Below are 72,089 nucleotides of genomic sequence, written 5' to 3'. Positions count from 1 at the left end.
ATAACTATCAATACATGTAACTTGCCCTTTTTATTTCTGGTAAATTGGTATTAGAGATAGCCATTGAATCCAGGGGAAAATACTTCATTGTTTTCTCTTTGTGTTTTTGTTTTTTGTTGATGTCATTGCTAGTTGATAGGTAAACATACTGGATTATGTTAATTTTCTTTTGTGTTCAGATTACATTGTGTATGTTATCATAAGCATGTGTATGTATGATTTTTTTGTATTGCCACAAGTGTGTGTATAATATTCATACTCGAGTATAACTGTATTAAAGATGAAAGATGTGAAGATTAATTTTTCTATGATTGCATGAATATGAAAACAAGAAAATATTTATGCAGAGCGTTAACAATCAAAGTCGGGTGTTTCTAACAATGTGTACAACTCATTTATCAAAGTTCCTAACCATTCCATGAATTTTGGACTCGAATCATTTTTTGCTCGTGCGACTTGAAAGAAAATGAGTGTAGTCTATGGTCCCAGAAAGATTTTTATACAGTATTTATACCTGTTTATACAAGGTTGTTACATGCCACCTACACTTGTATAATATTAATGGGTTAGCGATGTGTATTGATGTAATGTAGTTTCTTGAATTTTGTATCTCGTTGGCGTCTGAGGAGTTCAAGTTGTTGAAGAGTGTGAAGCTGTTCAAACAATGTGTCATGTATCGTCTGCCTATAACATCTCTTGCACACAGTGTGCATGGTATAGGCAGTGTGTATGGAAACTGTTTGTGAGTAACAGTATACGGAAAGCATATATTCAGAAAATGTACCTTGGTGCAATTTTCATTCATACACTTTCTTATGCGGTAAAGCATTGCTTTCATTATTTTTGTTTCACCCTCTCATCTGTGCAGCGTTATTTCGCCTTGGCCTTCTTGAGGCGGTAATGACCCCGTGTAGGAAGATACGCTGCCCTCTTGATCCTGTGTAACTTTACTGTTCCAGTTTTATTTTTGGAGCGATGCTATTACCTCCTTTAAAAAAAAGAAAATGGCACAAGTGACAGCAAATTTCATGATTCTTGCATCAAGATGTTTTTATTGCAACAGCTCATCGACAAATTGCCCCTCATTAACATAGAGAAACACTTATCGCCCTTCTTGGACGTAAATAAACACCGATTATTCAGTGTCTGAGTAGTGAACATGATAAATATCATGGGCATACAGTGTACATACAAGCTACATATGTGTATACCCGGGTGGGACACGAATCTGCGACCCCCTGATTGCTGGGCAGGCATCATTTGCATTAATATGCAGTACCTGTTGCTCTGAGGGATAGGAACCATTACCTGCTATCAAGCGGTAGTCTAGTGGATATGATGCCTGTCTAGTAATCAGGTCGTTGGTTCAAGCCCAACTCGAGTAAATTATATGCCCATGATTTTTGTCATGGCTACCTCTAATACACTTGCAATAATCAGTGTTTACAGACGTGTATCTTCGTTTATGGAGGGCAATTTGTCGATCAGTTGACATTTCACCATGTTCTCAGGTTATATTGGGTTAGAAGGAGTGCCATTACAAAGATACTTCGCAAGCTGCAAGAGATATCTATCACTTGAAAAGACAAATGATAGCTATAAAGAAACCTAGATGAATTACAAGAATTATATTCGCATTTGGCGTATTACTGTATGGGGAAAACAATTTTGAATTGGAGTGGGGTTTTTTGTGTGTGTTGTATCCTTTCTCAGAAAAGAAGTTTCAGATTGGATCTCGAGAATGTGCGGATTTTGTCAGCCGTATTAAAATCTGTGCTCAAAGTTGCTAATGCTCCAGTGAAATGCAGTTGTAAGGACGTTTATCGAAATCAACAGTAATCATAGCTTGCTCTATAAGCTTTAGAAATAGTGTGCTAGTCCATAATATGGCATTTTTAAAAAATACAGACACTATATTTATGTATAAACCTTGCAAAGTTATTGCTCAGTGATGGTTTTTAGAGAATATTTTTGTGAATCTTAAAACGTGTGAATATGACCTCATTGTGAATCAGTGTGAAATGAATATTCAGCAGATGGCAAGCCAAACCGTATGTAATGAAATTATTGGTGGATGGTGGTGTGACGAATATATAGCTTGTATATTGTATGAATGTGACAAAAATTCAGGATGTGTGTGCATTACGAGCAGAGCCAAACTTTGTAATTGTATGTTGCAGATTACGAGCATGTTTACTCATTTCTGTTGGCCCTCTTTGTCATGTTGTGTTCAAGATTTGCTAGAGGCAGGTCGTGTTGTTTTCTTTTGCTGTTTCTCAGTTTAAGGACCTACTTCTGGCAGACAGTGTGGGACAAGTTTGTGTAAACTGCACCAGCAGCAGGCTTACTGTATACGCCAAATATTTTGCAAGGTTTTTATTTTCGCGAAATTTGCAAATTGGATGCTATTCGTGAAGTTTAAAGCATGTGAGAATATCAACTCTGACCTGACATGAATGTGATGTGCGTATGTACATTTCTCTGTCCCTGTCTATACTCCACATTTGAGAATTAAACCAGTCTGAAAGTGTCGGGAAGTCCCCAATTCACAAAAAAAATTAGACTCGCTAAGTATATGGCATGTACTGTATCTTGGTCACGCAACACTGTGCAACTTGAAACTTTGAGACTTCAAGATACAGTAATTCTTAACCATTATTTTAGAACACACAGCAATGTACACAGAACTATTGCAGCTGCTACTTTCAAAACAAATCGCAAATAATGTATGGCAGGGTTTTTTTCCTCAACAAGATATGTTGGTTTTTCAAGATAAAAGATATGTCGGTTTTTCAAGATGAAAGAGTAATTTCCTTCATCTTCACATCTACCCGTATCTGTCTGACTGGTGAAAGATATAATATTGCCGCAAACTGATGTCACCGTGTAACAGTGAAACCTCTCCCACTGGTATTGATATAAGGCCAGAGCTTTATTTGCTGTGCCCCCATTGCGCCATCAGTAGTAAAATCACTGGGACTTGCGTAATTTGGCAAGATTCTAACTTGTGCATGTTTGTTTGTTTGTTTGTTTTTTTAAGAAGCAGCTTCAAAGGATTAGTAGCAGCTGTATCTTTTGTTGTGAGGCAACAATACAATGTCAATTATTTACACTAGCTGGGAAAATAACATCACCTTTAATTGAAGGCAAAAGGTAGTAATGAGGAGGAAAAATTTTTCCCTCATCAAGGAACCACTGTTTTGTAAGCTTGTGATAACATCTGTGGGGAGTAAATTTGTGAAATAAAAGAAAAATGGGATTAGACTTGTCACACAGTAGTTACTGTATGGCATTCAGTGGAATCGTGATAGTTCCATTTGAAGTCTTAACAGATGAGTCTTAACCTGTCTTGGACAGATCCTGAGTATTCCCGGCCAGGGTCTGTGGGAAATGCGTGTTGTAGCAAAATCAGCCCATCCTCAGGAGTTTGAGAAATCGAGGGAATGTTTGACCACCACTTTTTATTGTCACTGATAATGTTTCTTGTATTTTTGCCCATCATTTTAAAATGGGATCTATTCAAGAACCGTTGATGTTGACAGAGGTTGTACACCAATTGATGACAATCTGTCACAGTTGCTTATTTTGACTTCCTAAACTTCACTGTTACCCTCAAACAGATTTTAAATGCTGGCATGAATGTAAATTTTGTATTAATAGATTAGGCACAGTTCACAAATGAGTTTGGATGATAATAGATTTTTTTTTTTTTTTTTTGCATCCTGACTGGGCACTTGATATATCTTTTTTGACACATTTTGTGCAGAACTTTATGTTAACTATAGGTATCTCAGAGGTGGACAAAAAAGGCACACAGTGGCCGCGGTCACACGGGCAAAAACTTCTAGAGGTTTAAATTCAAGAACACTGTTATGAAGTTTGCTTGTCCGTTCACACTACCAGCCAAACTTCTCAATAATTTCTCAAAGTTTGGGTCACTGATGAGCATGCACAACTTACAGAGAAGAAAGTGTGAACCATCCGGCAGCCAAGGATTGGTATGTACATGTAAACAATGAACACATATGTATGTCCTAGCAAGTGCGCCCTCTGGAGGCACAGGAATTGGACTGGTCATACGTGTATGGCAAACTCTGCAAAATTTCAATTGCTTGCGTTCAGACTGCATGAATGTCAAAGAGATTTGCAGGGGTTCTAGAAATATCCATTTTTACATTAAGTTGGAAGTTTTGTGAAAAGTTTGGGGAGGCATTTGCAGGAAGTGTGCCATTCAGAATGGCCAAATTATGAGAAGTTTTGCCAGTGTGAACGCAGCTATTGTGACCAACTGACCCTGTCAGCACCACCAGCCTGGAATCCTATTGACTTTGTATATAAACATTTTACCCACAGGACTTCAAGAGTTAAAGCTTGTAAGTTGCGTGTGTAGTTAATGATACTGCATCTATGATGATAGTTGATTTGTTTCCAGAGTAAAACTTTTTGCTAATGTTGTCCGAGAGTTATACTATATTTTACAAAAACCTTTAGTAATCATTATCATCACCATCATTTTTTATTAGATTTAGGTTGATCTGGTGCAAAAATATGTGAGAGCAATAATTATTAAAATATGACTTGTTATTCATCTTTCTTCATTTGACACCAGACACGTCTTTTTTAAGGAAATGTAGAACTTCTGAATATTCAGATCATAAAAATTGGTAGGAATCTCTATGATTTACATATTTATGCAAAGGTATATATCTATATATAATTTTATATGCCACCCCTTGCTTGATGAATAGAACAGACAATTGTGTAGAAACTAGAGTTTATAGATTTATTAGTTCTTGTAAGCATTGCACAAAGGATAGAATATAATTCATCTTTATATTACCAATGTTTATACGTTTCCGAGAGCCATTTTATTATAAGGAAAGGTGCATACCAGTGTAAAGTGATTTGTGGTATTAGCAGACTTTGGAAAGGATTACAAAACATATTTGTAGAGGGTTGTATCAAGAATGACATGTATTTAGTTTTATCCAGGAAAGTGTTTGCATCTGTTAAACAGAAAAGAAAATTGAATACGATTTTTCTTTTCTCTAACGCTGGTGCGAAAACTTGTATGATGTTCAATCTTCCGTAACATGATGAAATTAGTTTGCGTGATCTGTGAATTGGTTTTTGAACATGGAAGACACGCCCACTGAATGTCCAATTTGCTGATGAACAATTAATGTGTTCAAATACAACTCATTATCAGAACAGCATATTGTATTTGCGTCTCATCTGTCATCGTGTTGAATTTTCTTTGCATTGTCTTTATATCATTTTTGAAATGTAATGTCGCAAACTATAGTAGTCTTCTCATCCAGCAAAGGCTGCACCAAAACTATGAAAAATTCGTAACTCATGAACGGAACGTCAGATTCTCCTCACACTGCCACTGATGTATCCATGTGAATATTTGGGTCTCATTCTCCTCAAAGAGTAGGTCACATGACCCTTATCAAAATGAATATTCATGAGGCAGGATTCTTTTTTTTTTTTTCATGTGATTTTATTCTGATAAAATCTCCATACAAACTTTGGTGGCAAAACAGACAAAAGAAATGTCTCTGAAAATGTACAAGATGTATAGTATAAGACAGTAAGTGACATGAAAATGTGATTGAAACCCAAACATTTGATGATCACACTATGTCGATATGAGGAAAAACAATTTTTCAGTGACGTACTAGTAGTTCTCAGCCTGCAACAAGAGTTAAGTGAGCATTCTATTACTCTGAATTAGTCATGTGGGAATTGTTTCCACGATGAGAGACCTGTTCAAAAGCATTGGGGTCTCTAAAAAATGACAATAGATCATTAATCTGAACCATGAGTTCATATTCATTTAAAGACGTCAAAGTGTGAGTTTTATGATCAAGTTTGCATGTGTGCCAGGTAGAAACTAACATTGAGAAACATACACAGAAATGTGTACACAGGCAAATAAATGTACAATATTACCATGCCACAAACAGCTTTATAGAAAGGGGGGACAGATCTTTCATAGTATCCAACATTCCTGAACAATGCTAACATCAGAGCTATCAATGCAGTGCACTTTCAATACAAATGCAGACTTTTTCCTACTAGTTCCAAGGCTCTGCTGTCATGTCAACGTTTACACATTTGTGAAATTAACACCTCTTTAACTCCCCTACTCCCATGGCTATGACATATCTACATACAATATTAATGGTATTTTAGAATGAAGGTCCTGAGTGTCTTAACGGCAGAGATATGCACTTCAAATCACAACAGAGAGCTTGACAACTCGCACTGCAAGTTATTGAACACAAGTGCAGAAATCCTCACAATACGAAATAGGTAACACAAATGCAAACACTGTTTACAAGCATCTTCTCCCCCTAATTCTCAATTATACAGTATTGGCGTAGGAAACTTTAGCAATTGAGCAATTTATTTTCTGCCATCCTGGCACTATATTGCTCCTTTGGTTTGCCAAAAAGAACTTTAGATTTGGCAAGAGTGGCTTGATAACATGTACTAGAACTTTCAGCACTAGGAACGCAACCACTGACATATTGCTCACTTAAAAATGCTCCTTACCACTTCCCGTCTAAAACAGTACTAGTACTCAGTGAATATATAAACGATAGCAGGATACATCGTAGTATCACTGTGTGAGAGAAAAGACATTATTGACTGTATTTTGTTTTTAATTCAACATTTGGGTGGAGAATGGTTTACAATGAGCTTGTGATCATTATAATCAGCTCCTTACTGCCAGCATTAAGCCAAAGTGGAGTTCTTTCTTTCTTTAGAATATTTTTCTCTACCATACAACTAACAGGGGAGGGGCGCCCGAAAAGTTTTGACTGCTTAGTTTGGTACCAGAAGGTCACAAAATGTAATTGGTGATTGTGACAAGAACTACACTAATAGGGAAAGCAGTCTATCATAATATGTCTCTTGCTGACAAATCATTGTACCACCTGACATAGAGTTAACATGTGTGATGGTACTCCTGTCAATTTTCTCCTATCTCTATCTCCCTCCCTCTCTGTTGTTTGTTTCCAGAGAGAGAATCAAAACCTGCCATGAACAGGTCATATCTTGATAATCCAGCCCTCTAGAAATGCATTTTTTTCTCTCTGAAAGCACAGCTTATTGTGCTATAGCTTATAGGGGCGGGATCCTCCCTGTTTATTTACTGACAATAAGCCAGTTTGTGATGGTGCAAATAGAAAACAGTTTGACAATAAACAACATGGACATTTCCCCAAGTGTTAATTGACAGGCCGTTCTGGTCAGCTGGTCTATGCAAGTTCATTCTTTGTCTGAACATGAATTCCATAAACAGTTAATGTTGGGCAAGCGTGCGCATTATGTCGCTTTGAAAACGAGTGAAGCTGCTAGCCAACTGAAAAAAAAGATCATTTCCAAAATGAACTATCTTTACAGTACAATGTGTAGTTGTCTCCATACGGTAGTTCTATCAAATGATCACTTGCATGACGCAAACATATCGAAAACATATCCGAGTAAAATTTTCGCCATGCCTTGAGATAATTTGCTGACTCCATTTCACTAGTCAGTCACACTTTATAGCTAAGATTCCTCTCACTTCAACAAAAATAATACATACGTACCAGGTAAAATTATAAATCTAATAATGATATTATTTCAGACATAATCTATATCAAATTAAACCAGGGCAAAATATAAATACTACATCCTAATGATAAACATCAAAATTATTTCAGACATACGCTACCTCAAATTAAGCCAGGGCAAAATACAAATATTACATCCTAACATATACAAAATATTCACTCTGACCAGTTATAATGTAATCCATAAGACTCTAACAATGTTTCAGACATCCGACCGTTCAAATTTTATACAGATATCTACACATCTTGAGCAATGCCTCATTCAAAGAAGTAAAACATCTTTATATAAATCATTCTTGACTATCATGGGCAAAAATTCATATTCATAAACCGACTATTTCATTGTTCAAGCAGCTTAAATATACATAAATACCACATAAATAATCAAGGCAAATTCTTTGCTTGTACAAGACACCATTATTCTCACACCTATTCAATGTACAATGTAATACTTACTTATAAGTCTGGGTTAAAATCATCAGGTTCTGTTTATTACCAGGAATTGAAATGCACTTTTTATATTCATTAATCCATTAGCACTTAATTAAGTATTTCAATTTCTAACACATCACACAAAACAATTGAAGTCAGAAAGTAACTTAAGTATCAAATGTCTAGGATCATTTCAATACCTTGATATCCTAAGAGTTTCCTTGTCTGTACAGATTCAAAACTACTCAAGAGCCTAAAGGGATTATATAGTTTTGGTTGAGACCTAACTTCAGGTTTCTAACATTTTTTGTTCAGATAATGAGAAACCTCTTGTGAAATGTGACTGAGCAATTATAAGAGGAATTCAACATTTATTTGATGAAAATTGCTTTTTGAAATGGCTGAGATATCCAAAAAAGAGCAATCCTAATAAAAGGTGGGACCCACCATTTATTACGATCACTTTGTTTTACTTTGTTTTTGGATGTCTCAGCCATTCCAAAACTGATTTTCATCGAATAAACTTTGAATTCCTCTTATAATGGTATGCTCTGTATTATTTCATAAATGGTTTCTTGGTATTTCACAGAAAGTTAAAGGCCCAATCCTCATCTCCACCACTATAACATCCCTCTAACACTGTGATTCAGTGCTGTTCGTTTTCCACTAACACATCAGTCTCTCCTGATCGATCAGTGGGGTAAATAAAAATAGAAAAATGTAAAAGGATATTCCAATTCCATATCTTTTTTTAATCCCCATTTCTATGCACATATCTCTCTCTCTTTCCTTTGATTCTTGTAGGAAAACCAAAATTCATTTAGCTCATTCTGCTCGCATTAAAACTGAGATTTGCTGGCCCATTCCTTCAAATGATGGAATGAAAATATAGAGGAAATATTATAACTGTGACTGGCCACCCCTCCACTGCAGCTTACAGGGATGAACATGCATTCAATTCCATGGCAAAATTAAAATACCTTTAGGTACCCTGGCAAACTTCACGTGGAACTGAATGGTAGAAACGCATCTTTTTTTTTTGGTATTTTTCTTCTCCCATACTCTTCCCAGAACCCACTCTTGAATCATGGTTTATGCCATCCAAATACCTGATTTTCTGAGTTTATAGTAGTCTCACATTATCTCATGTTAGTTACCCTTGGCTAACAATCAACCACTCATTTCATATCTGGAATACAAGCTTACAAAATGTTCAAACATCCATTCAGTGATTGTCAAATAAGATGAAAAAATTAGAAGGTACATTTTGTCAAAGGCTACAGTCAAAAACTTCACAGCTGATAACTTAAACTGGTGAATACTATGACAGCGAATATAAATAGATGACAAAGATAATAATAATAATAATAATAATAATAATAATAATAATAATAATAATAATAATAATAATAATAATAATAATAATAATAACAACAACAACAACAATAAGAATAATATTGACAATAATGAGAAGTGGTTTAACACTATCATACCATAATACCATAACATCAGCAATAACAATAACAAAGGTGATTACAATAAAGGTAGTAATGACATAGTAATAAAACGCGAAATTCCTCCAGGGTTTATCTCATGTTTTCAGATTCTTATATATTACCACGACAAAGACAATATCTATGCAGCACATAAGCCATGCAGTGCAAATATTCCACTTGTTGGAGTGTACCCATCTTCTAGCTGCCTACTCTGACACTTGTATAGATATGTTTGCAGACAGCATATGTTTTTGTCCCTCCGGGTATCTATTCAAACTCCCTTGAGCAGAGCAGCAGCATGGATAAACGGTCTTGCAAAAGGACAAAGGTAACACATTTGGGTGGGGTTTTAAACCACCGACCAACTCACAAAGAGAAAGGGACCCAAACCAAGTGACCACAATATAAGTCTGCATGAATGTATGGGCAAGGACTTCACATAATAAAACTTCTAGGTAATTCTGCACACAAGCCCAGCAGTAACACATAGCAGCATGCTAGTAAACTGAAGTGATAATAATAAAAATAATACAAGGTATAACGTTGGTGTGCCTTTGGCGTGCCTTTTAAAGAATACATAAGATTGTCATGATGAACACACACTTAAGATATACATATTAAGTAGTTGTCGTGCTGTGAGCAAGTGTACGGGAATTATAAATACACTTATACGTTGTATTTTCATGTGCACTGAAGCTGTACTTGTACATGATTATAAAAGCTGGACCTGAGGGAAAAAGAATACCATGTGACAAATTTGCATAATAAGCTCTTGCATTACTCACAGGCAAAGAAAGAAATACTGTAAACATGTTTGAGGAAAGATACAGTAAAATATGCCAACAAGCCCCAAATTACATAAAGTTCTGCTAATTCTTTCTCCCTCTAAACCCTGCAATCAGAATTTGATACACCCCACTGGGAGTAGCAATAGTTTGGTGCATTTTACTCTGCTGTTACCGACAATGTGTTAATGGTGGTGAATAAAACTGAACTGAACTGAACTGAACTGAATGTGCGTGTTTGTGTCTTTGTAAAGCTCAGTGAATAAAAGCAATGTGGTGACTTTATAAGAACCTCTACTAAGTACCTACCCCCTCCATGCAATGTACATGTAAATACAATTTGTATATGTTACAAAAATGCATAGAGAGATGTTTGATGAGACAAATACAATGCTATTGCACAAAGGTATCTAATATACAGACATAACAAAAATAATAACATCTTTTACACAACACTATTCAAGCGAACACACACTAAGTAGAATAAACTATTATTCCTCATCCTCCCCCCCCCCCCATTTTTTCTTTGGTCACTGAATCAAAAGCAATAATCTTTTCAAAACTGCAAATTGAAATACAAATTTCATTCCCAAAAACTTTCAGTGTGGGAATATAGCAGCAAATTTCAGTGTTCTGACACAAAGACACTAAATCAAAAAAAGAAAGAAAGAAGCAATTATACAACTTGCAAGAGTTTTTGATACCTTCATGTGCAGTTTTACGTACTCAATACATAATGATATAACCCTCTCACCAAACTCCCTCCTTAATTTCATATCATGGTTCATTCTGAGAAATTTGAATAAGTCTTGGCTAACAATGCCAGTGCAATGTATTTGAGACTGCATAAAACTGTAAAACTTGATAAAGTGCATCGGCAAATTACATTCACTTACTTCACCCACAATCTGAACAAAATGAAGTTAAAGTCAACAGAGCAAATGTAAATAAGAAAAGAATTCAATTTTTGCAAAAGGTTTTGATTGTTCCTCAGTTTGATTGTTCTTCTGCTTTGCTCATATAAAAATTACTGTTATAACAGTATGCATCCATCTCAAGATCATGCATTATATGTATGAAAACAGCAGCATGAACTGGCTGGCAAAAGACAAAAATATTCCACAAAATGCCCATAAATCTTCATTTCATAGGATCTATTGTCTATCACCTAATGGCAAGTTCAACTTCATCCATGAAAATAAAATCTTAATGCAGCTTTAACGGGCTGTATCATATCAAGTTATGATATGGTATCAGCTACAATGTACTCCACGTTTCAACATGGAATTTCTCGAACTCATCAAAACACACACAAGAGATAAAGTACAGGATTAACAATATGCTTACACAAGAAGTGAAATTCAAAATCTATTCTTCAGCTCCTTTTAATGACAAACATACACATCCTTCAGCAAACATTCTGCTGGCGCCCTCAATGCAATGGAGATGTACAGTTGTAGTCTCACCTATGCATCTTCGTGTCTGCAGTTTACGTTTATAGAAGTGAACTGAGGCTTGCGGTAAAATAATACAATTCTGATAATTAAATCTCCTGATTGAGCAAAATCAATGGCTTTCTTCTAAGCTCTCAAAATAAGATAACAAATTCTTTGCTTCGAAAAAAAAAGGTTAAACAAACAATCGAACAAAGTATTGAACACACAAACAGGTTTACACACAAGATAATGCACAATTTGGCCTTTTAGGGGGGTTAAGTAGCTTGCATCATGAGGAGGATTTGCATATCTATGAGGTTTATTCAGTGAGGGGCAGAAGGGCATTGTTAGGTCTCCACAAAATTCAATACACATTTATATCCTTCTACTTCTAAAATGACTTAACTGCAGTGTCAAACCACAGCATCACACATTAGACGTTTTATGATCTCTAAAAGTGTAGATCCCACACACACAAGCTGCCATACACAAGTAAAAACCACTTCTGCAATCCTATCATGCATCATTCTCGTTTGCAGACAAAGAAAGTAAATTTGAGATTACTTGATTTGGCACGTTGCAGTCATCTCTTGCAGTGAGATCACTTTGGGCATTAGTATCAACAGACTAGAATGCTTGAGCACAGTAGCTTGAAAGGAATAATGTATGCTCTGGATATAGCACTATTGTGTAAATGTTTCACTGTGGTAACTGCATATCCTTTGCATAAAGATTGGCTACAATAAGTGCATGCACTCCTTTCCCTTTCTGGTTACATACAAAACAAATTTACAGCACAGACAGGACAAAATACGCACATATACTCAAGAGCAGCTCGTTGACGCATCTGTCGCACAATTCATCAGATAAACAGCCATATCTGTAGGATCCTGTATGTTCCACTAGACAAGGGAGTGCCAACTTTCATGGCAAGACACAACCATTCAGAATTTGTCTTTGATGACAAAATGCCGATATTTAGAGGAAATAATACCCATCAGTAAAGAAAGAAAAGGAGCAGTCGCGGTATCACCACACCCTTTAAAAGGCACAGAACCAAGGTTGGCACATCAGACCTGACAAACAATATATATCAAGGGGCAAATCAAGGGCCATAGCCAACAGACTACAGGAGTATTAATCCTAATGAGAAAAGAATGGACACCTTTAATAATGTTATGGTAACTGTATAAACAGTGTACCGGAAACCATGTCTCCCCCCCCCCCCCCCTTTCCTTTAATCTAGCTTTACTATCTAGAGGGGGGCACGGTTCTGGCGAGGTTCAGATGAAGGACGCCAATGTACCCGTTGGTAAAGTCTGAGTGCTTCGTATCCAGAGTTGGGCCAACTCTACAATTTGGCATGAGGGCGCAAGACATCCCGGAGTACACCTGCTGGGGGCAGTTCCACATCAACTCCTCCGTGAGAACTCACAATTTTGACATCTCAGAGCCCCCATCTGGAATTGCTTGGGCCAAACTATTTGGTACTATTAAAATGACTTTATCTTGTCGAGTTCGAGTGCGGTGCACACCATCCGCTAGTCGCGGGTGTCAGGGCGAGTCGTAGACCCAGTCGATGGGCACCCACTGTCGTTTGTGCTCGAGAGCGTCAAGGGCTTCGCAGAGCAGCAGGCACGACTCGTTCAGGTTGCTGTTGATGATGGTGAAGTCGAAGAAGTGGCTGTAGAGGCGCTCGATGCGGGCGCTCTCCTCCACCGTCTTTTGCAAGTCTGCATCCTGCCGGGGGTGACCAATCAGAAACGAAAAGGTTTGGTTGTGGCAGTGCTTCTTTTGCAAGGATCACAATAAAAAAGGGGTGGGATAAGGAAAGTTTAGAAGCAAGAATAAAATCATTCTAGGTTCAAAGATGAGAATAAGCGCTTTATTTCTACTTAAATGGTCTACAAATGATTAAAATATGGTACTCTGACAAAATCTAACAATTTGAAAGCTGGTTACAATGCAAATCTGACCTTTGAATAGTTGAATCTTATGCCCATAACCCAATTAGAGGAAAAATGCATACATCTCGAATAGTTTGCCTTCTCACAGTGCAATATGTAAACAAATTCAATCTAAAGTTTGGCATTTAGTAATCTGGTATCGTGTCCAGACAAAATCAGGCAGAAAGTAATGAAATTTCTTCCAACCAAAGGCCAGGAATGCTACATATATCACTAATGGGAGTCCACTTACTAAAACCTGCTTGTCAGACTGTGCTGCAGCCGCCTCATGGAGCAACCTCAGGGTCTCCAGGTCAGGAGACGCTACAAAGACTACGAACGGCAAGAATTCTGAATTCCTGAGCAATTTTAATGACTGCCGAGAGTGAGAAAAAGCAAGACAAAAGATACAAGAATCATGAAGGCATAAAACTTCAACATTCAAACATTCTAGAATATTGTGGTATCCAGTGCAAACAAAGGCAATTTAGCCATAATTCTCTTATAGATCACTGAAAAGCAACTTGCTCAATGGTATCGTGATTGAGATTAAAACTCCTTTCAACGATAGATCAAATCTTCATTTCAAAGAGGGGCTTGACATCTGTGCAATGAAAATCACATACAGTCAACCTCACCCATCTCGCATTCACAGTGTTATGAATTCAAAAGTTATGGTGCCATTTTCACTGCATAAGAAGACTGCTACAGTTCAGAACGTCACGTATGGACGAGACTATAAACAAAATACCAAGAAATTGCAATATATTTTCCCTTTTCTGGCACAATGAGAGAGCATTTGACTTACCTCTTTCAGAAAGCAGGAGGAATAATATTGCCCTTTACAAATACATCGCATGTAACAAGTCAATGGAGTGTGTGTACTTTTGATGAAAAATGAAATTTTGTGGAATTCTCCTAATATTTTCTTTCTATTGATGTCCATACATGACACCATAAACTGTAATAGTCTTCTTATCCAGCAATAATGACATCAAAACTTTAACCCGTTGAGGACGAGTCCCGAGTATACTCGGGCAGGTGTCTATGGGAAATACAGTTGTACGTGTTGAAGCAAAATCAGTCCGTCAACGGGTTAAAATTCATACCTTTTGAATAGATTGTCCAATTTTTCTCAATCTTCACTGATGTGTACTATCAATACTGCTGCTTTCACTCAATCAACATTTATACCTGAGTTTAGGCTTCCTTTAACTTATACTGAGTATTTATTCTGATCCCACCTACCAGAGAACCGAGAAGTTAGGAGAAACCCTCGACCCGCTCACCTGAGGATTGACGTCGAGCACACACATTTGACCTTTCCTGTTGACCTCCTGGATGGAGTCAAAGGTCGTGCCATAGAGGTTGTTGGCAAACTCCCCATACTCTAGGTACTTGTGGTTGAGGATGTCACTCTCCATCTCGCTGCGGAGGGTGAAGTTGTACGTTAGCCCATTGATCTCCCCCTCCCGTGGAAGCCGCGAGGTGCCTGCGGCAAGACAAGATGTCGAACATCAATGCCATCATTTACAGTGAATGAAAATAGCAAACATCTAGAAATAGTAGAGCTTTTCTCTGTATTATACTTTTTAAAAGGAAATATTACTTGGCAAAAATAACCATACTAAAGTATTTTCACTGAATAAGTTTCAAATCTATCACTTTCCAAACTACAAAATATCTGCTGAGTCATATGCTCAAAAGACAATTGCCAATCTATTGGAATTAACTCAGGAAATGGATATGAGGTATGTTGATACCAACATAATACTATAAGGAAAAAAATCTTTGGTTTAGATATGTCAATAGTTTAAGTTTCATGTTTAAATGTTTTTTCAAGCAGACTTTATATAAATTTGACATTAACAACACCTACTACTTTTGTCTCCATGGAGGAATATGACCATCAATTAAGTCACACATGATTTGATACTGTGCTACAACACAAGCCAGAAAGTGCAACTTTGCCTTTAATATTCTGAGATGGCACAATATTGCACCATACTACCAAATATTTTCCTGATTATTTTCTGAAATCAGTGATTTCAGCAGCTGGCAGACTGGTAGACTCACTGGCTACAGGCACTCCGAATCTTGAGGGCTCAAACTCGATGAGTCGATTTTTGAGGGTACGCCGGCCGACCCCCTGGGCCCCGAGGAGGATGATGGTCTTTCGCTGGAACGGGGGCATCTCCTGCACCTCCTCGTAGATGACGATGTCCGAGCGGTCAAACTGGTGGTTCTTCCTCGTCTCGTACTTCTGCCGCTTCTTCTTCTTGGACCGCATCAGGCCGCAGGCAACTGCATGGTCACCATGGAAACGGATGAAATCATGAATGATTATGGTCTCATATATTTACCTAGGGTAACATCTTCAGTCATGCGGTAAAACACTGTTTTATCAGAGGGCCCAGCCACTGACAGTGCTCCAGCATTACATGTACGTATTTGTCTTCTTCTTGGATCGCATCAATCCACAGGCAACTGCATGGTCACCATGGAAATGGAAGAAATCATGAGTGATTACGGCCTTACGGTATACAATACCCAAGGTAGCATCTTCAACGGTAAAGCACTGTTTTAATCAGAGGGCCCTACCACAGAAGATGCCCAAGCACTACTGGGTGTTCATCTTCTTCTTGGACCTCATCAGTCCACAGGCAACTTTGTGGACAATCACCATGGTAACAGATGAATACATGGATGACAAGGTCTTATTTACTACACGTAGCATCTTCAGTCTAAGTACTGTTTTTCCAGAGGGCCCTGCCATTGACTAAGCCCAAGTTCAATGAACTACTACACAATGTAGGTGCTCATTCATACTGGATACAAAAGTGTTGAGAAGGAAAATGTAGGTAAAACATAATGCCTGTGGATGCAGGCATCTAGTGGAAGACAGAGAATCATACTGCATGATTTAAAGAAAAAAAAATGCATCATGACAAAATAATGAAGACCTGCAAATGTATTTTGAAATGACATATTGCTTTTCCTTCATATTTTGAGTTTGAAACCTTTGACAATTCTTCACCTCGTGACTTACGATTGTAACTGCAGATTCATCTCATCTTGGCAAAATTTCTTCCATGTAATAACCTTTTCGGTTTAAAGAGTCACATCACATAAAGAACAGAAATATCAAGCCAGTGCAGTGAGGGCAAACAAACTCACACGCAGGAAACATACCCTAATTAACCCGTTCCATACTGAATCCTGAAATCCCCATAGACTTAATACACGAGCCACCAGGTTCCCATAGTGAATGGGTTAAAAAGCATGTTCTGACACACGCTGGATTAATCACCACCAATGTCCAACACTTACCCAGTTCACTTGTGTAGATATTTTCAGCAGGGACAAATGCTCTTCTCCTCTCCTCTAGTTCCTGGCTTGGGATTAGGCCAGACCTCCCTTCTCTACCAACCACGTAGGCCTGGAACCAAACAGAAAATCAAATTTGACACATACACACACAGGTAGAGTCCGGAGATTAGTATACACACATCTTGTTTGGCAATGTCTCAATACCCCTCCCCCATATATATCAAAGGATATATTAAAACATAAACACAGAAATGACAAAATACGTGGAAAAGAGAAAATCATACAGTAAATGCACATGAAAGACTTTGTGAAGACTGTCATAGCACAAATATGGACTGATTTTTAGGGCACTGTTGAGATCCAAAGATGCAATAAAGTCAATGTTGCCCCAAATAAAGACTGTCCTTGATTTGTTTTATACATCAAATAAAATTAAATCAGACTTTACACACTTAATTGCGATCACACCAACCAATTCAAACACTTTATATCATAAATAAATTGTTGCCTGCGTTGCCATCAACGTTTACATTGTGACTGCATCAGACATGTTTAGGGAAAGCTTTTATCATATCAAACTCATTACGAGCCAATCATTATCTCTTTTATCCCACATTTTTTGAGCCCCCCATGTAAATCTTTTACCAAGCTTTTCTCCTCCAACCCAATATTACCTGATACCAATCCATGTCGTCCCTCTCAACCACACAGAGGATGTCTCCCCTCTTAAAGGGGAGGCCTACTTCCTGGCATGGCAGCAAGGTGTCTTTGGAAGGGTTGTAGTCAAAGAAGGCCCGAACATAAATCTGCCATTAATAAAAAAAAGACAAAAAATAATGTTACACACACAAGAACTGATGATTCTAGATGCATCCATGAGTTGATGAGGAATAAATAACTGGTTGGTTAATTTACAGGTGCAAGATTGCACAAAAGAAGTATTTTGGCAATAAAAGCTGACAGGAATCAGGTCTGGTTGTAATATCAATCTTAAGATAAACTGCAGTGGGATTTGGGTACAAATTTGCAAAAAGTAGATACTATTTTCAGGCGATAGTGAACAATTTTTCTTTTAACTTTTTTTTTTTTTGTGATTGAAAGCCAAATAAAATAATAATAATAATAATAATAACTGATCAAATCCTGGAGGAATTTTGCGACAATAAAAAGGATCATCTTGTTAAATTGGCAACACACTCTCTCTCTCAAACTTACTGGAGGTAATACTATACAGTCTTGGTAGCTGGGACGAATTTTTAGGGTGACCCGGCCGTCAGCGTTTTTGATGTGTCTTCGCAGCGCATCTGGATCGTTGGTGACGTCGTGATCATTGACCTCCTGGATAATGTCTCCTACGTGTAACAATCCTTTAGGCGTTGCAAAGACATACAAATAAAAATAATAAAATCAAAAGCTGTTCTACAGTTGTTGTCTTTTTTTTTTTGACCAGCACTGATACCTAAAACAGGTTTGCCAATCTCTGCAGATTGAAAAAACAAAAAACAAAAAACACCCACACACACAAACAAAAACATACTGATGCACTCTAATAAAAAAATAAATGAATAAGTACCGTTAAGGCAAAGATCATATTCTGGTTTAAAATTGAAACTATTGCACATACTACACATATTACGTCAAACCTCTACAAAAGAAGACATATTTTAATCTAAAAATATACATATTTTCTTAATATTGGAGAAAATTTAATTGTTAAAGCATTTTAGTTGGCAGATCTGATTTTTTAAAGAGATGTCAAGTTTGACTCTTGCTCAGTGTGTCAGTGTTTGTACAGGGAGATTTTCCTACAGTGTCTTCATTCAATATGGGTAGGCCTACTGTATGATGACAGGGGAAATAAATAATGATACAGGTTTGAATGCAAAAAACAAAAAAACAAAAAAAACCCACTGCTGCACTGCTGCCACTGACTAGGCAAAGCTGGGTAACTATAATGTATTTATATACCTCATAAGTGAGATTCGTATCACTGATTGGTCAAAAGTATATCACGTGACAAGGTGTAGTCCCGTCTATCTTGCCTTAGGGTTTTCATGTAAGTGATAGAAAGGCAAAACCCTCGTGATAGAAAGGCAAACCCCTCGTGATAGAAAGGCAAAACCCTCGTGATAGAATTCGTAAACCCTCCGCGACTTTTGTACACAAATAATATACACTAGACTTCGCGCGCGGTGTCCGCAACCCCTCCACCCAAGGACGTTCACTACGCGCATCGTATAAACACATACAAAATCATCGCACCAGCGCACAGCAGGCATGTTTCAACGTGGCATGGCGATCGAGCGCTCCTCCGTGATTTGAAGTGAGCTGGATCAAAGATCGTACACTTTGCAATTATAATTTCTTAGGATCCCGAAGCAGAGACAAATCTCAGCATGTTGAAAATATCGAATTAAAAACACGAGCGACGGGAAACTGGATGTATACTGCAATCTTCTGCCAAGATTTTATACAGGAGCTCGCCGAAGGCCGTGTGACTGTGAGTGAGTACAATGTACCGTGCGTACTGGGTAGTACGAAATGCACGAAAACCATGCAAGCAAGCGCAGGCTGTGGCCTGATTTTAGGGCTAACGTTTAGGCCTAACAGTTAGAATTTACTTCTTATTTGCCTAGCCCTAGATCTTGATTAAGTCTTAAACGATGAGGTATATAAAACAAATATTAACTGCTCTGTATTCGGATGGTGGTGGAAATTATCACTCCCTCGGTGCTTTTCATACCGACCCTTCCATCACCCCTCGGCTAACGCCTCGGGATGATAGAAGGGTCGGTATGAAAAGCACCTCGGGAATGATAATTTCCACCATCATCCTCATGAGCAGTCAATATTTGTATACTGTATAAAGGTAGTATCATTGTCAATGTCGTAAATAATGTACCACATACTGGAAGAACTCCTGTGTGCTAAAACAGACTTGTAAACACGGATTGACCTTTTCTCTGAACACTTTGTGAGCCACTGTGTACGCCCCCTGTGTGCCATCTTATCCTGAGACTGCAATGCCTGAGCACTTTTCCAAGACAGAAAACAGTCTGTCTCTAAAAGAAAAGTAGCTTTGCACAGAAGTGCTTGTGCTAGAAATGCAGTAGAGCAAAAGCTGTTGAGAAAATTGCGATCTTTGCTGTTACTTGTGCCAAAACTATAGCTATTTTTCTTGCAAATGGCAAGTATTCAAAACATCACCCTAAGACAGACTAAAAAATTGTATTCATGGTCATGATTACACATACACCATGCACTTTCATGAACAGGTGTGGGAGGCATGAGTTTTTGAAGACCCAACCCAAACAGAATATTTAGTAGAATATACTTGAAAAACCCCCTTGGAACAACACTAGGCAGTCACCATACACTGCATGTGTGAGGAATGGAATCGCATGTGACCCTTTCAAGGTACTGTGACATATCACAATTCATCAATTAGTTTGTGCGCTTGGGCAAAATATGCAAAACTGGCAAGCTGTTGTCTGAGTCAGGTGCTTCATCATGTCACATAAAGAGTTACCATAATTACTTTGCATCATCATTTCATTACCTTGTTTGTCAATGACGCTCCCGTGGATTATCCTTGCTACCACAATCTCTCCGTCCTCCACTTTAAACGTGACACCCTGGATTACAAGATCGACAAAGATGAGAAATTGCATTGTACAGCATCACTGTTTTAATAATTCATTAAGGCTCACAGCTCTGTGAAACAAGTTGGTCTGTCTCTGGAAGAAATCTCCCACATGTGTATTTTGATATTGTATATTTAGGTGATACGCTATCAGCGTATCACCTATTGTGATTGTCAAAATTTCTCTTTTTTTTTATTCTTCTTTCTTTCTGCCACATTTTGTGTCGTCAATATCTCAACAATGACATTACGGAATAACATGACATTTTCAGTCAACATGTCTCATAACAATATGTAGCCACAATAAGGTTTTCATGACAGTAACATATCTATGACGTCATCTAGGCGCCATTTTGTGATTTTCGGACCTTGTCACATGATCGATCATAACTTCATAACTAGATATCATTTCTGTATCATTTTCGTTGGACATAAAAGTTCAGGTCACGCTCTATCTTACATTTTAACGCTAGTTACCCAGGTCATCATTACGCGCGCATTTGCGCGCGTCAAAATTTTAAAAGGCTCAAAACGACTTCCCAATGGGAAATCTCGAAGTTTCAGACAATTTTAAGCATTTCAAACATTTTCTCGCGTGCGCGTCCGTCCGCGCAATTTCGCGCGCAGAGGGCGTAACTAACATGAAAATGCAATTTTTTTGACTGATTTGGATTTCTGATACTTTGAGTAACAATAATCATTGATTTCCGATCGATTTTGACCTATAACAAAGGAATGCACTGCCGTCAAAGTTGAAATTCCGCGCGCGCGTCTTTCTGCAAATATAGTGAAAAAACATGTCTTTGTTTATTTCGCCATAGCTCTTTAAATCGTCCTTTGACCCTATATTTCTATTGCATATTACAAAAGCATATGAATTGGAAATAACGTTTCAAGTACCGATTTTGCCAGGAAAACTCATGACGTCATCATATCATCATCTGAAATCAAAAAAGTGGAATTAATTTTTTTGAGGTACTGTTTCTGACATTCATTTGCTCGTATCTCTATTGTTTAAGCTTAATATTACCCCAAATTGAGATATGTTTTGCTTTGAACATTTGCCTTTCAAGTCCATGTCATGGTTTTGAAATTTGATGACGTCATCATACTTTAAATTGTGATTAAAATTAAAGACACAAAATCGGACAAGTTTACGTGTTATGTCTATGGGAGGTGATTTTTTTTTAAACCATGCATTGACTTAACAACGTTTAAGCACCTTTATCTCAGCTGATTTTGCTTCATTTCCTCTGAAACTTTAGTATGTTGTAGCTGAGACAATAAGCTGCAGTAATCATGCATTTTATCCTTTGAAATCTCCTCATCAGATTGACAATTTTGCAGTTTAAAACTGAAAATGAAAATGGAATGTGGACAAAACGATTCCTCATGTATCTTTCACATACATAAGTTTACGTTCCCCATATTTTCTCGTCGAGACGTATGGCCGAGTGGCTAAAGGCGACGTCTCGGAGACGTAAGGTTGCGGGTTCGAACCCCACAAGATCACGAAACAAAATACTTAGCTATTTTACTTTTTTTTCTTCAATTTTGTATTACATATTCGTCCATGTAGAAATCACGTTCGTATATAAACGCACCTATACACACACACAGACACACACACACGCCATATCCCTCTTTTTTGTTTGTTGGAGACCACATTGCTTCGACTGCAGCAAAATTTTGCAGGTTGACTTTGTCAAACCGATCATAGTATGTAATGATGACGACTGAGGTGTTGTACTTTGAACAATTGTCTTTCAAGACGATGTCATTGTTTTGTAATTTGATGACGTCATTACACTGAAAATTGTGATTAAAGGCAAGGTATGAAAACCAGCCGATTATAGGTTTTATGTCTGTGGGACGTATTTTTCCCAAGTTGCCAGAAATGGCATAGCGACCTCAGTCGTTACAAGGCCGCTTTTCCGTCTAGCAATGCAATAGATGTTCACACGGCCACGTTGGTTGAGTGGGCATTCACTTTCCCCCTGTTATATCTATACATTGTTTTTTTTTTTTTGTCTTACCATTTCCGTGGATGACCCGTGGCCGAGTGGTTACAGAAACGGTTTCACATGCACGCTCAATATAACTTCAAGGTGCCTATATCACATTCTTTTCTTTGTCGATCACAGATGACTGTCATCTGATGACCACAAGCGTATCACCTAACTCGTCCTCAATGTGACGAGTTTTCATGTCTCGTATGATATGATATTATATTTTGATATTTGTATTTTGAGATAAGCTCAACGAGCAAAGAAATCCCAAAATTCAAATTTCACAAAGGCTCAAAAGTATTTGTATTTTTTGGAGAAGCCTGATACACTTTAATTGAAAGTGACTGCACTAATTATTTCAACTAATATTAGTACTTAATATCACTAACTTAAGCTAGTGTTGTTGAAGCTGACAGTCTGTGGAAGATGTAAACTGTTATGATTTTATTTCCTAGTTAAATCACATCTTCTCAATGCCAAAATTTCATTACAAAGAAGATAAACTTCAGGTCCCAAAATTATCAAATACATTGTATATATCTTTATATGCTTTATTTGTTCGGCTATGACAAAAATTTTGATATAACGAAAGAAAACTGCCGGTCCCGAGGACTTTGTCAAAACAGGAGCTGCCCTTCACCATACATTGACATTAACTAGATCGGGGGTACTTAATCATTATGAGAAAACACTACACTAGTCTCTATTTTACATATATATAGAAAAAATAATTTCAGAATTCTGTCATACAAACTAGACAGAGGGTTTGTAAAGATTCATGAATGGCAAGCTACATTTATTCATTCCTTGAAATTCCTCTTCTGCTGGCTAATAATCAAAACATCCCTGACACTGCGCAGACTGTGGATTTCCTCACCAGAGGTTCGTCTTTTGACTTCCTGATGCCCACCATTCGGATGGCGTCCCCCGTAGCCATGAAGTCCGGGGTGAAGAAATCCTCCTGGTGGTCCATGACGTCCGGCGATTCCAGGTTCCCCGAGGCGATGTCATCGTGGGTTCTGAGTAATGACTGGGTGGAGATGAAAATTCATTTTCCTACACACTTTATTGTCGTCAAAGCTGCCGCCTCCAGCTGGAAAGCTTTGTTTTGATGCTGGGGTTTCAATTTCCAGGAAGGCGAGTCTCTACAGAAGAAGTCATTATCTCGCTCATGCTGTGTGCCCTCATAAAGAACCAATCAACTGGCGTCTAATGAGCCCTAATGAGCATCATCACAACCCCCCGCTCTGCTGGTTTCCACTGGCAACATCCTCACTACCAAATATAATTTTGCCATCACTGGTATCTCATCTCCATCATCATCATCATCATCATCACCATCATCATCATCATCATCACCATATTCATAATGATTTTTCTCGTTTATTTGCTTATGTCCACCGGGTTAGTCTTTCCTCCATATGTGAATATCGTTCTGACATTTCATACATATTTGAACCATGACTTGCATTGTTTGACTGGCAAATGATGCAAGCAGGTGCAGAGTAGAGTGTTGATTAAAAGGGTAAGGGGGTGAAAAGCATTCGTGTTGATGGAGTTGATAAACAAATACCGAAAGGAAAATGTAGAAATGGGTTTATCCAGGCCTGGTTTATCAAACATGGAGTGGAGGAAAAGGAATGAACTCTTTCCAAACCAGAATATTTTGAGTTACATTGAGTTACAAAAGAGAAAATCCTAATGATGATCAACTGTTCAAAATGTACCCAGTACCGGTACACATATGGACCATTAACACTGTCAGTTGAAAATTGTGACATTAGAAATTTTGTAACATTTCAGCAAAAGTTGCAGAGCAACTTTCAAACAGACACCCAAAGCATTGCCAAAACTACTGAAATTTTCTTAATTCAGCATGAAGTTTGCTATGACATTTATGCATTGAGAATGCTCACGGGGAAGAAGATTGCAATGTTTGTCTCATGAATTCAAATTGGATTTGAATTCCTTCTCAAGACATCATGCCAAAATATGACAGCTAGCTATTCAGACTAATATTGTTACATAATAGCCATATTTACATTGATGTAGGGCAATTTGTCAATCAGTTGCACTAGCCATAGCTGCCTGCAAAAGACTGCCTTGCAAACTATGCATGCAAATTACAGCAGTAAAAACTCACAATACTACTAACAGCACAATGTTTTATCGCAGGATGATTGCTAAGCTCAAACATACCAAATTTGGATGTCATCCTATTTTGACAGAGAGAAAACTAGCAGGCCCATTTATTAGAGTATGATTAAGTAAGGTGAGCTTCACAAAGCATTATTTAAACTGTGCAATGACACATAAAGATACAAATTAAAGTTTTTGATCACACAAGGCTTAAGCACCATTTCTAAATACTGGTATTTCAAAGAAGGTCCATCATCAGAAAGTGCAAATAAAAATCCTCTTCAATGATATCCCACTGGTTGCATTTATAACAAAAGGAATATCCTCGAAGTTATGATGACATATTTTCTTTGTTTTTTAGCAGGCATAATTGCGACTATCTCAAATTGAAATAAAACCATTATTGAATTGAATTGAATTGAACTGAAATTGACAAGAATAGAGTTAACTCATTTTGCGATGAAACTCTTCATGCATTCAAACCAAGGAAGTCTATTCTTTCTTACGATGAAATTCAGGTCTTGGAGGATGCCGGCGAGTTCCGCCGCCTCATCGTTGCAGCCCAGAACGAGGGTCAGTTCGGCCATCACGTCTCCGGCCAGTCCGAGGCTATCCATGCGATGAGGTTTCAGCTCGGTATCCTCCAGAGTGTCGTGGGCCTGTCAATTATTCGAGGCGGAGAGGAAGAAGATGGGAGAAGGAGGAAGACAGAGGAGAGAGACGAGATTAAATCAATGACAGCCTGTAAAAATTTTGCACATATAGGAATACTATGTTCAACATAAAATATATTATATAGTCAAATGTATATACCATGTGAGAGATCAATCCTGACCGAAACGTACGCAGTGTCTCAATGTGAAGCATATACATACATGGGAAGAAATCAAGTTTGAGGACGACGTTGCTCTTTACTTTTCCCTGTAATCACGCTTTGGGCCTGTCATGGCCTTCATCAGGATCTGGGGCATAAGTGGTTGGGTTGTGTGAAGTCACTGGTAAGAGAATTGATGTAGCTCGAAAGGAGCCAGAAGAAAACCCAACAACTTATGAAAATCCTTCATACACTCTATTAACTCTTTATGTGCCATGTTCGCACGTCCGACTCAGTTGACGGCGTGCCAACTTCGCATATTCTGCTCAACAAACAAAGCCGCCAAAACCGATCGATAAATCGCTAATCCCGCGGTACAATCAAAGCGTTTCTCACGCTTTTGTTCCTCTCACATACGGCTTGCATTCTATGTGGTGATTGACTATCAAGCGGTGTTCCAAACTAAATTTGCGTGTACATTCTAAGTTTCTGTCACTATTTTATGAGCAAAAGTCAGGCCTTTACAGTAATGTAGCAACTGGTAATTCAAAAGAAAAATTGAAAATAGAATTGTCATACATTGTATATGGAAGCAAAGTTTGGCATTCCTCTTTAACTTTGCTCACTATTATGTCCAGCTTAACAGAAATTTGTAGAAGTTATACAAATTGGAAAAACAGAATTCTTTCTCAAATCATAGCTATACCTTCGTGTCTCAGAATAACGTGGCACACAGGGGGTTTCTACCATGGCACATAAAGAGTTAAAAAGCATACTGGCAACAGGAACACACATTACCTGTGATATTAATATTTCATGCTCCAAAACACCGGTAGATAGTCAGCAATATCCACACTGACAGAGTTGTCTATCGTCAATACTCAGCAACATACATGTAGTCTGACACGAACTGTAGATTGCACAGAGAAAATTCCGTCACATCAGCAGTTTCCAACCATAGCTATTTTCTGAATACTATACGTCCCTCTGTTAATTGGCAAGAGTCGGGAGAAGTCGGGAATGAAAGGACTGAACAGATTACACCTCTATTTCTACCACCCAAGTGAGATTTATACGTACTGAAAAAAAGAATAAAAGGGGCCCTTGAAGAAGATTAAAATGAAGACAAGAAAAAAAACAGGGACTAGTCAACAGAGATTTGTATGGTTGCATCAATCATCAGGGAGGCTGATTAAGATTTTTCAACACACACACACACACACACAAGAAAAAAAGAGTGTAAAAAGTGCCCTCATTATAAGGACGTACATGTACATTGAGAAAAAGAAAGGAGGAAAGCAAGAAAAGACAAAAGAAGGTAGGAAAGAGGGGATGGTCCAGCCAATCGCCATCCAAGCAGATTAGATCACTGATGCGATCGTTAAGGAATGTGTCATTTCAAAGTCTTCGGTTACATCCGGAATGTAACAGAAGAAGGAGAGGAGAGACATTTAAAGAATTTCACAGAATCACTACCACAAGGACTGCAAAAAAAAAAAAACAGAATTAAGTCCTTAAAGGAAAAACAAACAAACAGACAATACATAAAGGAGAAAAGGTAATGAAAGAATAGTCCTATCATGGGAGGGACTATACAACCAGCTCCTTTTGCAGTAAGCATAACGTCATATCTGACAGTAATCTGTGAAAAGAATGTCTCACTCATGAGTATTTGGTAAAATTTTCAGAAATGGAGAATACAAAGACAGACACGAACTTTCTTCAAAAGAATTTCACAGGAAGAAAACTGGAATAAATGTGAGGAGTAGCTATACATGGGACAAAAATCTTATTAATATAAGAAAAAAAAAACAATGACAGCATTTAGAAAATGAACAAGAGAATAAATGAATGAATGAGAGTAATTAAATCAATGAGAGAAAATATAAATGAATGAATAAATAAATCAATGAATGCAAGAAAAAGAAATTAATTGATGAATCAATAAATAAGGGAGAGAATGAATATATGAAAGAAAGAAATGAATGAAAGAATGACAGGATGAATGAATAGATAATGAATTAATGAACAAATAAATGAATGAAAGGATGAAAAGATGAATAAGTCAAACCATTACAGAATTAGTAAATGAATGAATGAAAGAATGAATGTACAATGACTGAAAGAATGCATGAGAAGAAATAAGTGATAGTGAAAGCTGGAAAGAGAGCTACATAGAAGGAAGGAACAACTGAGATACAGACCAGCGAGAAATCAATTAGACAATCATGTCTTTCTCTCCAACAGGCAGAGTATCTGATGAGTGATCTGCTTGTCATGTCATGTGTCACTTCTAAGCTTTCAGTCCAACCATGGACCTTCGTTGTAGGTCCATGGTCCAACACACACCCAGACAATTTGAGGGGTTTCCCCCTTCCCTTTATAGTCATTGGTTGCTCTGTGTGTCTCATCGACTAATTGATACTTGCATGGTAAAGATGGTCAGACAGTGAGACACTAATGACATGGAGAGTGCTTGTGTGATCTCATCATTGATATTAAATGATCAAACCTGATTCATCACTTTGGTATTAAAGTTTCACTCACTGTCTTCCTTAGGTAGGGTCTACTAACAAACCTTACTGCTTACAGGAATCAGGCCTGATACCCTGCATCAAATCAATGATATTAAAAAGACTTATTTTTCACTTGTAAGATTAACCCTTTACAAGTCCAGGTACATAGCTTAAAGGGATGGTATCATTTTGGTTGAGATAGGGGCTTCAGATTTCCAACCTTTTTTTTTGTGAGATAATGAGAAAAAAAAGCATACAATTCAAAGAGGAATTCAAAGTTTATTCCATGAAGATTGGTTTTGAAATGGCTTGGATATCCAAAAAACAAAGGAGTCTTAATAAAAGGTGGGACCCACCTTTTATTTGGACCCTTTTGTATTGCTTTGTTTTCAGATATCTCAAAACTGATTTTCATCAAACAAACTTTCAATTCCTCTTAGAAGTGTATGCTCTTTCATATTTCAATGGTGGTTTCTGATTATCTTGTAGAAAGTAAAAATCTGAATCCCCCATCTTAACCAAAACCATTCCATCCCTTTAACTTGCTATAAAGGCTATTGAAACATGGACCTGTATTATTTCCATTCAGTAATCCATCCAAACTTGATTCCATAGTTTTAGTAGCTTGTAAACTCACTTGGGCGTAGCAAAGTGCCTTAATCCATCAGGAAGGTAATGGTGGCATAATAGGGTTGCAGGATTAGGTAATCCTTCATTCAATTACAATTAGTTTCTAGACATCTGTACCAATTCGCAAAAAAAAAGCACTCAAGGATGTATGCCAATCTGTGAATAAAGCACAGTAACATTTAGATAATTTCAAGTGTGGCAAGAATTTCATATGAATATTTCATATGTCAAAACGAAAAAGCAAAAAAAGAAGAAAATAGAATAAAGCAGAATAGCAATGTTCAAAATAGAATCATGTCAGACAAATCTGAGACTTTATAAACTGGCCTATTGTTACAAGTTATATGAATACCATGGTAGGTGCATTTAGACAATTCCAAAGAGTACATGTGGAAACATCTAAAAATCAATTTAAAAAATCCTTCCTTATATTTAACGTTTTCTTTAGAATTGAGGATTATGGTAATATCATGTTGTTGTTGGGTTTTTTTTCATGATACAAACAATGATGCCACAATAAGCCAAACTAAAACTCAGTTGGTTGTATCTTTATGCAGATGCCATGGTTGAGATAGTGTGCCGAGGTAGATGGATGCATGTACGCACGTACACCCGGTCCTCGTATTGTGATGAATTCCGTCTTCAAGCAAGCATGACAGCCCTATTAGACCTCCACCCCCATCCCATCTCTACCAGTCAAGCTGTGCCAATCTCTGGGATTTCACTTAACCCTTTGAGGACTAGCTGAGTTTGCTGTCACACAAGTCTCCCATAGACACCTGCCTAAGTACAGTGTACATAGGGGACAAGTCTTCAAAGGGTTAAAGGGTGTGTACAGTTCTGGTCGAGGTGTAGATTTAGCTTTTAACATTTTGCGAGATATTCAGAAACCACTCTAGGAGATGTCAAAGAGCATGCACTTCTAAGGGGTATCAAAAGTTTATTCGATGAAAATCGGTTTTGAAATGGGTGAGATATCCAAAAACAAGGTGAAACAAAGAGATCCTAATAAAGTTGGGGCATGTCGCCTTTTATTATTAGCACTCTTTTGGATATCTCAGCCATTTGAAAACCAATTTTCATCAAATAAACGTTGAATCCTTCTTAAAATTACATGCTCTTTCATATTTCATAAGAGGTATTTCATTATCTCAATTAGGAATGTTCAAAACATGAATCCCTACCTCAACCAGTACTGTACAGTCCCTTTAAAGGACAAGTTCACCTCAATATACATGTGGATTGCGTGAACGCAGCAATACTAGTAGAACACATCAGTGAAAATTTGGGAAAATCGGACAATCCATTCAAAGGTTATGAATTTTAAAGTTTCTGCTCAGTCACTGCTAGATGAGAAGACTACTACAGTGTATGATATCACATGCAAAGCAGGATATAAGGAAAATATAAAGAGAATTTCAAAAAAAAAATCTTTTGAAAAAAGTACCAATTTTCTCAACTTGTTACTTGTTTTCTCAACTTGTTAAAGGTAATATTATTCCCCCCATTTTCTGAAAGTGGCAAGTCAGGTATTCTTTATCATGCAAGAAAAGCGAAAATATGTTGATTTTTCTATATACTTTGTTTATATCATTGTGTACATGTGACATCACAAGCTGTAGTAGTCTTCTCATCCAGCAGTGACTGAGCAGAAACTTCAAAAATTCATAACTGTTGAACGGATTGCCCAATTTTCCTCAAACTCTCATTGATGTGTTTTGCTAATAATTGCTGCATTCACTCAATCCACATGTCTATGAAGGTGGACTTGTCCTTTTAAAGGTTAGAACCATTCTTGCAAGGCTTTTGTGTGGTAGTAGTGATAGTGGTGGTGTAGCGTCCTGTTCATGCAAAAATATCAACTCATTGTAGCACTTTGGGATTCATCCTCACTCAAAAATGTGTGTTTTGTTTTGTTTTGTTTTGTTTTGTTTGTTTGTTTGTGGTTTTGTGTTTTGTTTTGTGTTTTTTTTGGAGGGGGGGGGGGAGTGTTGGGGTCAATTTCATAGACTATCAAAATGCTTCATATTTACAGTTCCAAGACTTGCCACCTTTGAAACGGTACAAAATTTGGTCTCATATTTGTCTCATTACTCTAATGATACTACTGATCTGCTATCTCCGCTCCCCTGTATATTTTGTAGAACGCACATCTGTCCACGGCATACCTTCCCCTTTAAAACTAAGCCACATTATGTTGTTGTTCTCTCCAGCTATGTGGCTGCCAGGGGCAATTGTCGCAATAAATGTCACTACCAAACAGGGCATGGGGCAGTGATGATAGAAAGATAGAGGGGAGGAAGAGAGACTAGAATAGCGAGACATATATAAAGAGATATATAAATAAATAGTGACAGATATATAAAGAGATTAAAAGGGAGACTAAAGGGGAGAGGCAGAACAGAGAGGTAGAGAGATATATAAACACATTGTATTGAAATAGTGACAAATATATACCACGGAAAAAGCGATAGGGAATAAAGAAGGAAGAGAGAGAAATGAGAGACAGAAGTAAATATATTGATACCAGAAAGAGAGAGAATAAAGGGGAGAGACAGAACAGAGAGATATATATATATAAACACATTGTTTTGAAATAGTGACAGATAGGCCTATATACCACAGAAAAAGTGATAGGGAATGAGAGGAGAAAGAGAGAGAAATGAGATACATAAGTAAATATATTGATACCAGAAAGAGAGATAATAAAGGAGAGAGACAGAACAGATAGAGAGAGATATTAAAACATATTGTATTGAAATAGTGACAAATATATACCACAGAAAAAGTGATAGGGAATGAAAGGAGAAAGAGAAAGGAATGACATACGTAAGTAAATATATTGATACCAGAAAGAGAGAGAATAAAGGGGGGGGGGAGAGAACTTCAGATGAAATACAGAACAAAGAGACATACATTTAGATAAGTATAGAGTGAGAGACAGATACCAAAGGAAAATTAAGGAGAAAGAGAGAGGGAGACATAAGACATATGAATAGATAGTGGCAGATAGATAACAGCGACAGACAGACAGATTAACAATAATGGGGACTGAGAAGAAAAGAGATAGATGAACACTGGAACTTTGAGAACCTACAAGTCTACAGAGCGAGTAAACACTTACAGGGAAACATAAAGACCCAACTTTGCCCTTATAAGTTTTAGAAAAACAAAATACCAGTGAAAATGAGGTAAGAACTGAGACATAATTCCTACGCCACACTGTGGTCAATGACTAATCAAGACAGCAAATACAAATCGTATTCAACCATGTATAACTGAATGTCAGAGTGACAAAAGGACAAATGGCTACAGTACAAACTTTAATTCAATGAATTGCATTGCATAGTGACTCATCTGTCATGACCTCCTATAGATGGTTCCATGACATATTCGCTCCAGCAACAATTGCTCCCACGAAATACCGCTAACCCCCTAACCCTAACCCTAACCCTAACCCTAACCCTAACCCTAACCTGAATTCTACCCACAAACATATAACCCTAACCCTAATCCTACTCCTCACATCAAACTAAACCTAAAATCCTATCACGACCAAAACCTTAACCCTAAGTCCTTGGAGAAAATAAGACAAGAGCAACTGTCATGTCACCCCAATAGATACATTTGAAATGTTCACTAATGTGTGATTATAAAACTCAGCAAAATGATACACCATACTTACTATCTTTTCTCTAAACTTGGCATGTCAGATTCACTCTGTCTTGGGCAGATGAAAAAGAGGTGAAAATGTCTTTCTTATCCTTTGCATTCTATATGGGAAAACATTCCTGTTACTTGAAAATTTTTGTTCAAAGGTAAATACCTTATTTCACAGAAGGCAGCCATATAAAGCCCTTGTATGAATCCCTATAAGATCATCCACTGACTTTCACACGATCATGATTATCTTATTGTGGATGATTTGTAATTATGTTCACAAATCTTCAAGCAACAGCTAGCTATTTTTACGCTACCTACTGACAAAAGAGAGATAAAAAAATGTCAATTTTATCCATGCTTCAGCTACTGCACACATTAAAAATTTATAGTATTGTATGTATTAAACACTGTAATTTGAACAGATATGACACATTCCCTCATAATTGGATTACTCATTATTGTGGAAACAGTCGATCTGTGGCCAAAACTAAAGAAAAAAAAAGAAAAAGGCAATATGATCTCATTATCAAGGGATAAAAACACAATAATTGTGCTCAGTGACTGGACAAATATTGACATTTCACATGGACGCTGCGCATCTCGGTGAACTCCGGCGCCCGTGGTAGGCATTGCCGTTTTATTGATTGAGCTTGTTAGCTCCACCTTGTCATTTTGCCTGCAGATCAGCGATTCTAATACAGGCTTCATTACCACACTAATGACATGGAATAGGAGGCCGCTGGTTACATTTTACAATGCACTCTTATCTGCGGTAGGGCTGTGGAGGTATGCGCACTTTGTTCTTTTTTTAGCAGTAATCAAATAACCATTCTGGCAAAGAGGGAGTTTTTAAACCTGAAAGGAGAAATTGTTTTTAAATGTAAGTTGGTGAAATCGATGCCACAGGTATGCTGCAGTTTTCGCTGCTTGTTACAATGCTATTGCGCACATGCACACACAAAGATTCTACGCATTGTGTGTAATAATGGTCAACACACACAGCGATACCGCGCAATGCAGGTACAAGTATGTTATAACGTACTCGAGAGACAGGATTTCAGGTAAGCCTGCATTTAATTTTAATTTCTATTTAACAAATAAAAGAATAATTGGATTATAGTTTGGGTTTTCATGTGCAAAATAAAACAGTTTTTGCTGACTGTGAATTCACAGATTTTGTCGACCGCGAATTTAAACACACGCGAAAAAGTCGGCACCAATGGAAACCAAGAAAGTATCTGTACGTGAAAGAAACCACTTTTACAGTAATACTTGTAAAAGCGTGATATCCTTGACAAATCTGTAAGCACAGACAGAAGAACAGAGAAACCATATTTTTACTCAGAGAAAAGGGCCATTCACACTGCCAATGAAAAATGGTGGCACCAGGAAATTCACGGGAAAACGCCACCTGAAACGTTGCCACAAAAATTGCACAACGGAGTTCAATTTTTCAGACCTGGTACAATGTACCAAGCTTTTGCTGAGACGGTTTGCAATGAGAACACTTAACTCAGAAAAATCATGAATTTTGTCCCGTGACTGCTACTCCTGCACATGCCAAACACAAGGGAAACATGTAGCACTAGCTTGAGTAAGGCTTGTTTCAATACTGTAAAACCAGAAATTTTTGCATGGATGAAACTTTCGCAAATTTCGTGATAAGCCAAGATTTGCTACCATAACAAACATGTGAAAGTGCTTGTCTACCAAATGCATTGAATGCCAGCAGTAATTCACAAATAACTCATGCTGCAAAAAAAAAAGACCATCAGCTCCAATTTGTGAAAGTTTCATGCCACGAATGTTTCTTGTTTTACAGTATAGTTCAAGATTTTCAAATTAACTTCTTGTTATCTTCTTCTTTTGTATCCAATTGATCAAACTTTCCCTATTCTGCTCATTTTGTTTTACTCTATTGATTACAGTCAGCTGAAACACAGAAAGAGAATTATCACTTGTATGCAATTGTCACTTACTTCCTTCTACCTTTTAAGAAGCGCATATGTGTCAATGTGTACACTGTACATACAGTGATCCATGGAAATGACGTGAATGCAGGACCAAAAGGGCACTATCGATTCCGATAAATTCCGCTCTCCCTGAGTAGACAACACAGAGATTCAGGAAGTTCAGAGGTGCAGATGATTTGCACTGCGACTACACATTTCCACATCTCCAGCACTTGAAAGTTTACATTCACGACAGGCGACTGTCGACTTCATCATTGCACTGAATGTGATTATCAAAGGTCATTGACTTTTATTTCTAACAATCATCTTTTACAACCTGGAAAAGAATACTGATTGTACTACTCTTCTGGTGATAGGGCATACACATACAATTCAACACAGTGAGCAGCAGAAAGCAAATTTGGTGATTATGTATGAAAGGAATCATGATTCAAAGATTTGACAAAGAGAAATGCACAACTCTAGAGAAACCTGGAAATAAGAAGAACAAGCAAAGAAAGGAAGATGAAGAGTATTCGAGTTTACAATAATTCAACAACATTTTCTCACCAGTCACCGGTACAATAGTTCAATGGCATCTTATCGCATTACCAGTATGACAAACGTACTCTTCAACATTCAGCTAGTCCCACGGATACAAAGAGGATGCCTTGCAGCATTCATTGACTTTTTCTTCTTGGAAATTTGCAGACAATGACGATTTTTATCGCAGTTCTTTCGCCATAGATCAAAAAAGAAAGCCAATTCTGTATCCAAAATGAGATTCTACCTGATGAATGTTGCTGGGAAGAGCTTGAAGCCAATTCATCTGCACAATGGAATCACTTTTTGAATGGTAGTAGTCCCACAAACTGCCTGTTTCTCCAAAGAGTCGACTCTGCCTCTACAATGTCCAACTCACACGCTGACGCTCACAAAAATGGTCAACCCCGAGCTCTTCTTCGAGGACGTAGCGGCGTAAAATACTTCCTTGTTGATCGAGAGCATCCATCAATCACTGGATAGTTAGATCCACTTTTGACACCTCTCCGCATTGCGCATATATGCATTCAAACGTCATCGCGTTATAGACGGTCTGAGCGACGGAAGCGGACACGACACTCTCGCTCCTACTTCCTCTCAATCATTGTACCTCACACAGACGTAAAAAAAACAGCAGAAACGGAAATACTCTCGTTTGTACTTTCCCTTGATATGCCGCACTTTAAGGTCTCATTTACGAGCGTTTGTATTGCCCTCCTGTATACGGCTGACTCATCAATTGACAGTTCTTTGTATTTTCTGAATCTTGAAATGAAAATGAGAAGATACATAATTTCCCAGTGTTAGTAGTTATTGTACCTAAGTAGAAACACTTTTTTTTTTTTTTTGCAGCAAGCACCAGCATCACTAAAGTCACTGACTGCTATTGCCAGAAATCTAAAAGTCATCTACGTGGCTAACAGATTTTGCTCAGTGTTTCTTTTAGTTTGTTTGTTTTTTTGTTTTTACTTCATAGGAACCAGCTCTACTGTGTCATGAAAGAATCAAAATCTGGAATCAATCAGTTCCCACAGGTATGTATACGAGAATGTGTGCTTTATATTACAGAAAAGAAGAATATGAATAAAGACAATAGAACAAAACTGTCATACTCATACTCTGACATTTATGGAGGCATTCCATAAATAATGGTACTCACGTCTTCCACCGTGTGTATTCTTAATGCTTGAAACTGTAGCATTCAGAGGCGCAAGTATTTATAGTTTAAGCACAAAATCACCCTTCAGCAGAGCACACACATAATCAGTGGTCTTCTGAAATTGAGACTACAGAAGAAGAAGGTTGTTTCCTTACATTAACTCTATCACTGCTATTGGAAAAGTATTTACATTGTACATGTTACTGGCATTTTGAGATGGTGATGCTGAGGGGGGTATCCTAAAGAGTGCAATGACTTGTGACAAGGATGCTTCGCAAGGTGTGGGGGAGGGGGGTTGAACGTTCCTCCTCCATGGAATTTTGCACTGCTGTCTCTGCTAAATGTGGATTTACCCATTTCTTGGCGGTCGCCAGCAATGTCCACACCACATGACTCTCTGTGAAAGTATCTCCTTTAACCGATCGAGTCCTGGGACAATTTGGCTGCTGATCAGCCTCCCCTTGTATGTAGATGGCTTTTACATTTCTTCTCAAAATCTTCTTCTCTCGTCAAATTGGCACCTCCTAACATTAGCTGTGCTTTATTCCCTGATTAAAACTCCAGAGAGCTGTTGGGTGCTTTCTTTGCCAAAGAGCATAGATGTCTAGAAAGTCATTGGCAATGAAGAGGGCATATGAAGGGTCAATTATACTGCAAATCTCATGTTTAAAGGGAAGGTATAGTATTGGTTGAGGTGAGGAATCAGCCTCTAACTTTTTGTGAACTTTATGAAATTGTAAAGAGCATACAATTCTAAGAGGGATTCAAAGTTTATTCGATGAAAACCGGTTTGAAATGGCTGAGATATCCAAAAACAAGGAAAAAGAATTCCTTGAAATATTTTCCTATTAATGAAAAACTGACAATAAGGAACAAAAATTACAACAGAAAAATACATCATCAAAGCACAGAAATCTCTACCTCAGTGGGGAAGACCTAGAGTGGTAACTTTGCAAGGGCAAAAAAAAAATGTTTTGAGCAAATATAACCCTTGCTGCAGGCGCAATACACTTTCTTCTTCTCCCTACTCCCTTTTTTTTTACGGGGGGGGGGGGGGGGGAGATCACTTCATTTTTTTTATTGTCGTTTTGCATGTTGGGGGCTTGTAAATGGGATGAAGGAAAGGCGTTTGGGGAGGAACGCATGTCCAACTTAAATCTATATCAGAATTTCACAAGTGAATAAAGATATTGTAATGCAAGCTTAGCACTGTATGTGCACCTTTGAATCCCCTAAACTGTTGATAATCAACATGCAGCAATATTCCACAGTTCTGAATAAACCAGTCCAACCCCCCCCCCCCTCCCCCGAAAAGAGAGAGAAAAAAAAAATCCAAACTCTTTGCACACTTCATTACTAACACTTGTATGGATCTTTTTTTTTTAAACGTTTTGTTAGAAGAATCATAGTGATTGTGTATAATATTGCACCTTCCAGGATGTTCCAGACAACCAGAAGATTGTCTGAGACTTGCCTGGCATCGCCAACACTAGTGCATGCTGACTGGACGATATGTATCAATGCAGGTGATGGTAGAGCGGCTTGTAACAAGGTCCTCATCAAAAAAAAATAAACATACATTTGAGTTATAGTATATTGGTAAACCTGCCCATTGGCGAGAAGACTGAGTGGAAAGATTCCGAAAAGTAAAAATAACATTCTGCAATTTGTCACATAAGGGCTTTTTACACTTGTGTTTCTTAACCCCGGACTTTCTCTGACCCAGGACTATCGTTAGTCCCATACCAATTTTTTCAGCTTTTTACACTCGCCAATTAGTCCCGTACTATCTCTTGTCCAGGGCTAAGGAGAAAACTGACCTTTTTACACTCGTATTTCTTAGCCCCGGACTTTCCAAACCACATGAATATTCATAATTACGCTGTGTACTGTACACGTACACGCACGCACCGGCAGCACTTGATTACCTCGTTTCTGATTGGTCAGTGAGGGTCGGACTTCGTCTCCGTCGCTTAGCCCAGGATTATTTTTTCGTTCTGTTTACACTCACTTGCTTGGCACCGCAATTGCGGTGCTAACCCCTGCTATTTTGCAGGGCCAGATAGTACCGTACTATCGGTGGGGCTAGCCCTCTTTGGCAAAAACGAGTGTAAACAGAAAGTGGGCTAAGGATAGTCCCGTACCAACAGTGGGGCTAAGGCCCCCCCTTAGCCCCACCGTTGGTCCGGGGCTAAGCAAAAATTTACAAGTGTAAAAAGCCCTATATTGATTAGAGGAAAAAATAAATAAAGCTGTTTTTCCGGAAGATATTGACAGGCTGCTGCCGCAAGTGTTTCTTGGCAGCAAAAGAGTAAACATTGATGGGAAATGTTTTCAAATAAATCCTGCTGAGTAGGGAGAGAGAGAAAGAGGAAGAAAGCATGAGGGTTCCAATGACCTGCAGAGAGGGGGTCAAACTCTGAGAAATGTGCAGAATGTATGGCTAGTCTTTGGAAACAGACTTCAACTGGCATGCATTATCATACAAGACAGCCAATGCAGGATTTATTATGTTCTTTGAATTAAAGATGATTTACAAAAGTCCTCTTGAGTGACAGGGAGCAAACCTTCAGCAAAGATTTGGCTAGTCTTCTGCAACAGACTTTTATTATCATTATTTTTGTTTACCACTGCATGAATTGCATGTACACACTGATGAGTCCATCATACTACCTGTACGAAAAACTGATTGGTATGACAGGAGAATGTAATGATACACGTGTGCGCAGACCACTGCACACTAGTCTGTCACACAAATACTTCCAGAATGCTTCTGCCCTTTCGATGCGGGTAAAATACACACTGAAAGTTTTAAATTATTATGTAAATCTTTATAATTTTTTAAGAGAGAAAAAAAAAGAATCATCATTTAACTGTCTAGCCCCTCATACAGTAAGATGTCTACATCAAATATGACCAATGGTGTAACAAAATTATGATGCTGACGCACAAAAAAATAGAACAAATATTACATACTGTACTTTAGGAAGGGATACGATGTCATATGTCCCTTCCAAATGACATTCAGATGGTGAGCCAATGGGACTGTCCATAATTTTTGGAATAATTTGAAAACACGATATTTTCGCGGCATGATATTTTCGCGAATTGGAGCCGACAGCCTTTTATGCAGCAAGAAATTTTCGCGAGTTGCCTCTAACATGCAATGCATATAGTGTAGACAAGAACTTTTGCGTGCATTTTAATTTCGCGAATCTTGCCTCTCGTGAAATTCACGAAATTAAAATGCACGCGAACATTCCTCGTTTTACAGTATTTGTCTATTTGACACTTTTCAGTGCATAGTTTGCATCCACTCAGTAGATAGTATCAGTATCACTCATAGGTCATGCCAATAATTTTCTGTAAAAGTAAAGCGAAATATAATGCATCTCTCACAATGCACAATGTTCTCTTTTCCCTGAGGGCATGCATTTAATTTATCATGAACATTTATGGCTATCTGATATATAAATTGTATGGTCAAAATGTATTGCTGCAATGAATATCACAAAAACAGGATAATAAAATCCTACAGCCCATGATTACAAAAACAACGAGAAGAACATATTACAAAATGTTCAGAATCTTGAATGCTAAATACATGAAATTAGATGAGCTTAATAATTTTGATAAATGCAGATGATCTGTAGTACACGATATACATACAATTTAGACTAGCAATTATATTCGGCCTTGTGCAATTGAAGAGATGATGTGCACCACAGTGCCACAGCATTTGCTCCAGCAATTGGTCCTGGTCCGGTCTTATTTTCTCCAAGGACTTGGGCCCAGGGTTAAGGTTATGGTTGTGATAGGGTTATGGTTGTGATAGGGTTTTATGTTTAGTTTGATGGGAAGATTAGAATTAGGGCTAGGGTTATATTTGTGGGAAGGTTTTAAATATATGACTTTAATAGCATGCAGATATTTCACGGAAGCAATTGTCGCATGAGCAAATGTCATGCAACTGTGCACCACCACACGTGCCTACCTCTACATAATTATCACACATTACTGGGGTTATATTTAATTACAGAAATGCAATGCACACAATATAATATGTGCAAGGCAGGTACATAATTTGTCTATTATTGCATGCTTATACCTGTACACATGTATATTAAATCTCACGCTTGTACATTCAAAAAAGTGTTTGGAAACGAACATAAAAACATTTTACTGAAGGCAGGAAATTTAACCATTATTTTGATATTAAATTGCATGCTTTTTCAGTGTCTGCGTATGAAGCCTATGAGAGAACCTATTGTGCCGAATATCCATTACGGTCAGTTAATACTGTAATCAATATTTACTGGGGTTCATTTCAAACCAAGGTCATTCTCGAGGCTGAGGAAATAATTGCATTTGATTCCACCGGGGAGAAATTAGATATTGCAATTTACACAGACCTGGAGAGGATGAACACATATATGTGAACTTGTGAATTAATTCCCCTCACATCATTTTTTTTAAATGAAAGTGAAAGCACCGTGAGAAATTTTGCAAATGATTTGCATGCATGGAGAGAAGCTGGCACGATTTTGTTGTAAATGTTCAAATATGCAAGGTCAAACATGTTTCTGGTAGTGCTGATATGGCACATTCAAACATTACAAAAGCATGACAAAGGCTTCAACTATTAACATGTCACTAAAAATCCAGCAATGATTGTCCAAACAGCATGGTGATCAGTCAAATGGAGGTGTAGTGATGTGGAAATTCAACTGTTATTTGAAATAAGTTTAGGCTGTTAAAATACCTTTTCAGTTCATCTTTTGCCCAAAGTAGGATTTGATTGGTGATTATAATCTACAGATCTGAAATACAGTGATGGCATAAACTGCCATACATGCCTCTTTGGCGAGAATATCACAAGCTTTTCTTCTTGACACAACCAGCAGACATAATCATATCTGTCAATGAAACACATCTGTCAAGGAAACTTTAACAATTCCCTGTGACAGATCAGAGAGGCAATTTCGCTTACAATCCCATTCATCCCATCTTGATGTCAGTTGTCATTCAGAGAAGAAATCCTGTTAAAAGACAGGAAAAGCCTACAAAATCCTAGAAATGGAGTCAGATCTCCTACAACGTTTTTAAGGCATTCGATCAAGGCACAAATCCCTCTAAAATCTTTTGCGGATTCTGTTCATCTATTTCATATGACTCCTACTATCCACAATGATAAGCTTAATTTTCTACATCAAGATGAATTTTTATTCATGCCTTTCAGTCGCAGCTAATAAGAATGATTGAGCAAAACTCAGCTAAAGGTCTCAAAAACTAATTATAATTTCCCAAGAAGACTTGTTGTTATTAAATTCAAACACACATTGGATGAAACAGATTGTGAAGTATAAGAAAGAATCAATGTGCTTTGTGTTCAGGATCAAAGTATGGTATTAACTTGTTTTACTTTTTTTCTGAAGGGACAATGGAGAAGGGGCTTCAAATCAAATTACACTTTGTATAGAGTTCCTCACAGGTAGACTGTGGTGTTACCATTGTAGAATGTCAAATGTTTTATGTGTCTACACTGGAAGAAATATAGCCCTAAATTAAAAAAAAAAAAATAAGATTACCCTCCTCGGATGGTACATTTTTACTGTACCTGCCTCATATTACTATCATAAGTCCTTTTTGCATCAAGCTGATATTTATTACTCGGTGATTTTCAACGATGATTTATCATGCTAGCCTCATTTGCACACACCCCAAATTATTAAAAAGTTTTTGAAAATCACTCTTTTTTTTGGTAATGTCACAAGATGCCAAACCCTTAATTTGTGTGTGAGGACACACACAAACACAAAAATAAACGATTGCAATCTGCATCATGATGCAAAAAAACAGTAAAGCTTGATTTTTTTTTTTCATTTTAAAACTATCATGATAATTTTCCCTGCATGGTGTGTGTGAAAGGAATGCTGAGACTTCATCAATTCTTAATAATCCCATAAAGTAACTCAACATAGTAGACCTGCACACTCACATACCCAGGGTCATGTTTCAGTCACTGACGATTAACTTTGTTTAAATTCACTTTGCTAATTTGCCCTGCACGGTGTGTATGAATTGTATAAAATGAAAACACTGATTTTTGCATTGCAATGCACAAACCACAAACTCCTGCGTGTGAACGCGGCTAGTACCTGAAACAACAACAGTGGTGAGGTCTAAAAAAAGGGGAAAATGGCCGTGAAATCTAGATATGATCGAGATGAAGATATGAGCTCCATTTCATCTCCATTTGTGACCCGCTACAACAAAAGGATCCTAAAGCCGCTGACGGCTGAGTAGAGAAAATTGAGTTTGAAGTCGCATCATCAAAATTGGTCAAAACAATCAGATTTTTGTTTTTGGCATAATTTTGTAGTCTAATGTTTGTCTATCACCTGCTGAAATTTTGAAGCTAAATGATCAAAGGAAAGGCAAGAAATCAGCGTTTTTCTGGGCCATGATTTTCCGACTTTCAACGTAACAGAAACGTGTCCGAAGATTTTGATTTAGCGCCGCAGCTAGACTCCGCCCCTAGCAACGAGGGAGTGATCTTATTGGTCAGTGCGTGGCATCCTAATTACTGATTGGTCGTGCGTAGACCGCTGGCGCTAAGCTTGAATGAACATCGCGGAGGTCGCTAGGACTCTAGGAGCATGCCTTTTATTGTCAAGCGGTAAATACTGTCTCGCCTCCCCCTGAACATGATAGCGTCGGAAGGTAAACTTTGAAGGCGTTTTTCTCGAAACTCTGATTTCCTCAACCACTTGACATGCGCTAATAAAATCTTCGATATCTCCGGATCATGGATTGGGGTACACGTACATGAATCTTGACATGTACAGTTGAGGCTTCATCTTGCATAAATGAAAACATTGTTTACAAGAAATATGCTGCGAGGATAAAATCTGCCTCTAAAAGTTAATGGGCAAATAAATCTACAATGGTTGTGGGCTGGTGCTCTTCTGAGGGAATCTATACACTGTTTCCTCGGTATCGTTAAAAGGCTAGTTTTCGGAAATCAGGTCAAAAGAGATATTTTTCGATCGCTTACGAGACCACTAAGGCCATGAAGAAGATTCTAAATTGCCAAAGTGTCCTCTAATAATTCCATTTTTACCCAAATTCCTTTTTCCACATCATGTTGTAACAATAGCAGTCTGAAACAACACATAAGTACATTTACATCAAACAAATACACATAACACCTTTATATGCCAGATACCAAAGGGGTATAAAATTGGAAATCTATATGACTTCTTCTCACAGAACAAGAATGACAGGTATTACGATAGCTTTATGACTTCAGTGAAATTTAACCTGAACCAATTAAATTATCTTGAATATAATGAACAGTTTACAAAATCAAGACAAAAAATGTCTGCAGAAATATGCAACCATTTGAGAAAGGTATAAAACATTTTTTATCCCAATGTAAGGGAGGAGGGGACCCCAGACAGCATGTCTGGGAGACAGGGAGATAATACAAATTTCAGAATAGATTTTCAAATATGAAATTTCAGGTTAACATCTGGAATTCTGTTGACATAAAAGATAACAAACAATAATAACAACCTTCCCAATAAAGCCATAGACAGACTTTTCCTGTTATCCTTTTTTTTAATTCTTGTTAGAAATTTCATTGCTTATGTTCCTTTCATAGATTTGTGGACAAACCGGTACCTTGCATACAGAGTACATGAATCTTTGTTTGTTGTTTGTTATTTGTTGTTTGTTTTTTTGTTTGTTTGTTTGTTTGTTTTTTATTGGTTTTTTTTTTTGGGGGGGGGTATTTACAGTATGTGCTTGCTGTATGATTGAGTATTCCTTTGGCAGTTGAACTACAATTGAGAATGGATTTCATAACCTGAATATAATGCATTTACATAATATCAAACATTCAAGGTTATTTCCAGGGCTATTTCTGACATACATACACAGTGCAATCTCTGCATTTTTTCCAGCATTTCAACATTGATTTGTGAAAACTACACTGATGTTCGTGTGTGGGTGTATGTATAAATATCAGAAACAAGACACAGTAGTAACCATGGGCAACCACTTGACAATTGAAGTATGAAAACACAAATCAAAACAAAAACAAGTCTGCACACTGTAGACATTCTGGTCTTCAATCAGGGGGCCAAGCTTTCTTTTTTTTAAGCTTGTGCATGATGAGTTCAAAGTACATTTCTACTTGCTGCATACATTATGACAAAATATGCAGCATGCACAGATGCATACCTGATAATGAGGAAAAAATGCACAACCTAGAATCCATAATTTGCACATTAAATGCCTTCTGAGAGCAGAAAGCATGCCTTACATTACAAACAAGCCATAGACTGCACACTGGAAAGAGCATGTAGTATAGAATTATGTCAAACTCTTGCAGAAATTAATGAATTTGGTTGTTTAAGCCATCAGGTCCTGGGGAAATTTAGTTGCAGAAATCTTCCTCTTTCATCGTCAAATTTAATAGCAACTCTGAATTTACTACATTAACTAATGTTAGAAAAACATAGATGGAAGTTTGTTAAATTCATATTAACTATAAAAAAAAAAATCAGAAAGAAATTTACAAAAATCTGCTATATTTGAGTAGAAAAACAGGATCTCAAATCGTCAAGAATGGGTTGCTGATTTGACAATCAGCTATATTCATATTCAACCACTGTAGCAATCAATGAGCTTCTGAATATCCTGTCACCAAAACAAAGAGATATACGACCAACCAAGAGCTCAAGTAAAATATTTTTTCCTTTACTTTGCCTTGCGATGCACTTAAACCACCATACAGAGTCAAAATTATGATAAAAAGGTACGGCACCAACAGACAGAATCTTCGTTTCTGCGACTTGATGGATCAATTCTGCACAGTTACGATGTGATCAGAATTCCACCCGATGCTATTCAAGTACTAAGAATGGGCAAGTAAAGAATCCAGAGTTCACTGTGAGCACTGGAAAGATACCGCATATAGATGTAAACGTGGCAGTAGTGTAAACTGCAAAACAATGGATCAAAGCGTGCATACTATACGGTGTGCATCGTGAGCTGAATGGACGTGTGAAGCATCTCCCCACACTTGGCGCGACACCGAAGCAGCAGCGACGCCGCCAGAGTCGGAGGAGAAATGAAACCCGACTCCTCTGTGATAATAAGTCAACCACAGGCCCAATGCATGATGCTGACATATCGCAGAGTGTTTTGCTTTGCACACTGTTTTTGTTTTAGTTTTATGTACTTCTTCTTCACGTAAAACAGAGATGGCCATAAATATTGAACCTGTCCTTAGTATTCTAATGATGCTCTATAGACAAGGCACTGATGCTCCCACCCCTGGCCTCCCTTTCACACATATTTAACACACTCCTTGGATTAAAGGGCTGATCAAATATAATATAATGCTTGCAACAACAAAAAATGGACTTGGCAATTTTGTGACAGACTTTCAAATCTTGCTGACACAAGATCTAAAGCAATTCATAACAAATGTAGAAATCATCCATTCTTATGAGAGCAGGTCTACATACACTACTAACAAAGAGGTAAACTGCAGACGTTTATCATGCATACGTTATGCTGTGAATATTTGTTCTTGTACATGACATGTTGGACAGATATGGGTACATTTAAAAAGCATTTCTGCATCGGTCTTTGAGGTAGTGAGTGAGTTACACACACACAAATAACTCAACACCTTCCAGCAGGACTTGGGGACATGTTGACATTTTCCAAAATTCACCATCTGCGCTAGGCCAAATATGTCTTAAATTCAGAGAAAGTCTACAGAAATAAGGCATCCTTTTGGCATATGACAGTAATACAAGTGTATAACGACTGGCATTTATGGAAGGGTATTAAAAATTGGGGTGCAAAGACAATTGATGGCCTACTGAAATCCAACACAGTGTGATCCCTTTGTTCAAACACAAAGTTGATCCATTTACAGTTGGGGGGGGGGGGTGGATGGAAGAACTTGCTCCAGAATAAAGTCAATGCATGAATAAAGAGCAGTACAAAGTAACAAAAGTAACATGATACCAGGGACAGAGCCACAAATACTCACTGAAAAACAAATACAAAGACAAACACACACACACACACACACACATACAGAACGAATTCAATGCAAAGCATACAAGAAGTTGCCTGTCCAATGTGTTGAATACTCATGACGAGGAAAGGGAAGGCGGGAAGAGGCAGGAGGAGGATGGGGAGGAGGAGGATGGGGAGGATGAGGAGGAGGAGGACGAGGAGGACTTCTTGGGGTATGGGCATCCCAGCTAATTACCGGAGTATTCTGTAGCTATTGCACTTAAGCCTCTGGTAGTTAAGAATGCATGAGACGCACTCAAGGTCAAAGCTGGGTTCTTTGCCGCCTAATTGCTCTCAGCTGACTTTATGATATTTCGCTCCAGAGTTGCACGCATCCAGCCAATAACTGAATTAAAACCCAGTGAAGTTATGCAGCTGTGAAGAGAAACTTTGATTGAGGAGCCGAAATCAACAGCATGACTAATAAACGATGGAGGGTAACATTATAGCATTAATGGAGATGCAGACTGAAAGCAAAAGAAACAAAATACATTCATGAACTATTGTTAAAGCCTGCAAAAAGAGAGAGAATATGCATGTCTACCAAAGACCAAATTCCATTGCACACTCAATATCTTGCCAATGCAACACGAATTTATGATTCAATATTTGATGAGAATGTTTTAACATCTTCACAAGATACATGTAGATGACATGTATACATTTTTAAACGTCTTTTAACATCCAGCAAAAATCTATCTGTACTGGTAAGACATCATCAAATCATAACCTCGTATTCTGATTTAATGTGGCCATTTTAGAAAGCAATGCATAAGAAAGCAACCATAGCAACATTCAAACGGATAAAATAGTGGGATAATGATCAAGATCCAAATCTCAAGATATTTTTGCACTCGTTTTAACGTGGACAGAAATATGCCGCAAACTGCTGATCGCGATGATTTGTAGATGAAACTGCACATGCCTAAAATCTGCCAAACTGGCGACCCAGAACCCTAGCCCTTGTGTTCATGTGCGAGCTGTTGTGATGTATGCTTTGAATGATGGGACAGAAAATCGTGAGATTGTTTGCTCCAGTGTTCACACTGTGATGACAGTGTGAATTATCCCACTAATTCTGAAATAAGTGCACGATTTCTTTGGATTTGGATCATGATGCTGATTGCGCAATTTAGGGGTTACTTGTGTCCATGCACACAGGCAAAAATCTCGAGATTTCAATCATAATGCAAATCTGGAGATTTTTATCACGCTAATTCACGTCAGTGTACTTAAGTAAATCCCACTCATGTGAGCAACTTGTTCTCTTAGAGGTCCCGTCAGAATGACATGGCAATGAATACAAGGTGCTTCACCTATACAACTGTAAAGGGCATGACTTCTGCAACCAGGGGACTTGAGCCAAGAACTTCACGATTAATAGTCTGAAGTCTCACCCACTGAGCCATGATAGCTCTTCTTAATGTGCATGTAATGGCTCAATTTGTATGGCACACAAAAGCCTCACGTGAAGATTCATGATACAAATATATACGTGTGCGTGCAAGGATGTGAAATCATACAGCACGTTTTAAACATCTCGAAGTCCCTTGGGTCATGAACAGATTCCTGGTAAATAAATCTTGTCCCACCTACATACCAATCATACCACTTGGTGTGCAACCGGAGGTCGGGTATTACCATGTGTGTCACACGCACCAAATATTTTGGGGGTCATTCCACCCCCCTGGTGGACCACTGACACGCCCTGGTTTCTCACCTTCCTTGGCTATAAAGCACACATGAGCTGAATGACACCTTTGAAATAGAAGTATAGCACTACACCAGATTGCAAAAATATCAATTTTCAAAACCCCATACAGTACCTCTGTAATGTTTGTATTGTACTGTATGTCAGTCACTGACAAGATCTATTTGATATCAATGAGTTGATGACTCACTTTCTGTACTCTGGTAATTCATACATTTATACAGTATTTCTTCTCTCAAAATGTGCAATTCTTTGATATGAAATTTGAAATTTGTCAATTTTTATCTTAGGGTACTGAAAATGTGACAACATTTTATTTCATTTTGTATATTGTGTAAAAGTACATGGAATACATCTTATATAGAAACACTGACTTTCAGAAATTCACAGAGATTTCAACATGAGAAATATTGGTATGAATTTTACATTATCATATATTAAAAGAGATCCATATAAAACAGAAATATCCATCCACAGTTTATTGATGCCAATATTGCTTTCACTTCACTGCACTGTCCTTTTAGCGCATCTTCTCACGCATATCAAATTCTTTGATGCAGTGAAGATGGTCTAGAATGCCTGTTACGGTTCATCGTGCAATTGATAAATTGAATTGTACAGCCAAATCAACTTTGTGTACACAATGAGTTCCAGGGCTGTGCTATATACAGTGCCTCGTGCCAATATGTGATGCACAATATACTTTTTTTTTTCTCAGTCCACAGACTACATAGAGCAGTAATACATGTACATGTTCACTTCATCAAGTGGACAAAGTTGTCTAAAGAGTAATCAAAAGCTCCACCATCATGGTTAGCTACAGAATTGAAATTATCTTTTATTACAATTACTGTCATGGGTGAGAATGATAACATGTTGTACAGACGAGAATATGGGATTGAAACATTGACTACTGGGAGAATAACTTTTTTTTTATCGTGCAATAACAACTTCACAATATACTTCATCTGCTTTTAATTTCTAGAGGTACCGTATGTCTTCAATATATTTTTGAATTAAAACCATTGTGATAGTCATTTATACTCATATTGGCACTAACCACTTGATATTCATATTCATCCCAGTTTAGAAATTTCCCTTTTCAACATCTGAAGCCTGCCTATCTTGGTCTGTGACATTTCTGGTGTAAAATACACCTTTTGTGTCCAATGCCACCAGATACAAAAATTTTCTGATGATGTTGTGAAAATTGTATACATGGGTGCAGTTACATGTGCCTCGTTCACACAAAATGTATTAAAGGTAATACTAAATTATGGGATGAGAAATAGTACAGTAAAAATGGCATGATCATGTGCACAGTGTATTACAAGCAGTTCTTAAACTGTTATTGCTTCTACTGTTCTACTGGGAATATATTACACTCTGCAAAATCATTGAAAAAAATTGACAGAAAAGAGTGAGAGAGAAGAGAGAGAAGAGAGGGAGAGAAAGTTGTACTGTACACATGGAATGCCTGTAGCTACAATCATATTAACCCAGCACTCATTCTTACGGAACCTCTGTGACGCAAGACGCCCCGCAATTGCTGCGTTGCCGTGGCAACCCGCGATTGGATTGCATCAACTAATTTGGGAGAAAATTGATTGCATTTGAATGGGTGTGCAGAGATGCCATGACACAGTACATGGGATCAAATTTTCTCCTCTTCTTCCTCCTTTTCCTAATGGGCTCATTTGGCAAGTCCCTGCGACACGTCGGTATCAACACCACACACGATCCACGTTCTCTGATCAAGTAGTAACAGCATCCATTTTTTTTCTAGCACTCACAACGTTGAACACAGCCTACTGAATTTTACAGAGGGCAACAGTATGGGTATAATCCTGAATGGAAAAAACTACCAGAGGAGGCACCACATTTCAAGACTGTCCTATGATACATTTGAAGAGTTTGATTCCAAAACAGGTTGAGCGCCGTTTTTGAACATTTTAAAGTAAGTCCATCATTGGATAGAGCAAATTAAAACCTTTCCAGTGATACCTCACTTGAAACAGAACAAGGAATATTCTTGAAGTCATGATTAAAAATATCCAATATTTTGTTCAAATTTTCTTTGTTTTCAAGCAGATTTAATCACAAATACCTCAACTAAACCAAAATGTCAGAGTTACAGTGAAGTTTATTTTTTTTCAAACTCTTCATTTTGTCCTCTTGTCTTTCATTCCTTCCCTCTGTTTCCATCTATCTATCTCTCTTTCCTTCTCTTTCTCCTTCAAAGGAAGTTGGACATGTACACAATGCAGAGCATGGAAAAAATCATTGTTGGTTTCATTCTCATATTGTCCTGTATTGTTTTTATTTTCCGTCATAAAAAGATATACAAACAAAGATATACTATGTACTGTATACGCCATATAAATAGAGAGTCTAAATTTTCACGAATTGGAACATCCCGACGATTTCGTGAGTGGTTAAATTCGCGATCGTGGAGAATATATGCTTACGTCACATTCACAGCTTGATCAGAGTCAATATTTTTGCGTGTCTGTAATTTCGCGAATACCACCTGACTCGCGAAGTTCACGAAAATAAAAACCTTGCACAATATTTGGCGTATACAGTATAACATAAAAATAGGCACTTCAATGGAGGGATGACCCTATTCAGTGCTGCTATGATAACAGCGCTGTACTTTTGAATGCACATATTTGTTTCAAAAGTACAGTTGATTAATGTCCTGACACAGCAATGCACCTGACTCAATGAGGGCCTTTTCGTCTTATTTTGGAAGCCCCCAGTTCTAGCCGACATAAGTGTTTCGAAACTGTGAATAGGTCTATATACAGCTAGAAGGCCATAAACAGTATTTCCCTGTTGTTCTAGTTGTTGTTGTTGTTGTCAATGTCGTTTCTTAAATTTGACATGCTGCGTTGCCTCTTACACCAACGCAGGATTCTACATCACTTTGCTTCGGCAGGAAGATGCGGTCGATGCCATACTCCGATACTATCAATAGAAAAACCCGCTGTCCTCCAATTCCATCATTTCACATTCACTTCGCAGTCAATTTTGCATCGGCTTTCAGCATGAGAGAGCTTTGAACTATTTTTGGACTTTACTCTTGCAAATTTGCCAGAGCTGTTGCTGTTTATCCGGTAGGATCTTTCAATTGTGGGTTTGTTTCGTGTGTGTGTGTGTGTTTTATACTTCAACAAAATTCTTTATCAACTTGCTCTGCATAACTCCCCACAGGAGGATGGTGTTGATGCTATACTCGGATACGATCAATACCAAACAAACCGCCCCAACATCACATCATTTCACATTCACTTCACAGCCATTAATGTTGCGTTGGGCTTTCAGAAAGAGCTACTGAACTATTTTTGGCCAACTTGTCGCCATATGTAAAATTTTGCCATGCTGTTGTTATTCATCCCGTTTTTCCCTTCGCCAAATCAAAATTCTGCATCAACTTGCTCGGCATGACTTCCCACAGGACTATGAGATTGACGCCATACTCTGGTGCCCCAAATGTAACGCTCACCTATTTCCGATTCCTTATTTACGCATTCACTTCTGTCACTGTTTCATAGACTTTTTAAAGAAAAAGAGCCATCAACTATTTTTGGACAACTCTCCAGTTGATATGGGTGTCACTGCTGATTTAGTTTATTTTTGTTTGTTTGTTTCTTACCTTGATCAGATTCTGCATCAGCTTGCTCTGCATGACCTCCCGGAGGAAGAGGAGGTCGACGCTACAGGCGTGGGCGGAGTTCTCCAGCATCTCTAGGCTGCCTACCACTGCATCGATGGCCTCTGGACCAACCAAGGAGGGAACAAAAGGACGAAAATTATACCATCACCGCTCTTCAACGTTAGGAACACTTATTAAACACAGAGTGTCCATTAAGAAGAAAAAAAAAAATGTCTGACATCTTCCAGTTGTTGTTGTTCTACATTCATGTACAACAATATGCAGTGCATCTGGGTTTTCTTGAAAGAGCATGTGACCTTAATTTCTATAAAATTACTGTATTTCTCTTTGTTACATCGACATAACGCCAAATAAAATTATTTTCTCTATTACAGTTTACATACACCAACATGTAGTGCATCTGGTGTGGGATGTTTTTTCGGCATTGACTCGTGTTATACCAATACAGAGTCTTTGGGAAATCATTGATATTTATTCTTCAATCTGTTGTCAAAATATGATTTCAGAAACCTCACAATCCCCCTTTTTATTCCTTTAGAAGATGAAATTATGCCTTCAGTAACATCACGAACATCTCAGAAAATACAAAAAAGGCCAGAATTTGCTTCTCATTGTCATTCTGCATGGCAGTGTGACCTTTTGAGTATGATAACTTGATAAGAGTGACAGTGGAATCAAATGGCACGTACAGACGATGTTGGATTCAGTCTTTGGCATATGTGCACTGATCTATAGGGGCTGTACTCTTTCCGGACTGTATCCCTCCATTCATTTTATCTTAAATTCTAGCAAATCTGACCTTAATTTCTACCAAATCTCACTGTGATTTAGAAGTGCAACAGCAAGAATTTATATCCTGGCACAATTTATCAGTAAAGATGTGAAAAGTGAGATTATGTCGGGTTCTTGCCATTATTATACTTGAAGGTGCCTTAAACGCAAAATGTTAATAACTGTCCTTAACAACAAGAAAAGACAGCTCTTTCACTTGACATGTAATTCATGAATAAAGAGAAAATTCAGTTTATACAATTACTCAGTCCTTCTGTTTGAAATTTACCATATTTTACAAAAGAAGGCAACTACTTTCCAGAGGTTTCCAAACCCCATCTGCATGAAAGATATAAGGCTATATCCACTTTTTTTGTGTGTTTTTCAGTCATCTTTACTCAATTTCACTGGTAAGATACCATAATATTCATCTTGAATGTATACTTCAAACTACAACTAATATATCAGTGAAATATAACATGATGAATTGTCATTGAATAAAATTTTACCATAAAGAAAATGAAAATGAAATAAAACCAAATTCTTCTCCTTACCACAAAAAAGCATCAAACTTTAGACATACTATATAATCAATTCTTACTCTATTCTCCTTACTCCTCCCTTTCTCGCCCCCACCCTCACTTTAATTACCAATATCACAGCACACACAAACACACACACACACACACACACACACACACACAAACACAAACACATATACACGGTTACACTCTCTCAAATTGCAAATTGATTCTCTCTCTCTCTTTCTGAAGGTGGAGCCAAAAAGGACTGCAGGGATCCATATCAACTAAAAGTGGAAGGAAAAAGAGCTAAATGATGAATCGTGGAGTCAGGGAGAGCATCCAAGCGAGGATCCTTCATCATCATTGACGCATCTTTAGAGGATCTCTGTACGTGGATTTGGCTATAAGTCATCATAACTACATCGCATCACTGTGCAATCATTTCTCCTTTCATACCTGAAAGTTTTCCCCTGGATGGCCCTTTCACATTAAGGACAGAGACTGCAAGTACAATTTGTGTACTGTATATTCATTTGAAGATGATGCTACATCACATAACACAGTGAATTTTGGCTTTATGAGGAAAACACTCTCTATCACAACTAAAATAACAAAAAACATGATATTAATAAATCATGTGAATGCAGCCACAGACTTTTGAAGAAACAAGAGCTGGACTGTCTAAAGATATCTGTACTCAGTGGCCAATGATGAGAAGAAAGTCTAGTATAATAAAGAATAATGATATTCAGACAACATCCATTTAAACAACAATTGATCTTACACTGCCCAGCACATTAGAAAACTGACAATTTTCAAGAGAATACAATGGGTATGACATGAAGAAACACCAATAGGGCAATATTGAAGTAGTAGACCAAATCACTTTGAAAGTGCATGGTTACACCTAATGTAACTCATTTTCTTGGGGGAACACTTGAAATCTCTAGAAGCAGCAATGAATACACCCAGCTGGCTTCATATAGCACATTGATCTTTCCCTGCTAACAGCTTACATTGTTCAGTTCAGTTCAGTTCAGTTCAGTTCAGTTTATTTTGCACCAAGCATTAAAAATATACAAAGCATACAATAAAACATGAAAGTACAAAACGGGATACAATTAGAGAAAAAAATTCATGGGACATACGACATACAATTAGAAATAATGTGGCGGTATGACTACATACAAAGACAATGCCATTGGTGGGGGAAGCAGCAAGAAAGGAAAAAGCCCTTGTGAGTAGCTGACCCATGTACTGTCAAAACAATGCAATCATTACAAAACAAAACTACGGAGGTATGGACGATAACAACACAGAAAACAGCAACAACAAAAATACGCCTTGAATTAGCTATGCGTGTAATCTTCCGATAAAAACTGTATTTAATTTTGAAATCATTTAGATTTTGATGCTTTAATTTCTCTTGTCAACCATACTTCAACGCATGTTGAGTGTATCACATTCAAATGTTATTGCATAAATATGCATTCTAATAGAAGGGTTGTCTAGGTAATGTCAGGGTAATAATGTCAGGGTAATCACATTAGCTGGCTATAGGGTAGAATTTGGCAAAAGTTACTGCAACAACGTCCATACAACATTGCGCAGGGACTGTTTTAACACACAGGGTAAAACAAGATTATTGGACGCTATCCGGACATTGGCGCGGTAACTCAAGTTTGAAAGGCTCTGTTAAAACGGGGGTTTCTGGGACAGCCTCTGGCATTGATAATCACTTCATTAACATTTATTGGTTGACCATGCTGGATGACCAGCCTCACCTTGACCAGATTCCGTTGACCCGTCAGTGGCTGGCATGGTGTCATGCTCCGTGCAGCAATCGTCCAGCAGAGTCATGAAAATGGCCTCGTTGTGGCACCACCAGCGCCCTCTCTCTGCCTGACAATGCCAGTGAGGAGAAGAAAAAAAAACATCAAAGCTCATGAGATATTGTTCGCCATTTATAATATACCAATACCCTTCTTCTAGTCGGTGCATTATCATTCCAAATGTGTTTGAGGCATTTTCTGCATGTGCAAAGTCTGTGTTTTCGTTTGTGGTTAGAAACACAGATCTGAAACACCAATAAAAGGGTGATTTGAAACACGTTTGAGCCGCAAAAACCTTTCGGCGAAGTAGAAAATGACAAAGCCATTTTGAAATGTGTTTATTTCAGATAGGTTCACACGCTGTTCCTTAAACTTTAAGTTTAGGTCGAAAACTTAACTTTCGATGATTAGCTTGTAGTTTAGCACCATGTGGACGCATTCGAAAGTTAGCAGTCTTAAAGTTTAGTCGATGATTAGAACCATGAGACATCTTAGGGTTTATGCTCTCTCCACGAGCCATAGGGGGTCCCCACTCGTAGTTTTGCTTCGTGTGGACACAATAATTAACGAGCTTGAGAGTTAGCGTGAACCTCGCCTCTCGTTCGCTGCACTATTTTGTACGGGCACAAGGTCATCTAGCACAGACTCTGCACTTCCGCTGTAATCATCGAGTGGGGCTCGGTCACAAGTTGTAACTGAAAGTTTAGGTGCGCGCGTGAACCCGCATTGTGAATCCACGAGTGCAGCTAATCATCGACAGTTAAGTTTTTGACCTAAACTTCAAGTTTGGCAACTGCGTGTGAACGAAACTATTGCCAGGCTTCCTACATTTGTTTGTCAACTTCCAATTGTTTCCTTTATAATTGTACAACAGCTGACCTCTACTTCCCAAGTCAAATGGTACAATGCACCTGCACAATGACAATTCCCAAATCACAATATAATTTCCAGATAAACGCAACATTTCTAGAAAAATGTTTCAAATCATGCTCACATATGCCATACAAAACAAGTTTTGAAACATGGTTCCGTCTTCTGAGTTAAAAAAAAAAACACAGCCTTGGACACAGTGACAGATCCAGTACTTAAAATCAATTCCTTGGATAGAATTGAACTAGTGATAGCGTGTACATGTATGTGTGTGGGAGAGGCATAACTCATACAAGTAATAGATCTTACTCCTCTTTGAGTAAAGAACAGGATACGAAAATGGACCACGTTGAGATGGTCCACCACCCACACCCTGGAAGACAGGTGAGAGATATCCCCCCTGGTTGGCCCCAAATTACTCCAAAATTTGGAGCCTCCACACAATACCAACCAGGCATACAGTATCATGCTATTATCAATGAATGAATGAATGAAAACATAAAGACACAAATGAATGACTGCATTGATACAATTGTAAATGCAGACATGAATGAATGAATGAATGCATGGTACATTTCATCTATTTTCTCACACCATCAAGGACAAGCAATGTGTATAGAAATTCAACATGCAAATGAACTATACTGTATGCATGAATGAATGCATTAGCATACAAAAACACAGTATGCAAGATGAATAATACCTACATTGTACACAGTGTTGATTAGAATGACACTGAAGTATTAGAGAATATTGTGTTGATTGGAAGGATTTCAATGGGGCATAAAAGTGAAAGAATAGGCATATTTCTATCAAACTAATCCCCAACTGATTATGATGAATTCCACACATACATCTGTACCTGGCACAACATTACTGAAATTTTAAATCATCCAAGGCATTGTCCAAAGGTTCATCACTATGCACCGTCATCCCCCTGTGGGGTATTCCTTTCCGCTGATCATATCAGGAATACGTCCATCCTGCACAAAATACACACACTGTGTTTTCACACAGTGATTGGACTATTTCATACGACAGCTGTACTCCAGTGAGGCCTGTGTTTAATCATGTATATTAATCAGCACAAAGGCTTGTCTGCTCTTGGCAAATCAATGACTGAGACAATAATATCAGCTGCTTTTATATGACTTCATCTATCAGTGGACACTTCATAGAGATGTCTCAGCCTTTTCAGATTACAGTATATATTAGCTGCATCTATGGCCATTCATTTTACAATTAGATGGAAAGTACAATGACTTCAACCAGTGACAAAGGTTTGACCTTGAGACCTTTTTGGCACAAATTAGATGATTATTACCGCATTCATATCTACCTACAGATGATACTGAATATTATCATTTGACTTTCCTCCGAGCAGATGCTGGATTCCCTAAAACAAATAAATTTCCTAAAAATTCCCAGATCACTACCAAAATTTAATCATCTGTTACTTGTGTCATTCTCAACCTTTCCTGTAAGTTTCATCCAAATCCTTTAAACTACTTTTTTAGTTATTTTGCACACGGACAAATAAACAAACAAACCAACAGTAATGAAATCATAACCTATTTGTATCCCTTGGCAGGTAAAATGACTTCAGCACATTCCCAGCTGAGGCTACAGCTGAAAACAGCATCTTCAGTCAAAGTATGATGACATTTGACCCTGACCTCACACACAGGACTATCATCTACAATTTTGTACAAGTATGGCTGGAATATGGCTGATGAAGAACAGGCTAATATAATATCTCAAGCACTCTTTGGAGACAAAGGCATACAAAACTGACCGCAGATTCAAACTGCTTTAAAAACTGAGACAGCAAAGAATGTCTTTATGAACCAGAAGAAAAAGAAAAACCAACAGGAATAATCAACAGCAAAATTAAAGCCACAACTTGCCAGTGATTTATCAAAATTCTTTGCCGCATTTCTTAGATACACTCAGAGCACCGGTACTGCTTGAAATTGATGTGTGAGAGTTCTGATCATTACTGTAAAAGTGGAAATTTTTGCAGTGTTGAAATTTTCACGCATTCCGCGCAACCAGAAACTAGCGCGAAAATAAAAGCACGCGAATATTTTTGCTTGCCATGTGTTCCAGTAGCTGATGTCCGGATTCCGCGTAATCAAAAACACGCGAAACTCTTATTACTTCGGCCAAGCGCGAAAATATCCACTTTTACAGTATACATAATTTGTAATACATTGTTGCTACTGTTGATTAGTTTCAATGCGCCACTTCTTACGACATGCAAACCCACCCATTCCAATAATGCCCAACTTAGCTGTATCATTCTGAACATTATATAGAAGAATAATCTCAAAATAGATGAAATTGTTTCCATGGCAACTTACAAAATGAAGCCACTATTCATATATTCTATACATTTTGACCACAATGCTAAAAAACAAAACAAAACAAAACAAAACAAAAATCATTACTTTCGAAAACCTTGATATTATGCTAGGCACCTGTTTACACAAATTCATAATCCGAAACTACAATGTCCCCAGAGTACCTGATTAATGAGCAGTTTTCTGGGGAAAAGATGAAAAAGAGAATCCTATGTAGATTATAAATGAATAATCAATGTGCTATGTCTAGTGCCCAAGAACCTTCTTAATCCATCTTCCAGACTGAATGAATCTCTCGGGAATACTATACATGATGTATTTGCAGAAAAACATGGAATGCAATGACCATGTACAATCTCAGGAATGGCTTAGGCGGAGGTTTATCCACTGTCTAAAAGAATGAGTTATGGTTGTCTGAACTGCAGCAAGTCCTATCCAATCATCACCCCCAGGCGCACACCCCCCCCCCCCCCTCCCACCCCAGCATCCATCTAGCCTTATCTCCAGGCCATTGGGTGTTATCATTTTTAATCTTCTTGTCTCTCTTATAACATTTAAAGAAAACAAATATAACAATAATAGTGATATCAATGTCATATTAATACTATTATCATTTCCATAAGTATTATGTGATCATTATCATTAATTTAGTATCAGTGCAATCATCATTTTGATCATTGTGATATTGAGAACAATCACATGCCATATAAAAGGCACTTTGAAATTATCGCTATCTCTATCAATTTAGCTACTCAAAATTTGCATGACACCCACAAAAAAACGGTTCCCTGGTAAACAAAGAACAGTCTATTCAAACGAATACTACACAATACTTCAGATATGAAACATGTTAAAAATTATGTTCATATTCATCGACAGCTATCACAAGGAACACTGTAATGAAAATATATGAATCAAAGAACCTCTTAATAGTTCTAATACTGTAAACGTTGGTATTTTGGCGCGATTAAGTTTTCGCGCTGAGTGGCACAAAAACATATTTGCTGGTTCTTGAATTCATGCTGTGCAAAATTGCCAACCTACTTGAAATGTCTAGATAAAAATTGTGAAGATATTTTCATGGGTTTAACAATTCGCGCAAGCCGAATGTAAGGCAAAATATGCAAAAATAAATGCTACTATGTGAAAATTTCTGCATTTACAGAAGCAAACTTATGACAAGGGTCAACAAAATGTCAGAAATGTGAACTTCATCTAGAATGCTCACATAGATTACAATTTCTTTTTCCACATTCAGATGCTAGCATAGAAAGAAAACAGTAACGACATCAAGGTTAGGAAATCTAAGACTACTTCACTTTTGTGTCAATATTGACATTGATAAAACCCTCACACCTTGAGTGTTTGAAATTCCTCTGGGTGCAATGGAGCATGCCAGCCAGCCATTGACAGCAACCAGGTATAGGTATATTGAATTTAATCTTTAGGGGAAATTGATTGAGAAAGAAAACAATGTACGCTAATAGCACACAACACAGCTCAAGCTGGCACACAATTCAACACACACACACAAAACACACACATCAAAAATATAACAACCTGTAGAAATCTGCATGTAGTCTCTCTTCGTAGAGCCTGCTAAATATCAAGCATTTCTCCATGATGCCTGCATTAACTTCAAAATGCCAAAACTTTGTTTGTAATTCTATGATTCATGCTGTGACCCTGTAAGACACTTGTTAGGTATACATGTACATGTATGTACTGTACGTCCAGCAGGGTATTACAACTACGATATCCAACAAATTTTGTAGTTAAAGCCCCCGTTCCACTATGCCGTTCTCGCTACGATTTGACAATTTTCTCAGATCGGGAAGGATCGGGTAAAACCTGAGCCGATCTGGACACAGTACGATGTTAGAACGCTCTAAGTACGCTGCAGTTACGACTACCAAGTGCTTGCTACGCTCTTACTACGATGATCGGGAATTAGACATTGCGATCTCTGCCGCTGCCGGTACGCTTTAGAACGATGTAGCTACGCTGTTAGTGCGATGTTGCCGATGTTATCCGATCAATGCACGCTGTATCTACGCTCTGAACGATCTATACGATCTTATCACGCTGTTACCCCGTTCAGAGAGCTGAAAAGTGCCCGATGTGCCCCGATGTACCCCGATTCGACTGTGGGTCAGCAGTCAGTCAACTTATTAGCATGCAGAACCGAAGAAATATACTGTGGACCTCGAAGATTCATTCTTCTTTTTTTACTTTTGATTTTCAAAGTTGTTGTTGGTTCGTTATTCTCACTACTCTTTCTTCATCAGCGAGCCCGTGCTTCTGTGCCTCCAGTGCCCTGGTTATGACCCACCATTTCCCTCTCCTCTCCCCTCCTCCCCCCCCCCTTGTCCACCTCGGACTTACTACCTTCTTCACTACTATATCTTTCTATCCTCTCATCAATTTTTTCCTTACAAGAGAGCCGCCATGTGTTTGTTAATGTGCGTCCGTATGTGTGGATGTATGTGTGTATTACTCTGTCTGTCTTTTTTTTTTTGCTACCGCTTAGGGAAATTTGTTGTTGTTGTTTTTTGCAATTATATATTTTTCTCTATGAGGGGACTGCATTCTAATACTACAAGCTCTGCTTTTTAGCAGTCCCCTCCATTTCCAGCAATATTTTGTATGCATTTACCACAGTGACGTAACTGTTATTTGTATCTCTGTTGATAATTTGCCTGTATCTCTTTTACAATGTTATTCTGTTCATCGCATTGTGGTACTGATTTCATGACGTCTGTGTATATGAGCGTTTCTTTGTATTTTTTTTATTATTTGTTTGTTGGAAGTGAAATAAATCAACTTGAACTTGAACTTTAAGACCCTCCTCAACTCACGGTTCTTTTGCAGCAATGCATTGTATAAACAAAGACGTGCTGATTTTTCAAAGGATTTTTCTTGATGTCCTTGCTTTTATAGTCCGTCTTCCTCCAGTTGTAGATGATTTCATATTCTTCAAAATTCTGCTATGTCCTCTTCCTCCTCTTTTAGCATCACGTGCAGTCTCTCTTTCTTCGCCTTTTGGGTAGCTGCTTCGCTGCTATCTTTTCTTCTTTTTCTTCATCTCTTCTTCTTCTTCGAAAATTACAGCTAAAATTACTTCCCGTTCTTGTGCCGATGTTACTACGCTCAGAAAGACCTTGTTACGCTCATCCCGCTGCGTTTACGCCGTCATTACGCTCTCCCCGCTGCGTTTACGCTGTCACTACGCTCTCCCCGCTTGCCGTACGATTAAAAATATGTCAATTTTGATCGGGGAGATCGGGAAGAAATTTTGAACCGGTTCAAAATTTCTTCCCGATCTGAAAAACTGCCCGCTCCAACCCCGACCTCCACACGCTGCTGCTACGATGCTTCCGATCCCCGTACGCTTTTACCGCTCTCTCCCGATCTGCTAGATCGGGACAGATCGGGGTCCAAATCGTGATAGTGGAACGGGGGCTTAAAGGGAAGAGGGGGAATTGGTGATTGGCACTCACTCAATCAAAATTACTAAAATATTCACTACATTCTATTTCTTCTTTTTTTTTTTTTGGTTCATTTTGTTTAAAGGACAAGTTCACCTTCATAAACATAAGGATTGAGAGAATGTAGCAATATTAGTAGAACACATCATTGAAAGTTTGAGGAAAATTGGACAATCCGTTCAAAAGTTATGCATTTTTGAAGTTTTTGTGCAGTAACCGCTGGATGAGAAGACTACTGCAATGTGTGAATAACTTAGATGTCACATGCGTACAACAATATAAGGAAAATATAAAGAGAATTTCACAAAATTTCATCTTTTGAAAAAAGTACACATTCCCCCGACTCGTTATCGACCAATGTTAGGGGTAATATTATTCCCCCTGCCTTTAGAAAGAGGCAAGTCAAGTGCTCTTTTATTATGCGAAAAAAGTGGAAATATGTTGAATTTTCTTTACATTTTCTTTATACTGTTGTACGCATATGACTCACAAGCTGTAGTAGTCTCCTCATCCAGCGGTTCCAACACAAAAATTTTAAAAATTCAAGTGCTCTTTTATTATGCGAAAAAAGTGGAAATATGTTGAATTTTCTTTACATTTTCTTTATACTGTTGTACGCATATGACTCACAAGCTGTATTAGTCTCCTCATCCAGCGGTTCCAACACAAAAATTTTTAAAATTCATAATTTTTGCATCGATTGTCCAATTTTCCTCAAACTTTCACTGATGTGTTCTACTAATATTGTTGCATTCTCTCAATCCTTATGTTTATGAAGGTGAACTTGTCCTTTAATGACTGCATTATACACTCTACTTCTGTCTGGGTACAGTTCTTTTCATATGCTTTATAATAACAAATAAGATGTGATGTCATAAAATTCATGAAATGCAATATCCTTACATTTCATGCATGTATCCCTGTATCTATGTTATAATATATTGCAATTGTACGGTCAAGTAAATAATAACTAGAAATGTCGCTACAGCGACTGGTTATACCCCCGCCAAACAACATTTCATAAGCTTTGGTCAAAACAACATTTCATAAGCTTTGGTCAAAAAACTGAGGAAGTAGTTAATTCAGATGAACATCTGTACCTAATTTCATAAAAATTGATCAAAAACTGTGGGAGGAGTTCGCGACGCAAGATTTGTACCCATTTTTGCCCATAATATGCCGTTACCATGGCAACGTACTTTTGGGTACTGTCAAAAAATATGTCTTGCACATCTACAACCCAAGGCACACATCTGTGCCAAGTTTTATGGGAATCGGTTGAAAACTGAGGAAGTAGTTCGCGACGCAAGATTTGCAACGGACCGACCGCCCGACCGCCCGACCGCCCGACCGCCCGACCGCCCGACCGCCCGACCGACCGCCCGACCGACCGTCCGCTGATTCCTATATACCCCCTTCAAACTTCGTTTGGCGGGGGTATAATTATCATTTTCCAGATCTTGTATTATTATTAGCATATAATGAAGTACTGTACCGATCTTATTTGTGAAACATATCACGCTCATTGATGTACAGGTGCGCAGGTGTACGTGTACACGTGAAATAATCATGCAATTTGTTTTCATGCTCATTGTACACTGTACTGTGCAGATCACACTGCATACTGTATGAATAAACGTGCTGAGGATTACAGTGCACAGACACTATACCGACAGGCTGTAATTTGTGTTAGAGCAACACGAAGAATGCCATTGATGGAACAGATCATATCTACTTGCTATAATATTTCCGCACAAACATCCAGCTCTACAGGTAAGGCATCCCCTGCTGTAGCTTCACATTACCCGAAGCAAGATCCCCCTCACTGAAAACATCCTTGCTATTATAACTCCAGGCGCATCCCTCCCCCTGGCAAATACATCACAAAATGACAGCGTGCAAATCGTACCGCAGCCTGAGTGATGGCACGGCTGCGGGCCAATTTTTTCTGTGCCCCACGTGTATTTTCAATCTTTCCCTCCTCCAGAATCAAATGATGGTGACACGGAGCAAAAATTGCCTTTCATCTTTTCGCATCTTCAGCAAGAATAGGATGAGGGGATGGGGGGGGGGGGGTGAGGCAGGAGGTGTTTGAAATGAGGATGAAGCTGGGAGGATAGGATGGATGAATTTGTACCCCGGTGGTAATTATCAGGTGGTTTGTCTGACACCTCCAGGGTGGCACTCTTCTTCAGGAATGCTTGTATAGCTGTACCTTGTGCCTTTTGAGTGAGTGTGTGTTTGTGTGTGTGTGTGTGTGTGTGCATGAGTAGTATATACAGTATGAAATATATTTCATGTTTTTCTAGTCTTCTTTCTTAATATCATGATATTATCCACAGGCACCTAGCATGATATGTGAGATGTCATCATATCCATTTCTCCAATATCATATAGATCTATGTACATGTACAGTATCTGTGCATATTTGGACATTTGATAAAAAATTAAGTCTATGTGTTAGTTCCAGTACACAAAGGATGAAAAGAAGAGATTAACAATGCATTATTACCACCACTATATACAATGTAGTAAACGCTAAGAACAGTCATCGTGTGGAGTAAAGTATGGAGTCATCGTGTAGGTAGCTCTACATGTAAGAATGGAGTCATCATCTTATAAATTCATTGTCCAAAATAGTGGAGAAGACCTTGATCTGCACTTGACGCGTCAAAAGTTTTTCAACAGCAACAATGAATACATTAATACATCTCACTTTTTTGTCTTTCCTTTTGCATTGGAGATATCAGTAATTAAAAAAAAACAGCAATAGTGTTCAACGACTGGAATACCATTTAGGAATTGGATGCAGTGTTCCATGATTTCCACAGATTAGTCAAAAGAATTTTTAAAAAAATAAATTGGAAGCATCTTACAAGATTTTAAATTTGCCATGTTGTACAGAAAGGATAGGCTGAAATAATCGCAGATTGTATCAAAAGGAATTATTTGTGTTGAAATGGGTGAAACAAATATCCTGCATAAAATAGAATTGTCTATAAAATGCCAACAATTGGTTGGAGTATTGGAGAAGCCTATCAAACAGGGAATTAGGCAATGGAATCAACTTCCTGTGAACGAATGTAATTTGCTGGATTTAAGATGTTGTGCTTTATAGGTGTTGGACTAAAAGGCATTTATTTTTCTATTTATTGAATATAGTTGGTAAATAAAAATTAATACAGATATGTATGACACAATTATTTTGCTATGAATGGATGGGGTGGTGGGGAGGGCAGGTTTTTTGGTCTCTTCTGTATTCTTATCAATGTATTATATTCTTAGCTTTATATTTCATTTTTGTTATCATTATATAATATTCCTGTTTGTATCAATTAATGCATTTTCATCAGCATGGTGGACCAGTTGAAGAACAGCCATTGGCTGAAGCAGGACCCCTGTGAAAATGAAAATAAACTGAACTGAACTGAAAATGTAATTATAACACTTGGTAAATATCTCATATGCCAAGTACTTTTCAAATTCTGAAATGGCAAAATTCTGGAATTATGTTCTGTACTATTCCCAGCACATAAAAGTGTACATTCTTTAAATTTTGTGAAGTAGGCAAGAAACACGCAAAAACTGTGACCTCTGAAAGTTGAATGCATTCAACCAACATTTTGAGGATATTTGATGATAAGTTCGCTGCAAAATTACAATCATTATTCCTCAAATTACCATGACAGGAAAAGAATTTCTCTGCCGACAGTTTTGGCTTAATATGAATGACAAGGAGTAAATCCATACACAGCATATTAAACGCCCACTACATTGGGGATAAGAGGGAGGAAAAAATTCTTGCCCATATGAAACGTGTACGTGCATTTATGAATGAATGAATGGCTTGAAAAAGAATTCATCCCAGTTTCCATGGTAACAAAGCTCTGACATCCTACAGTGTTGCTAAGGAACATGGCCGGAATAGAATAGCTGAAAGCTCATGAAAGAAGAGGAGGGGGGGGGGGGGGGATGTAAGTAGTCTGGTCACTCCAGACTCGGTGTGCATCAGAAAATAGCCCTCAAACATTTAAAAACACCCCAGTTACATACCCTACTGCAATGAAACAAAATAGAAAGCTTTGGGATACAAAATGTATTAAATTCTTTGCAACCCATTCTGGATGAGATAAGGTGTAGCTCTTTAGAATTAGAAAATAATTCATCTATAAGGAATGACATGACTCATCATTACATAAAGTAAGCTTGAAAAAAAATAAGCTTCAACAGTTGATAGAAATTGGGGAAAATTATCCCCCTCCAAAAAAAAAAAAAAGGAGAGTTGTGCTTAAAAGCAACAAAGAATACTTGGAGCACAGAATTTCACACAATTTCAGCTCTCACAAATTATTCTTTGCTTTATGGACAAAGATTAATATGTGATTCAGTTAAAATGAGCAGTGGTTATCCACAGAAAGAACTGTATTGAATTTACAACTCTATAAAAAGGATCTATTCACACAGTCTTTAGGACATTTATTGAGTCAGTGTTCTTTACATGTGGGTTTTGAAGACAAAATTGTGGACACTTATGAGCCTGGAATGACAGGCTAGCTGGATTAACATGTTGCCTTTTTCAGGGGTGATCTTCATTCCGCGCACGAGAGAGTGGCATCATTTGGTTTAGCGGAGACGAACCAAAGTTGACACGGATCAGGGGGAAAATCGATGCGGATTTCTCATAGCCGAGCACTGCACACCCGGCTGTGAAATGAATTATCTGATTCACAGGTTTAATCTATCAGATTTACAGGGCGAACACGGCACATGCCTCAGCAAATCACAATAATAGGGGGAAAATAAACTGACAAGACAGTGACAAACAGGCCGCATTTTCATGCTTGCAAGCACTTTATTTCCACTGTGACACAATGCAGTTTAAATTCATATCATAGGTCATATACCAGTGCTGGAGGAGGGGATGTAAAACTGTACAAGTAGAGCTCAAGCTTTAGTTTAAATCTACATGTAGATTCTTCCATTTATCACAGTATGATATTCTATACAATGTACATTGTAAGTAGGTACTTGCATGTAGTATTAAAAGCACTTGTGAAAACACTTAATGCTTAATTAATTGTCATCACAGGAGATCTGTCGACCAATATCCTTCTATTACTGATGAAAGGGTAAAATTGATTACACCCACCATGAATTTCATTTGATTACCCACTATCCAGTGTAATATCATAACAGCCTAAAATCTGTTGTGTTAATTTAACACATAATTATTTGAATAAAAGCAGCCAAATAACTTCATTCTAACTGTTTATACATTTGTATTGAAACAAGGAAAAGTAGAAATTACGCGGTGCGTAATATATGTCCCCGCCGGAAGTAGCATTTTGTAACAAAATGGGCAATATAGGTAAAAAATCAAGGTCAAAGGTCAAAGAAGTCAAAGGTCAAAATTCTGTGTAGAAGTGTTGAAGCCCTCACCTAGTGCCATCACATAAAGCAAACGGAATCGAAATCGGGTTAGAAATGGCGAAGGAGTAGCATTTTGTAGCAAAATGTACAATACAGGTCAAAAAATCAAGGTCAAAGGTCAAAGAAGTCAAAGGTCAAAATTCTGTGTAGAAGTTTTCAAGCCCTCACCTAGTGCCATCACATACAGCAAACGGAATCGAAATCTGGTTAGAAATGGCGAAGGAGTAGCATTTTGTAGCAAAATGTACAATATAGGTCAAAAAATCAAGGTCAAAGGTCAAAGAAGTCAAAGGTCAAAATTCTGTGTAGAAGTTTTGAAGCCCTCACCTAGTGCCATCACATAAAGCAAACGGAATCGAAATCGGGTTAGAAATGGCGAAGGAGTAGCATTTTGTAGCAAAATGTACAATACAGGTCAAAAATCAAGGTCAAAGGTCAAAGAAGTCAAAAGTCAAAATTCTGTGTAGAAGTTTTGAAGCCCTCACCGAGTGCCATCACATAAAGCAAACGGAACCGAAATCGGGTTAGAAATGGCGAAGGAGTAGCATTTTGTAGCAAAATGTACAATATAGGTCAAAGGTCAAGGTCAAAGGTCACGACTGAAATTCTGTGTAGAAGTTTCAAAGCTCCCATGTAGTGCTATCATATAAAGCAAACAGAATCAAAATTGGCTCATAAATGACAGAGAAGTAGCAAATTGAAGATTTTGATCACACACGGACGCACACACGGACGCACACACGGACACACGGACGGACGGACACACGGACACACACACGTACGGAGCCCGTTTCATAGTCCCCTGCTCGAACTCGTTCGGCGGGGACAAAAAAATCATTTCTAAATGTGTTTACAAGCATGCTTCACAACTGAGATGCACATGTTGTATTATTGTATGTGTAGTTAGAAAGTATAGCTTTTCTCTAAAAGACATAATTTCTCAAAAGTCTTATCAAACCAAGCATGGTCCAGAGATTTTTCCCCTGTCCACTTTTGCTCTGATTCCAGATGCCTGGATGAGGTTCAAAAAGTTCAACCTCTAATACAGGATTGATGAGGGGAGCTCAACTTGACCTTGCATTCACATTACTTCATAATGCTTGCATTTCTCAGTCTGTATGCTGGTACACTTGCATGTTAATGCAGGCCTGGTTAATGGGATCATATTGTCTGAAGAATATGTATTGCCAAGGTTGGCCCAAGAGGAAATATGTGACCCGCTACAACAAAAAGGTCCTAAAGTCGCGCACGGTCGAAGCTGTGAAAATCGAGTTTGAAGTCAGAGCATTAAAATTAATCAAAACTTACGATTTTGTGATTTTGATATATTATTGGAGTCTAACATGTCTTCTATCTTCTGTCGAAATTTTGAAGCAAAATGATCAAAGGAAAGATTTAAAAATAGCGTTTTTCTGAGCCATGTTTTTTTGGCGTTTCAACGAAGCAGAAACTGGTTTGAAAATTTGGATTGAGTGCCACAGATAGGTTCCGCCCCTAACAACGACCAGAGTGATCTCATTGGTCAGTTTGCCGCTTGCTGCTAACCGAGGCGTGAAGCTCGCACACTGCCCAGTCGACTGGTGCGTGCGAGCGGAGTGCGCTATGCTCAGCCGCTTCTCACATCCTGGTCACTGATTGGTTGGTGAGGAGACCGCCGACGCTGATGTGCTTGAATGAACTCTTCGGGGGTTGCTAGGGCTTACCTTCTATTGTCCAGAGGTGAAAACTCACTTGTGTGTCCCTTGATCGCGATTGCGTCGAAAGGAAGACTTTTAGGGCGCTTTTCTCGAAACAGTGATTTTCCAGACGTCTCGACATGCTCTCTTTTAAACATCGATATCTCCGCAGCCGATTATTTTTATAAAATGTGTTATATATCAATTTAACGCAGAAAGATTAGGGGATTGTATCATGCAATTTTCAAATAATCGACCTCGCCCGACTTTAGGATCATTTTGTTGTAGCGGGTCACATATGTTTGAGAATCCCTGCAATGCTTTGGAAAATGTGCACACAACAGGCTCTTGTGAGCGGCCCAATCTGGAGAAGAATATATTAAGCACTTTTGGAATTCTTTCCGCCAAATGTCTAGTCAACGTATATACAGGATTCATACCACAATTCAATTCTGTGCATGTACAACAGTTCACCGGTATAGGCTATTCCATAAGCCAGTTCGGCTCCTGTTCGCAGTTCCACTTTGCGCATGAGCAGAAGAAAAGTCATTCGTACCAGCAGGCATCTTGGTTTTTAAATTCCCTGAGCTATTAAAGCATAGTCTGTGATGTAATGATTATTCATGTAATCCCTATAAATGCTGCTTGCCAGCACATCCACCACCTGACAGCAAAAGTGGTATTTGGCAATATCAATAAAAAGAGATTGTCAATACATTCAATGCAAAATAATGAAATGGATGCTTTCCCAATTTGTGTTAATTGACGGATCATTCTGGTCATCTGGTTACGCAAGTTCATTCTTTGTTTGAACAGGTTCAATGAATTCCATAAATTCTTATAAACACATTATGTCTCTCTAAAACGAGTGAAGCGTCCCTAACCGAATGAGAAAAAAAGAAAAGTCATTTGGACCTATGTGCCCATGAGCTAACTTCGAACTGGCTTATATTTTAGTTGCATACTGATTGAAAGGCTACAAAGACAGAGATGTAGTCTGGAATGTCATTTGCACTCAGCTTTCAGTCAAGACTCGTATTCATTTTGGTGTGACGTCGGTGCTCTTTAATTTTCATAAAACACAATTTCTCGAATGTTTCAGGAGAAAATGCAAACTATGAAGTTTTTTAGCAGTCTGAATCCCCCCCCCCCCCTTCCGACAGAGAGACAGAGAGAAAAGGAGGGAACGCTGTGAGAAAATGAGGGCATTGACAATATTATTCACCGCAACGCCTCGAGATCCCCTGCTTGTATTTCAATTAACATTTGGGGCCCTGTCATTGGGTTACATCAAAAATACAGCTACAGACACACACATACACACACACACACACACACACACACACAAATGCACATACACACATCAATTGCATACTACTTCAGGGTTTGGCTATTCTCAAAATTGGCAGACATCACCTCTACATGTGTGATTCCCAGTGAATATATTCACCACATTGTAGTCATATGGTGTCCAGAGGGTACAGAAAAAAAAAAGTATGACCAGACATTACTAGTGCCTGAGAAGCTCAAGTACTCAAAGCTTTGAAATACATTTTTTTTTTTAAATCATACTACTGAAACATTTGTTGTGTGCAGTACATATACCACCAGGACAGTGCATTGTGCATTAAACATTAGTGACAATTGTAGCACATAGGCTACACCATACAGAATATTATCAGACATTTTTTTTTCTTCTTCTTCTTTTTTTGGTAGGGTTTTGGTATAAAAGGCAATGACTTTGTGTAATTTTCCTAATCAATATTCCCTATCCTCAGTGATATCAAACATTCATGCTTGTACAGTAGTTGTAATAAGGCAGGTCTAGGCCCTAACTGCAACCAGCTCCAACGTGCAGTGTTGGGGCTGCGCCATTTTCGCATTCAGATCTTAATGTTGTACAAAACGGGTGCCGTTCCGGCGCTATATTTCCTTAATTTTTCAACAAAAACTACTAGGAATACAACGTACTTACATGGGTCGATTAAACCTAAATGATTCATATCGGCGACTGTTTGATGCATTTCATTGCTTATGATGCAGAAAATACTGTCTTACAACTACAAGGCAAATATCTTCAGCTCACCGATGCTCACTAAAACTCACAATCACTTGCACATGCGCACAGCATGCATTCAGTGCATTGCATTGACAGCTGTATCGCTCGCTACATGATGCATATTCATTTCACCTTATATGCACCGTGCGACGATGCATTATTCATATCCTTGAGCATCCGTAACGTTGACGTCATTGTTCACGCATGTGTAGATGTGTACTAGTGGATATACACATTCAAAATAGCAGCAAAGCTCTCCACTAGGGCAGGCCGCTTACTCCTAAAAAATGTGGAAAATTTTGCAGTTTCCAGATAAATTGGTGATAAAAACCATGGCAATGGGGTAATGTATATTTCATTTTTTATTGTCACTGTGTTTATGATAGAAATTTAGCCATGGTTTATTTGTGAAGTCACCGTATATGTGGAAATAGGGAGTTGTTTGTGATTCTCACTTTAACGAAACTGCGAGGTAGCCGCCAGGACCCCGCCGCAGAGCGGCGGGTCTCCAGGGCTAGTCTAGGCCCCTAAACTCTCCTTGTTCAACTTCTACGCATACGCAGGAATAACAAGTTTGGCTATGAATGTAAAAAAGACTTTCTATCAACTTAGCCAATTGTTCAACCTGCACTACATACATGTAACCATTGACTTATACTCAGAGCTGACTTTAGTGTAATGAGCACTGATACAGTCAGTGTAAATTAGTTTCTTCTTTTTTTTCCCCCACTTTTACCCTTTCAAGGACAATTCATTTCTTGAAGATCATTCAAGTACTGTGTCCTGCCCTTCTTCCAAACCACATCATAAGATTGTCTTTACAGAGATTAACTCCATTATGAAAATTTTGTGATTAAATCAAACATATCTGAGAATAAAGTGCATCCGCATTGGATCAGAGAAAGAAATCTATGGAATTTTACATAACGTTTGGCATGTTTTCTGAGAATAATGTTAGCAGGTGTGCACACATTAAAGCAAAATTGTAGCTCCACTCAATCAACATCACTTCATTACAATCCATTACCAATAACTGCCTTTCTCTATGACATAAAGAGAGTCACTCCACTGTGTTCTGATGAAATAAAACATATATCACATAATATAACATGTGAAATTAAAATTGGAAGAGAGAAATGAAATTTATGAAATTTTACACAGCATCTGACATGTTTTCAAAGAACACTGTTGACAATTTTGCCACATTAAAGCAAAATCAGATGAGGGTAGATGTTCTAGTTTTTGGAAATATCAAATACACCTGCACATAATGCATCTATGCAGGTTGAATCACATTGTTCCATGACTGTTTTATGAAATCATGTAACACAACAAACTTCAATAATTCACATTATTTTATAACATCTTGCTTTAATGATATTTTTTGTTTTACTCAATCTATTCACTCAAATCAACATTCTGAACAAGGAGTAAAGTTTCAATGCTGATAATAACACT

General features: G+C 38.0%; 1 protein-coding gene across 1 annotated transcript; it reads right to left on the bottom strand.

Annotated features, from left to right (window-relative positions):
- Positions 1-13,334: 13,334 nt before the first annotated feature.
- Positions 13,335-54,811, bottom strand: LOC139718472 (protein PALS2-like). Its single transcript, XM_071629944.1, has 12 exons — positions 54,698-54,811; positions 51,598-51,719; positions 25,354-25,506; positions 23,586-23,738; positions 20,616-20,691; positions 18,272-18,423; positions 17,731-17,862; positions 17,057-17,165; positions 15,803-16,030; positions 15,016-15,218; positions 13,980-14,102; positions 13,335-13,520 (listed from the first exon to the last, which is right to left on the bottom strand). The coding sequence occupies exons 1-12, from the start codon at positions 54,771-54,773 to the stop codon at positions 13,335-13,337; spliced, it is 1,713 nt and encodes a 570-aa protein (XP_071486045.1). The 5' UTR covers positions 54,774-54,811.
- Between the last annotated feature and the right edge of the window lie 17,278 nt (positions 54,812-72,089).

Source organism: Diadema antillarum, unplaced genomic scaffold (assembly GCF_040938485.1).
Source record: "Diadema antillarum isolate AM-2024a unplaced genomic scaffold, OU_Dant_1.0 scf00000095, whole genome shotgun sequence".
In the NCBI taxonomy this organism is placed as follows: domain Eukaryota; kingdom Metazoa; phylum Echinodermata; class Echinoidea; order Diadematoida; family Diadematidae; genus Diadema; species Diadema antillarum.
The sequence above is the reverse complement of the archived record's forward strand: the minus strand, read 5'-3'. Positions and strand labels throughout refer to the sequence as shown.

Coding starts and splice junctions, on each gene's coding strand:
- LOC139718472 (XM_071629944.1), bottom strand. CDS start 54,773: ATGACTCTGCTGGACGATTGCTGCACGGAGCATGACACCATGCCAGCC. Junction 20,692..23,585: donor AGTCAAAAGACGAACCTCTG/GTGAGGAAATCC, acceptor CTTGTAATCCAG/GGTGTCACGTTTAAAGTGGA. Junction 16,031..17,056: donor TATCTACACAAGTGAACTGG/GTAAGTGTTGGA, acceptor GTGACCATGCAG/TTGCCTGCGGCCTGATGCGG.